This window comes from Arachis hypogaea, chromosome 13 (genome assembly GCF_003086295.3).
Source record: "Arachis hypogaea cultivar Tifrunner chromosome 13, arahy.Tifrunner.gnm2.J5K5, whole genome shotgun sequence".
NCBI classification, from domain to species: domain Eukaryota; kingdom Viridiplantae; phylum Streptophyta; class Magnoliopsida; order Fabales; family Fabaceae; genus Arachis; species Arachis hypogaea.
Window position 1 is genome coordinate 132,699,714 of NC_092048.1, and position 72,089 is coordinate 132,771,802.

Sequence of the window (72,089 nt, forward strand, 5' to 3'; positions counted from 1 at the left end):
TTGAGAAACGTAACCATTATACAAAACCGGATGTAGTGGGCATGGATTTTATTCGGCAAAGATTGCTACGAATACGAGAACTCATTCTTGAATAGAGAGGCAAGTGTTCGCGTTAGAATTATTTTGATAATTGTATTTTAAGCTTGAAGTTCTGTCTCTTCGGTATATAGAAGAATAATAGTCAATCGGTTCTTTGAAGTTTGAATTTGCTCAGAATAAATATATCTGGAGACTTTTTCACCATGGAGAGGTCAAACATATCAGTTGACAAGACTTGCACCATGATGAACAATAAAACGACATGGAGAAGTTTCGTTTGATTAAATTGAAATCACTGAGGCAGATGATAAAGATAGCATGTTATACGGACAGAATTAATCACAGGATTTTAATAAGAGTCTATTTACTTCTTGAATTAAGGTAGTAGAATTGGTATATGATAGAAATTACATGTCTATAATCATTAGTTTTTTATTTATTGCTTTAAATTTTGGCTTCCTGTAGCCGTTAATTTTCTCTCTCTTTTATTTCTCAATAATCATCCTTGCAATTTAGCATTTTTGCTGCAACACAGAATCAATATTTTTTAATCATTATAGTCTATAAAATTGTATATAGAAAAAGACTGAGATGGTAAGATAGAAATTAAACTAAGAAACAGAATTTGAATTAAAATCTATATTATATTTAGTGTAAAATATATTGAACTGGCCGATGAGTTATAATTTAAATGACATAGTTTTCCCGTACTTTTTTAAGAAGTCGCGGGTTCGAGTCTCACTATTTTTGATAAAAAAAATATATTAAATTGAATTATGTCTTAATATCATATTTAATTTAAAATAAATATAAAGATTGAAGGATAAATTTAAAATTTAAAATGTTAAATAAAAAATATTTATACAAAAATATTATAAAAATTTTAATTTTTATTTTTAAAAATTTCAACTTTTGTATATCTATTTTTAGAAATATTAAAAAAGCTAAAATTTTTGTATTTCTTTAACTAAAATTAAGGTTCAAACATCTAATTATCAAACACAATACTCAATCTTAGTCCCAAAAAACAAATGTTGCCCAAGTGAGAATGGACTCCACTTCCCAACTTTTTGTCCTCTTTTCTCAACCACAGTGTTCCATAATCACTCAGATACACTTATATTCACAAATAAACCAATTGAAGCCATTGCGTGCCAGCCAAACAACCAAATGTATGTGAGAGCAATAATAAATTCGTGCAACAAAAAGCATGGAGCATCTGGTACCTTCATATCTTTATTATCTATAAGAACAGAATAAGTTCTCCAAGTTCAAAAGTGTGTAGAAATCCAAACAAAAAATTTTAGGAAAAAAAAAGAGAATGGAAAGAGGAAAAGGAAGATTTATAACTAGAAATTAGTTACATATTTTGTTATATAAAATTATAACCTCTTAAGTCTTAACCATTATTGCACCCTTAATTTAATTGTTATATATAAGTAATTTATGATAAATCTCATCATGTAAATGAAAGTGTGTCTGGTTGACATGCAACTACAAGTAAAAAGTTGGCCAAGAATAATCAAGGGGTTAAAAAGGTATGGCTGATCGGTCCAGTTTAAAAAGATTGGAAGTGCACTTTTTATATCCTATTCCTGGTATTTGATTCCTTTCTTAATGTGTTATACCAAAACATGCAAACAGGTCAAAATATTTTTTGTTCAAAAAATTACAAGTCAAAATCGACATGTTTAGCTAATATAAAAAGGACGAAAATTTTATTTGTTGAAGATCAAAGAATTTTGCTAACTAATATTGTTGGAAAATAAGATTTTAAAATGATATTTTAACTACTTTATATAGATATAAATAAAATTTGTGCATAAACATCATACTCTTGATATATAAAATCTTATAGTTGCACCATTTCTTTCTATGAGTTAAGATTGAAACACAAACATAGAATATAAAAAGTCTATCTCAAGAAAAAGGTACCATAAGATACTTGTACCACAAGTGCAACCTATATTTTAAATAAATAAGAAAATATTCCAATAATTGGTCACTTATAAGGTTGAGGAGAAGAGAGGATTGGTGTAAGTTTGGCACTTTATGGAAAGTAAAGGAAGCAGTTCCTGATCTATTATCTATATATTGAGATATGAGAACTTAATTTCATATCTTGTGCTCTCTTTACAATGGAACTTAGAATAAAGTAACTAACAATTATATATATGATCTGGACATGCATGAAGTTTAGATTAAATTTGAAACTAACAAGTAAACTAAATTGGTAGCCTAAATAACATTATTTTGCTTTCCCAGCCACACCATAACCTAAATTTAGTTTTCTCTTTTCTTTTCAGGCCGGTTCAAAAATGATTAATTATGTATGTTTATTGACCATACAGGCATACACCTTATGCAACAGCAAAATAATGGATGCCTGAAAAGACAAATATTCTTATGCCCGATCAAAGTGTGTAGGGAATAAATAAAGGACCCAATATATTGCTATACTTTCTAGTCTAGTAATAATGGGAGCATAATTTATAACATGAAATTAACCAGAGAGAGATCATAAACACAAGGTCCCCTACATTACCACATTCATAACAAACACATGCAACTCACTATCAAACACAATAATAAGAATTGGACTAGGTAAACCGAGTTTCCCTTCTCTCTTACCATGCAAAAAAAACAAAAATAACCAAATTACGTAATAATGCTAGATGGATCATAATAATGTTTCATGACTATTAGAAGCACCTACATTCTTCTAAACATAAAACATTCATACTCATATTTTATACCTAACCTACCTTTGGGCTTTGGCTCAAAAGAAGCAAAACTTTCAGGTCCCTAAAACTCAGAGAATGGCTTCTTCTTCTTCAGCACATATCACAATAGTGCTTATTATCTTTCTTTTGTGCATTCCATCATTTTCGTTATCTCTTGTTCATGAAATCACTTATTCTAACAAGTTAGACCAACCAGCATCAATGGTTGCTCTGCCACCAGACACCGCTCAAATCAAGTGTGGATCATGTCCTTGTGGGGACACATGTGATCAGCAACTTTCTCCGCCGCCGCCGCCTCCTCCACTTCCACAACCTTGTCCTCCTCCGCCTTCACCGCCATCACCACCACCACCACCTCCTCCTAAGTCTCCATCCTGCCCACAAAACTGCAACTCTTCGTCACCGCCGCCGCCAAGGTTCATATATGTGCCTGTGCCAGGGCAGGTAAACCAGCCAAAACCAACAACATGGATATACTATTACTCTGGTACTGGGAACAGAGGAGTGGGGTGGTTGGTTTTGGTAGGTTTGGGAGCATTATCATTAACAACTGTGTTTGGTTGACATCATGATTCATGAAGCTATGCCTAAAATGTTAGATTCTCTTCCTTGTTCATGTTCAAATTCTTTTTTTGGTGGTTCTTTATTACTTCAATTGATATGTTGTATTTTGAATTATTCATGCAATTTGGGGTTTCTTGATATAAACTTAACAAGAGATCAGAATTTCCTGATGTAGAACAATTCAATTCTGACCGGGTTACTACTTTGCTTTAATATGTTCTTGTTGGGGTTTTATTTATTATTTTTAAGTAATCCTACGGAGTTTTTTTTTTTTGTCAATATTAATTAATTTTTTTTAAAATTATTTTTTTATCTTAAATTTTAGATTTTAAATTCTAAATTTTTAATTCTAAATTTTTAGAAAATAAAATTATCAACCATATATATCCTTTCTCATTATTTTTTCCCTTCCATTAGTAAAGTTGGTTTTTATTATGAAATTTTTTGTTTCAAACTTTTTCTGAAAAAGATATGCAGTAATTCTCAAATTTTAAGATATTTCGTTTTTCTTTGGAGAAAAGAGAATTGTAAAAATAATGCGAACTGTTGATAAAATAACATTTCTAGAACAAATATTTATACGCAAATAAAATTTACATATTTGATAATGGACATTCATGATAGTAGAACAAATCATGGCTTGTTTGGGAAAAAGTAAATAAATAAATAAATAAATAAAAGAAAGACATGCTTATCCAAAAAAGAATAAAATCCCATGATGAATTTTCATAAGAAATTAAAAAAACAAATAAGAAAAACCTAGCTTGAAATATCGAAGCCTTTCTATATAGCACACACTACTGTGTCAAATCTAGACATATATTAATTGATGAATATGAGAATTGTCGCAACTCACCATTTTTTATATTGATATTAGGTTTACAATGTTATTTTTTTTAGATTGTGAGTGGTCAGAAATTAGAATATTAATCTAAAATGTAGAACAGTTTAATTTAGAGTGTAGAAATCAGACTCTAAATCCAAAAATCAAACGTTGAATACAAAGATCAGATTTTTCAATTTCTAAAATCGTACCATTCAATTTCTGTTTTAAAAAAATTTTAAAAAAATTGAAGTATAAAAATCTGACCTCCAATTTTGATTTCTTTCACTTTTCTAAAAAACACCAAAAAATATAATATTAAAATATATTATTGGTCTCACTTCCATAAATAAAAAAAAAAAAAAAAATTAGCCGCAACTAACAAGCAATGCTGTTATCGCCATGTAAGCAGGGCACTGATGACACCAACACCTCTTTATGGTGTTGTGACTTGTGACTATCTTCATTATTCCACCACAGATTAACATTACCATGGCGCACCAACGCCAAGTGCGAAGAACTTTGCACCTCCACTAATCCTATTCTTCCATATCCTTTATGGTACTTCAGGTTCTCTTCTCTTTTTTCATTTTCTGCTGCTTCATCTTCTGCTGCTGCTCAAGGATCCATCATCATGTTGCCATGCATAACTTTTCCTTTCTTGTTTAATCTTTTGAAGGAAAAATTATACTCTCACGTTAATTGTCGGTGGTTCTTTAATTATTGAGAATCACGATGTTATATTTCGATTTTGCGACCATGTATTTAAGTCACTAAATTTCGTTCCTGGCCGTTTTTTACTTTTTTTTTTTCTTTTTTAACTAAATTTATGGAGTTAAACCCTACTTTTATCCTTGGCTAGTTACATTAATTTAGTCCATAACTTTTCAATTGCTACAATTTAATTTTTAGATTTAAAAAAGTATACCAATATAATCTTTAGTATATTTTCTGTCACCTGAGCTCAACGTGTTAGTGATAGTGATGCGCCTCAAGCTTTGTCACGCCAGATATATTAAAATGATGTCGTTTTGACACTAAATAATACATTAAATAATGTCGTTTGAAGGTTATGACAAAAAAACTTAGTTATTACAAGATTGTTTCAATCCTCAAATAATATCATTTAATGCCTTCTTTAGTACAATATCGTTTTAATATATCCAATGTAATAAGACTTAAGCCACATTACTAATGACGTTAAACTCAAAATACACAAAAAAAACTATATTAGTGTATTTTTTTAAATCTGAAAGACAATTATAACAATCACAAAATTAAAAATTAAATCAGTATAACTCACTAATATTAAGAATTAAAGTGAGACTTAACTCCGAATTTACGACTAAATTGAGCTGGACACATTAGTTGTGAAAGAGAATACATACAAATTGACAGGATTCATTCTCATTGGAAAAATATAAACTTACATAAATTAAAAAAAGAAAAAAAAAACTATTTTTGATACACATACATTGTCACTCGGATATTTTAGGCCGTTTAAAGAATCACTCCGATAATAGTTATACTTGTACATTAACTTTTGTTAGTATGATAATACGTGATTGGATTTATGTCCGTGAAATTTATAATTGAACTCATACTCTATCGGTGTAAGAGCATTAAATCAGGTGCTATCTGTCAATACACCACCAGATTATATGTTAGTCACGCATAAAAATAAATAAAAAATATTTTAAATTCTAAAAAGACATGATAAAAATGTTGGTTTTTCAAAACTCAAAAACTTGACAAAAAGAACTAAAAAAGGCTCTAAACGAAGTAGTCAGAGAAATCTAAGCATAAATAAATTTAATGTATGTATGACATATGTCGGACACAATAAGATCCTTTAATTTATGTAATTAATCCCACCTACAAGATAAAGGTTTTATTTAAATTTCTTTTCCTTTTTCAAAAGTTTTGGAGATTGTATCAACAATCAATTATTAGTCATTGCCCCCTAATCTTTTTCCTATTAATAAAAGGAGAGATTTTCTTTTCTTGTCCCATTCTACAACTAGATGCTTAGCGAAAACCAATATAATATATAACCATGTTAGGTGTATATTAAAATCAACTAACAAAATAAAATATACATTAGAATACAAAATACATATTAAAAATAAATTAAATTAAACATATATTTATACATAAATACATAATAACTAATTTTAGTATACAAATAACATTTTGTGTAATATAATGAGTTTATATGCTATATCTACTCAAAAGAAAAAAAGAAAAGAGGAGAGCGGAAAAATGCTATTTTGTGCCTAAAGAGTTTGCTCCACTTTGGATTCAAAGAAGTTTTTGTTCATCAATAACATTCATTCAGGTTGATTTTGGGTTTGGACGAGAACAGAAATACTTGGCATTCCCATTGTCTTATTTACTAATACAAGTCCCCAAACGTTGAATAAATGGCAAACTACAAGTAAAAGAGACGCTGCAAGGCTTGGTTGAGTGGCATATATTGCCTTGATTATAGAAACCATGTGGAGAAAAAGGGGTGTGTGTGTGTGTTAGGGTGTAACTTATTCCCCAAAAAAACCGTAAAGAAGGCCAAAAAGCGGGAAAAATGACAATCGTCTTCAAAAATTACATTACTACTACCGAATTTTTCCATCACATTTACATTGAAAGAGCAAGTGAGGATGCTAAAGGCATCATAGTTTGATAAGATATACAAAAGCCAAGGGAAACCACACAGAAGCTTTCTGGTTTCAATAACCTAAAAAAATGATAAGTATATATTTATTTTTAATTTACCTTTTATTACCCAACGTTTCCAGCATATATAGTATGATTAAGCGACGGGTTCAATGATGCAGTACATGATCCAAAAATAACATTGCCAGCATGGATTGAATACTATATAACTCACCAATCAAGGCGATGCAGTAGACATCTCCAGGCAGAGCATCAAATCTGCAACACCACAACAATGTTGAGTCGCATGTCTGAAAACCTCACAGATGCCTTCCACAAGATTTCAGGTGCTCTCAGCTGCTGGTTCTATAGGGTTTTGTTTGCCAATAATATACTCTGCTTATACAGTACTGCATTTCAACGATTTGATTATATTGCGACACCAAATTGCAGTGTCTGGATCAAATCTCAATTCCCACGTAGGCCAATAATGCAGATCTTGCTTCAATGTTAGGACCCGTGGCTTTCCATTTAGGTGAATTGTCCTCACACGTACAAACTCCCCATGCTCTAGTTCCTGTAAAATCAAGAAAAGATTAGAAGGCGTACATAATTCCAGAAAATACCCAAAAAGTAGAGTCGTAACTTGTAGGTATTAATACGCATCAAAACCACAATGCCTTGCAATGAATAGTAGAATCAAATTGTGAAATCTAACAATATTCTTCCTAAAATACGCAATTTCCTTGTCGTCAGAAAGAGTCAACAGAGATTTATAGGCCGACACCCAGAGTCCCAACAAAATCATCAGAGGTTTTAATAAATTCCATAGATGTTATATGTTAAAAAGTAATCACACTATTGTTTAAGATAACACAGACTAAATCAGGTGGGTAGGTAGAGTCCCTCAAGTAACATAAGACACGATCACACAAATTGCACAATAGCTGGAGATGCATCAATACATGACATGCCTTCTTAATGCACTAAGATTCACTAAGGACACCATATCATGACGAAAATATATGCTCTAACGAGGAAGAAGGCAATATAAGTGAGTGTGAATCGTTAAATTAATCGTGCATGGTACTTTCCTACCTTTGTCACATCAACAAAAGCATCTAAATTTGGAGTTGGCTTCCCATTGATTTCAACTATCCACTGTAGAGCATATAGACCATATCTATGTACAGGGCTGCCATGACACCACCTGTGAGAAACAAATTACGTAAACAGTAACCAACCAAAAGTGTGCATGTAAGAGAAGCTGCAGGTGTATAGTATGTAAATACAAAACTATTTACTAGTTTACAATTTAGTATATAATTTTAACAAAGATTTATCTACATAAGAATATTGATATAAAGTTAAAAAAACATTCAGTAAGAAAACAAAAAAGGATAACAATGTTTTATTTTTTACTATCATGTTTTCAAATTAAAAAAACACTGTCTAGATTCCAGATTAATACACTGATATTAACAAGATATGATCAGAGTGATCCAATCATGAAGCAAGTGCACATTTAACAAAGTCAGTCTTTCAGACTTGAATCCGGTCCCAACATAACAATCTTTGCAATGGTTCTAAGATGTACCAAGAGCTAGATGCATAAATTCTGTAACCATGCAGATTAGGAAAACTTCTGTGTGGAAGTTGACTGAGAATGTTGGATAAATATATTTTTTAAAATTATTATCCATTCAGACCTTACATTAATTAGTCCAGTGCATGGCTGAAGCCACGATAAAGCCGTTTGCAAAATTACTTTCAATATAAACATCCTACCTTGACTTTACCATTTTGCAGAATTAAGAATAGCACAAGAATGAGTCAAAATTATACCTTGCCACATATACACCATGGCCTTCTTCAGGAAGAAATCCAAGAGCTCGTACTGCGGGGTGTGGATCTTGAACAATGCAGCCACACCAGTTAATTGCATGTGTTGTGCCATTTCCATCCCTAACATCTGTTCCCACCTGAAGCTCGACCTCTTGTCCCTGAACAACAATGATATCAATCATTAAGATCTGCTCCATGGGAGCTTACTCAAGAAGGGAAAGGATAGGAAAAAGTTCATTCAGCAGGCAAAAAGAAATAATCTAACTTCAATCACCAAGGGTAAATACTCTCACAGACCTGCCGGAAAATAGTTATGTGAAGCTTCCCATCATTGGCATTAGATTTGTCTAAAGCTTGGCAAGCATTTTCAATGTCACGGAAGCATGTCACTGGTTCTTTGTTAATAGCCAACACCATGTCTCCTTGTTCTAAAAGATTCTCAGCCTTAGATCCAGCCAAGCAACCTTTAACACGCAGAACCTGTCGTCTTACTGGGTCTTTCTTAACAAGTGCCTACAATACCAAATGATAACAATGGAAATAACTCATATAATTCTTTCCAGCCAAATTTAATCAGTAAACCAATTAATGCTACCAAACAAAGTTTCTAGCATTGCCAATATCTTTCCCAGATATATCTTCACAAATAATGCCAGAATTTTGCATTCTTTGAATTTCATAGCAAAAAATATTCTTAATATCATAGAAAGAAGGACACCCTAAAGTATATGAGAAAGATCTATACCTGAATCCAGTCATCACTCAATCCAAAACTCCGAGCCTTAGAAAGCAATGTGGGATAAAGTTCAACCTCTAAAATTCTCACAAGGGGCATAGGCCGTTTGACACCATTTATTAGAAGAGGTGGCCCATTTGCACCGGATACAATCTTTTCAAGAACTTGACTTATCGCATAAATTGGAAGGCCCCTCACAAATTGATGATCCTCTGATGTACTGCAACCAAATTTCAGCTGGTACAGGGGATTCAGCATCAGCATCAATAAATACAAGTTATGTAACAATTTACAAATATATATATATATATTCTTTTGGTAAAAAAAGTCAGGATGGATCATATAAGCACCCCCCTTTCTTTTTTCAACAAAAGTTTAAAAAAAAAAGAAAAAAAGATATAGACAGTAACTATTCAAAAGTAATTCCTTAGGCCCTCCAATCTACAGCTACTCAGTCCCCCAAAGGAAACTTAATCATGTATACAGAAAAGGTTAAAACAGTATTGATTATTGAACCAAGACAAATACTGCCAAAAGGAATAATATATTAATTAGTATCACACTTAAGTTTTTTTACTCCTCTCAATCTTCAATTGTACCTAACTTGTATATAAATATTTTAGTCATCCCATTTATCATATTCGTTACTTGCAACGCCTGACTGCCAACAATTTATAATTAAATAATTTCCAACTGTCTCCATTTTGCTACTCTGTCTTTGCCTTTTAACCAAACAAGCCTGTCTTGGAAACAACTAAAAAAGTTTTACATACTGAACTTTCTAAAACTTAGACTTAAGAAATTACTTTCTTTTAAGAAATGTTATATTGTTTGACTTAAAGTTCTTTGATTCACCTTTAAAAGAGCCATACTACTTCAATCAGTCAGAGGGCTTCCTCGGTCAGAGGACTTTCTAAAAAAATTAATAAAACTTAGCCATACTACTTCCTCAGGCAGAGGACTTTATTTTATTAATTTATTTTTTCTAATTTTCTAAAACTTAGACTTAAGACATTACTTTCTTTTAAAAAAATGTTATGTTGTTTGACTTAAAATTCTTTGATTCACCTTTAAAAGAGCCATACTACTTCAATCAGTCAGAGGACTTCCTCAGTTGATATTAAAATTTTAAATGAAAAATGCGACAGACTTCAAGGACCAACCCACCATCAGGTAGCCTCTTGAAGTTTGAGTAAAATTTGTCATCTCTCGTCTCTTTCCAGTTTTCGTCTTTCTGCTCTTTCCCTTCTTCTACGAGGACACAACTGTTTGAAGTTAGGTTTTACTAACTTAAACAAATGGAAAGAGCAAAATCTACCATAGAATATGTACACTATTTTAAGTATCTCGTGTGAGAATTTTTATTCATTATGATAATATGTATTGATAAAGTCTAATACTTTTTCCTCCCACTTCCAATTAGAAATTAGTCCATTGTTCTCCAGTAATACCTATGCAACAACACTATTGTAAATTCTTGCTAAGGCTATTGCAAAGCTTGAATTTGAAATAGAGCAACTCCCCTCCCCTCCCTTAGATTCCCGTCCACAGAGAGAGGGAGAGAGAGAGAGTTTTAAACAACAAAAAACAAAGAAAAAGAAAAAAGCAATTGATGTTAGGTTCAATTGTGCACCAAGGAGAAGACTAAGGAGAAGTTATTAAATTTTCTAACACTCCCTCGCATAAACCGATAAAGGAAAGCTTTGATTGGGCACAATGCACACACCCAGCAAAGTCTAGTTCAGAAACCAATTTAATAACTAATGAATGAATAGGAGCATAAAAAGTTGAATTCTTGGCTGCCTCACCATAAAAGCAGTGATGTTATCCCTAATGAACAAAACAATTTAGAGAAGGCTAAAGAATTACGTTTGTTGATGTATTTAAGAATTTGTTGTCGTCAATTTACTATAATAACACTTTTTATCATCCGGATTCAACCCTGCAAGCAAAGAATAAGTGGTAGAAACCTGAGTAGAGAAGCTTCCCCATATAGCTTGGACCCTTCCTTGTTCATCTGTTAGCACACCTGAGAATGTACTACCAAAATCTGTATTTTTAGACAGGGTCAGACATTAGTCTGCATGAGTAACTAGCTGGTTAAAAATAAATAAATAAAAGGAGGAAGAAAAAAAATAACATATTTAAACTTACCAGTATCGAGCTCAATTACTTCCATATTAGTTGCTCTGTAACGTGGGGAATCAGCAGATCCTATATTTAGTGCAGCACAAGGATTGGTGACAACAGATTTCCTAGAGGTTGCTTGAAGGCTTCTACTCAACCCAACTAGGTAAACAGAATCTCCTCGACGTAATGCTGGCTCTGAGCAAGGAAATGTAATAAATAAGTCTTTCATAAATTTGGATGAACGATTGCATGTGCAATTAAAACATCTGCCTTCGCACATCATCAAGATCTAAAATTTAGATTTTTTCCAAACAGGTTCATTTTACCTTTAAAATATTCCCTCATCCCTTACCAGGGATATCATTTCATATACCAAAGCTTTTAAATTCCGTGTAAAGTAGTAAATCTATCAAACATTGACTAGAAGTATTAAGTCCACGAAAGTTAATCATCTCCACACTTGTCACTTACCCATCCTCACTAGGAAGAGGAGTAATTCCCTGACAGGAAGGGGACTCAAGATCTTACACTTTGCAGTATTATGAAAACATAATTTTCTCCCAAAATTTCTTTTTACCTTTCAGTCCCAAGGTGGAGCTTGTCCAAAGCATGGAAAAATAGTATCTATGGCAAGAGAAAAATCTTCTTTATCCTTAAATCTAGATATGGCAAAGTCACATCAAAATGATACAAATAAAGCAATTTTCACAACCAAACTGACCTGGAAGTAACTCTGCTGCATGAACGACTGAAGCACCAACAGGTCCCAAAGCAGAGGGGTCATATGATATGAGAGCATAATTGTGAACAGGATGGAGAAATACCACCTGAAATTAGAACGAAGCAGGAACGTGATAAAGAAATACCGCCTTATTGTTTATTCGCTTAGTTACAGAACTAAAGTTCTTAGAAAGCTGTTACCTCTCCTGGAATTTCAACTGGGAAAGCAGCAAATGATAGCATCACATCAGAGGCAGAAATTGCAACTGTATTCTTATCAACTGCAACAAGTCCCATATCTTTAGTGTGATATATTATGACACCAGTTCCAAAGAAATGCTGTGAATGAACACCATCAAGCATGCAAGATGGAGGAACATGGACCTGCATGTACAACAGGATTTTGATATAACAATAACAATAATTGGGGAAAACTGGAACGATAGGAAACCACTGATTTTTTACTTGAAGATGCTAAGAAAAATGATTGGTAGTCATAGAACAGACTATCTAATCCCGATTTTTTACTTGGAAGATGCTTAGAAAAATGAACTTGGATACTCAAATATGAAAGTCATGAGGAAATGAAGAGAAATTTAAACGGAAAAAAGTTGAAAATTGAAAAAATAAAAATCAAGGGAAGCCATAAGCCATATTGCTGCGTTTGGCTTCAACCAGAGCAAAGCACCAAATCGCAATTCGCACACATATCACAGCTAAGACAATTAGACAGACAAGAAGCAAATGAACTTAAGCTTACCACAACTAGAAACACAACACAGGCAACATTTCCAGACATCATATGGAATTCCCAGGCTGAGGCATCCATCACAAGTTACAAGGTCAAAGGTAATATTTAGTTAAGGGATTTGAACACAGAAACATCAAGGAAATCATCTAACACCCGCAGAGGGAAAAAATGTAAATCATATGGTACCTTATGGTGAGGATATAATGAAACTCAAGGAAGAGATGCACCATATCTGATCACTTACGTATGGTGCATGTCCATGCTTTTAAGAGAACATTAATTTAATTGTAATTAAATATTCAAAATAATACCTCAAACATCACAAGAGTAGGCTCAATGACACGCTCAGCAACTGATGCATTTGCTGCTGCAGCAGTTACACCCTGATAATCCATTAAAACATCATCCTGCATAGCATTTGGTTTTCCGACCTTTGTTTCACCAGTTTCATTTAAGGAAACATCAGCAACACTTCCATCAGCAGGTAAATCTTCCTCCATTTTTCGTTTCTTCACTCCAGCATCAGATGCATTGTGGTGAGATACATATGCAGAAGGATCTTCATAATTGGTTTCCATGCTAGTGACACCATCAGCCAACCCATGATTGTTATCTTCATGCACATGTTCCCCACTTAGTGAAACTGGATGGTTGGCGATATTTCCAACATTTTTAAAACCAGATGATAGAAAACAGGAGTCAGGCTGAAAAGCTGGCCTTGGAATCCAGAGGCCTGTACTGTCATCCCGAGTGTATATCTGGGGAGGGGCATACCACTCATGGCGGTCAACTGTCACCAATACAGACTGCATGTTTACAAAGCAAAATCAGCAATGACCAATTGGTTATATCTTGGAGACGTTGTGTAATTAGGTATCAAAGCAATATAGAAATTTACACAATATATATTATATACACCACAGCTTTAATCATGAAAATATTATTGTGTCAGGAGGTCTCAATCTGCTTCTAGAATCAACATTAAATTTTTAATTTCAGTTATTAACAGGAACAACAGATAAAAACACACCAAATCTTTACATGAATCCAATCTTTAGATAAAAAAACACCAAATCTTCATCTGATTTCTAAGTTAGTTATTTGCATTTGTGCTAAAAAAGATCAAGTTGCCATCTGTTTTTTAAAATATCTAATTCATACAAAATTATAGACTTCACTAATTTGATAATATCTGATCATTGATAGTCAAATCCTTAAACAACACACAAGCATTATTTGACAGTGTGGTCAAGTATTTTCCCTAATCCCTATTAACCATGGATCTTAACAGTCATACTCATCATTCAGCATTTGTGAACTCTAGTGACACATAATCTGTAAAACTAAGGAGCATATTCTAAAAATTTACATTAACCACATGTATAAAAAGCTACCGCTATATTAACACACATACTAACAAAATCATGTTTCCTTAAAATACCACACTATCATACACATTTCATTGATTATGGGTCGTGTTTAATTGATGAAAAACTAACAGTATTTAGGTCTAAAAAGGTAAAGCACTTCCCTACAGAAGTCACAACAGACGTGTATCTAAAAATATACAAATTTTCCATAGTTCATATCTTTGATTAACAGTAACCATTACCTTCCTTCGGTGACGATCCATGTAGCTTATGTACTCCAATGGAACTCGAGCACCCCTAGATAGATTAGAGAGAACTGATATCAATTCCTCCACACAAGATATCTCTTCCCCAGCAAATTTCTTAATTATTGCATGGCGAGGAACTCCTGCCCTAAAGAGTATATATCTGCAAAAAGGAAGAATTAGTGATGAAAGTGCATAGAATCTTACACCAGGTCAATAGATACTCTCCAATTATACTTTGGTAACAAAAGCCTATTAGTGTAACCAACTTTTATTTAGATATACATACCCGGGCTCTGTCACATAGACAAGACCACAGTGAAAACGGAAGTTCCTAGCCTGCATTAACAAAGATGACAAAAAAAAAAAAAAAAAAACTATACTGAGACAGATAGCTTAAAATTAAAAAAGTAATACAGGAAACCTTGGGAAAGGTTTAGAGACATAATGGAATTTCAGAAAAGGGATTGAATCTCAGGTGTTGCATATCATCATATCAAGATATTCCTGCTGCTCTAACCACATTAAGAAACTTATATATTATATAACCAGCAAGATCTGGAAAACTGACAATTTATAGGAAATAGTAATGTAACAGAAGATAGGCATACAGATAGAGAGAAGAGACAGACAAACAGAATGAATCAAAAAGCTACATTTTCTATAATTTCTTAAGTATCACAAACAAGGTAAGCATTCAAGATCGATTTCTTCATTAAATCTAATTGGCCACCTCCTTCAGCCTCTCAACAGCAAGCAATTCAAAGTCAAACATCTCTGCTTCAGAGAAGGCAAAATAAAATATAAAAGTTAAAAGACAGTCCGAGTAGAGTCTAACTAACCTGCTGATAAGAAAGAGGATGTATCACTGCCCCACTAACTTCTAAGAAATAATCAGGAGTAATAGCGTGTAAATCTTGCACCTGAGATGAACATTAAAAGAGGGAAGAGAGGAGGGGGGGGGGGGGGGGGATTAGCACACAAGTAAGCAGTAAGTTGATTTTAACCAATTGAAGCTGTCAGCTAAATCACAGGCCAGGTTCAAAGTAGCAACAAAGAACCCTAATATTCGCATCAATTTCATTTTACAAGTAATACTGTAATACTTCACAGGTGGCAAAATGCGAGATGCTGGATTCAGTTGGTCATTCCGAGTTCATTCCAAAAAGAGAGAAAAGAAAAGAAAAAAGAGTGACTGGTAATCAGATCACATGTAAATATCATGTTATGTAAGTCCTTCCATTACTTTCAGAACTAAAACAGTATTAGTTTAGTGGTACTAGTAAACCGTAGGACATACAAATTACAAATTTATGATGCTTTATAATTATTATTTATGTTTTCTATGTTCCAGTGTCTTGAACCTCTCTCATCAGAGAGAAGAGGTTGCAGTTTGATCACCACCGTACTGATATTCCTTATTCCCATATAATAAATAAGCACTTGAGTATGCTAATATCATTCATAATCCAAGGGGAAAAAAGTTCTCACCAACAGAGATAATATCTTTGATGTGCCACCCCTTTCAATTTGTAATTCAATATTCTTGTTTACATTGTCATCAAGTACAGTCTCCAGTTTCAGAAACTGAGTAATGACCTGCAACAAAATTGCAGAGTCGTCAAGCTCTAGCAAACTGATTAGAAAACTGGATCCTGATCTTTCACAAGTTATACAAGACCAGAGAAGTCCCTGTTTATGCAGCCTTCAAGCATAAGAAAGTAATTCTTGAAACCAATGATCACTAAAAAAACACAAAACAAAACTCCCAAGATAAAGTTGACCAAGTTATCAAATACCAGGAAGGCATTATTTAGAAATCCATGTCTCAAGAATATCTTCTTTCCTCCCCCCCCCCCCCCCTCCCCCCAAAAAAAAAAACAAAAAAAAGAAATGAAAAAAAAAAGAGAAAAGGTTAATAAAACAGAGAACCAAAGAATGACAGGTAGAAGCAAAATCGTGTATCATGGCAAACTTACTTCCCCATTGACACGAACAAGCACATCGCCTGGTTCCAAATGTTTATAAGCTGGACCGCCTGGCACCTAAACAAGCCGAGGATTAAGCCCAAAGAATTTGAAATGGATTTCACTCCATAAAAGATTGAAATTCTGAGTAACAATATGCTTACCGCAGAGTCCACAACTAGCATTCCAGTTTCACTAGATGGAGAAGAATGACGTACCATCTACATTATTCATAAACAGGGTAACAATTCAAGGCATATTTAAATGAAACTGCTTCCAAGTAAAGATAGCTTAATATAGATCAAGCAACCTGCTCTGTCTCGCTTTTTAGACCAAGCCTGCGAGTCTCATCAAAACCTTTATGCAGAAAGGTTGCCTGTATCATATTTTACACAAGTTAGAAATAAAAAGGAGATTGCACCATTCCAAAGGACACACCAATTTGAGAAACAAGAGGAAAAATTTTTAAATTATTTCTCCGAATCTTAAAAGAGAAAAATAAGAGCAAACAAGCAGTCAAGCAAACAGAAGACAAAGCAAATTAAAATATGTCAAAAAAACATGACGAGTGAGAAACTGTACAGTTATATTCATCTGTAATGAGCAGCATATAAAATATACAATGAAAAGAATGATGTGACATTGCTAAATTATAATGGATAAAGTGTCTACAATCATCTCACGCTCCTAAATGTAAAAGATTTGATGAGCAGACAAGCTGATTCAAAAGTCAGGGAACGAAACTTGTAAATAACATTGGTATTACTAAATAATACAGAAATATGCATACATCAGTATTTCCATGCTTATAGAGAAAGGGATTTAGATATATAGCCATGTCCATAATAAGTAAAAATTGTGAAGGTCTCAACTAAATTCTGTTATCATAAGGTTAAAAAGTGATACAAATGACAAACCTGAAGTGTACCACGAGGTATAGAAACTGCCTTCCATTTATCAACATATGTTTCACTGCCCTTTTGAATAAATCTCAATGCCCTCACTACCTGAAAAGTATATCATTGTGTTTAGTTGCTCACCAATAGCACAGTCACACTTCTCCCAGTTTACTACAAGAAGCATTAGACAAGTTCAGCATATATATATATATATATATAAACTCACTCGTTCTAGAGGTAAAAAGAATGCTGATGCACTTGATGACTTGCTCCCAGCATTCAAGGCCACTGCCCTCCCTTGCCAATCTATAACTGGGGAACCGCTTGATCCTCCTTTGGTCCCAGAGGCTGCCTGAAATGCAAAATAATTAGTAATTTGGTTGCAATAAGCCAATGAACAATTGCTACAGACTATTAAGTACCAAGGGTTTGACCATGAACAGTACTTGTAAAAGACTTCTCTGAAGGACTTAAAAACCAAGTATAAAAAAGATCACTCAATCAGTGAATTAAGGTGTCAAATGGAGGTCCATCAGCTCAGAATGGGTCTCATGCTCAGAAGCAAATTCTCTTTGCCTAAAATTTATAGCAATCAAGCTCCCTCTAATCTCTAATTCTACCTTACATCCAAGTTTTAAATAAATATAAACAACTAATGAATCCTTTTATGATATTGGAAAAACTATAAAGACATTGAAACAGTCCAAAGACAACCCAGCAAAGAAATTAAAGGAAGGTAAATTTGAAAGAAAACTAATAACTTGACCAAACTCATAATTTGAAATTTTGAAGAAAATGTGCAAATCAGCTCATAAACAGTCATTCTCACTTACTTGCATGTAGAAGGTATTGAAGTCATTGTACCCATCCCTGCATCAAATAATATTTTTAACTACCTATTCATGAAAGAAGAAATACAAAGATATATATATATAACCAGATATTTAAAATATACTTCTTATAGTGAGGAGCATCCCTGTCCAACCGAGCAAGAGTACCAGCCAAAATGGAAACCTGAAAGTAAAATTCAAAATAAAATAATAATTCAGAATTTACGTTAGGAAACCGGCCGCGGGGAGGGAATAACCAAGAAAGCATTGGAATAGAAGTCATGGTCCTCTACATAAACAAAAAGCTAGTGACAGTTATGATGAGGAAAGAATATCAGTTGAATGTCAATGTCAAACCCAAAAAAATGCTTATAAATCAATCGATTTAGGAAACCATAGAAAAGAAAATTTATAGAAGACAACAAATGAAGGAACTATGAAGCCAGATGTAAAATTGATTGTGATATGAAACCAATAAAAAAAAGTATTGCTCAGCATAAGGCTGCTATGTGACCAAGAGGGTGAGCCTTGTGTAAAATTGCTCCCAGAGTCCCAGATGCCCTAGAAGTCGCCAGTTCAAATCCAGCTTGCAAGGCTAAGGCTGCGTATGTCTATTCTTCCTAGACACCACCATGTGGAAGCCTTACAGACTGGGGTGTTCTTTTTATTTCACATCCTAAATTACAGCATCATTCTATTTTCCTAAATAGTGCTCTATTGAGTTGGTCATAACGCAAATATTGAGGTAATACCTTCTCACCACTGTCATTGCCAACAACTCTGATTTCTAGTCCAACACATGCAGCCTCAGGTGCAAGAGGTATTTCATCATAATTCAGAAATTGTATAGCACCAGGATCATAACGAAAGAACCCAAAATCATGGACCTGCAAAAGTGTATGTATATAGTAGGTTGTATCAAGAGGCACAGAGAAATAAGAACCCAAAATCAGGGAAAGAGAAGAGTTAAGCAATGATAAACCAATCAAATAAATGAAAATAAATTAAATAACAAGTATCTGTGAACAACATACTTAGTTATTATAGTATTTAAACATATGTAAGAAGTCCTGTGCAAGAAGGTTAAAGACATGAATCTTATTTCTTAGCACAAAAGATCTTAAGCTCTTGGAAAGAAATAAGAAAAATGTAACGACAAAACACAACAAAATAGGAATACTAAAGGTGGTTGAGATTATGCATAAAACAATCATCATTTGTACAACAATGTTATACTGATCTTCAATCTGACCATAGGTAATAACCATAGTACCACACAAACAATCTTTTATTATAACTGCTTGTTTCTTAAAAGAAACAGTATGAATAACAATTATTTGCCATGTTTCACATGTCAGTACCAGTTATCACAAAATTTTCCTGCATCCCTCCCAAGTCATGCGAGCATTTGTGCAAATTCAACTAGGTAATTACGGGAAGCAGAATACATTGCAGAAATGACCATTACCCCAATCAACAACGAAAAAGGGATTCTCCTGAGTTACCACCATTACCAATTAACTATGGCAGCACAATGAACTGTCCAAGTCGAAGCTCCGAAATCATCAATTTAACGACAGAAACAAAACCACCAAAAAAAGGAGGGGGAGAGGGAGGACAAAAAAAGGTTCACTCACTGGATCTCTGTATATTGGATGCACTGGAACTTCTTCGCGGTTCAAAAACATGGCCTCTGCAACTACAGGACCTAGACATAACAAATAAAAGAATGTATATGACGAAGATATTAACACCAAATAGGTAGCGAAAAATAGAAGAAACTCCGATCATTGATCGTATAGTGTGGTACCGGGCTTGACAACGTGGCGATTGGTGAGGATGATGCCGCGGCGCTTGTCGACGATGAAGCCGGTGGCGTAGCTGGCACCGGCAGACTCAGTGTCGAACGAGCGGCATGCGGTTGTGCGGAGGACGACGACAGCGGGGACGACCTTGCTGAGTGCTCTCCGCCAATCCTCAGCGGTAGCGACGTTCTCCTGCAACGGGGGCGGATCGATCTCCATGCAGAGCTCATCGGCCTTGACGGCGGCGCCACCAGCAGCATCGGAGTCCAATTCATCGGATCCCAACCTCTCGTCGACTTGATCTCCCATTCTCGTGCTAGCTAGGGTTCAGGAGTGAATGAAGGAAGCTTAAAAGCTTTTGAGAGTGGTAACAAACCAGTGAGTTCACGCCAACGAGTCGAGTGAGTTAGTGAGTGAGTGAGTGAGGTAACAGCTACGCCTGCCAGACAGAGTACAGACTACAGACACAGCTTCAACAGCGAGTTTGGGTTTCAACTTTCAACTCGCTGCCGTGTAATTGTGTAAACGTGACTCACTGACTCACCAACCAGGCCCCTCTTTTTTCCGAACTCCAATTGCAGCTGCTATCATCACACTATTATTGTAGTTCCAATAATCAATAATCAAATCAAATAATGAATCAGTCGTCCTCTCAGAAATTTTCTTTATTGTTTCATTATTTCGCTCATGTTGTTAAGTACTTTCCTTTGCACTACTCACTATTTTCCTTTTTTTTGACAGCGGACACCGCAGCTCAATTTTTATTATTTGTCACTTGGGAAATGTTAAGTTGTTACTTGTTACACACATGGAAAAAAAAAATTTAGAAGTTAGAAGTTTAGAACACACAATTTTATATTCACATAAAATATAGAAAACTTAACTACTTTTTGGTGATTTTTTTTTTTTTTACAAAACTTAACTACTGGATTAGTATGAATTTTACTATGTCACGGTATGCTTTTTTATTTTGTTTATTTGAAATTAATTTTAGCATATTTTAGAATTTTCTCTAATAAATACCCTAGAAAATAGAAATATTTATTAAAATATAAAAGTAAAATTTCTTTATAAAAGATTAATAATTTTTTAATATTTATTTTTTGTATTCCTAACATGTCTTCAAATCTAAAATAATGTTAAATAATTGTTTGTTTACATACTTTTATTTTTCTATACAACTCAAACTTAATGACATTGTACAAATTGATATTATCCTCGTGATATATTAAAGGAAAAATATAGGAAGTCAATGAAATATTTGTACAATGAGATGAGTGATTTTATGATATGGAATGTTTATTATCCTTAGTACCCGAATAATTATTCTAAATATTATTAATCAATTGTACACATTGTACAAATATTCTATTGGCTCCCTAACAGAACTATATATTAAAATTCAATTCATTATATTCTATTTATTTATTGTTTATTAAAATTCTGACTCTATTTTTCTGTTGTATGTGCATAACAAATTTTGTGTATGACGTCAAAGACAAAAGGAAGTAGTCAAATTAAAATGGGAAATCCAAACTATACGCCGGCTCAGCTTCACGTTATGCGAAGTTGCACAAGTTTTTTATTCTTCATTTTCATTTCTAACAAATTTTTCTATTGAAAAAAAAAAAAAAAACATCAAACTTGCAATCCAATGACTCATGGTTTGTTGATACTTATAAGTTGTTGAAAATAAGAACCTTATATAAAGTCTTTTTAAAAAATCACTTAGAAATTCAAGCCTCCCTTGTTGACCATGCAGTCTACTACCATAAGTTTACTCTTTTTTAGTTTTTTTCTCTTTCTCTTTTGGGTTTTCAATAAGCTCCTCTTTTTTAAGCCCGCCAGGAACGAAACAAAGAAGTAACTATTATAATCCATGGCAGACATGGAAACAAAGAAAGGGATAATTAGCCTTTTTAGCACTACCACTACTAGTGTATCATTTTTATACACAAAGTTTCTTTACAAACCAACTACAAAATCATGCTCCTTATCCTCTCACAACTTTGGTTTATTGACAGTCACCAGTCACAAGATACCTACACAAATGGCCTGGACTGGCATACTTCACTTTCAAGTATTATTATCATTTTTCCCCCTCTATGGAAACTTGATCTCGAGTGGAAAGAAAAAGAGAAACTATGATTTTGAAGGAACTTCTGAAGCAATAGGAAGATCACTTGTGGGTGTGCATACAAGAGCCCTTTGCTGTAAATGCCTTAAACTCTGTTCCATGCTAACTTGCACCATCTCAGCCAGCATCTTCTTTGCTTTACCAGATTGATCATCCCCATCAATCTGTGAAATGATGTTGCACACTATGTTCTCAAGAGTGTCTGGCTGAATTTCAGATCTCGGGTAAGGAGACTCTCTTAGCAGCTGCAAAAGGGTGCGTGCCTTCGGCTGAGACTTTGGTGTCCCCTGAACAGTTAGCTCCAGAAGTCCCGGGATCACGCCTTCTCTAAGGATTGGTTCCCTGTATTTACACCTGTCGCTTTCGCACATTGTCAATAGCGCTCCAACGGCGTGCTCCCTGCTCTGGAGTGTCCCGCTCTCAAGAACCTCCACAACTGCCAGCACGCCGCCTTCTTCCAATGTCAGGGCGATTCTTCCCTCGTCGTACTCCATCAAGGATTCTATCAAGGAACAGCATTTTTCAGCTGTTTTTGATGATTTCTTGCAGGTTTTGAGAATGTTGACTATGAAAGGGATTGGATTTGTTTGGAGGATGATGCTGAGGTTATTGGGGTACGTTGATAAGTTAGAGAGAGCCATAACTGCATCAGCTTTGGCTTGTGGGGTTCCATCTCTCAGGATGTCCACGAGAAGAGGAATGGCTCCGCTAGCGCTGATGATCGGTTTGTTTGTTGAAGAGGCAGAGAGTGTGAGCAAAGATGCAGTTGCAGACTCCTGCAGATTTAGATCTTCTGACTTGAGGAAACTGATTATGGGTTCTAATGCACCAGCCTCCACAATATTGATTTTGTTCCTGCAAGATAACAAGTAAAGAGTCAAGCAATGAATATCAGTAAATTATTATGACTGCAGGTATTCAAATTTAATCTGAAAGTAACATCTCATACAATGGCAACGTACAAATTAAAAAAATAAAGGTAACAAGATACATAAACAGAGAGTCCACATGCATAAACAGAGAAGTTATAATATTTAATGTATGTTTACTGTAACTTCATTTAGACATAAAGCAACATTAAATGTACCTAAACAAAATTTCCTGGTCTCTTTTAATAATTGGAGTTCGGTTTAGGGTCAATGGCTTTCTTTTAATCATAAAGGTTGAAGGTACCCCAGTTAGGCCTCATGTGCAAGAAGCCAAGAAACTAGAAAGAAAATGGTCATGAATTAAATCAGGAGCCAAAACAAGAAATTTTAGGCGGTGCATTTAGTTTAATTTCCATAGGTTTTAAACAGGGTCAAAAGAAATTTGGAATGAAAACCACTTCATACTAACTTTGGTATAAGGAAAACGAAAATACATGAAGGTTGAAGAAATCCGACCCATAAATTTTTTAGCCACACTTGTAGCAATGAAAGTGATTTTCCACCCCCTAATAGAGAAAATCAAAACCTTCCAGAACACTCAATATTTTCTCTCCCCTCATATCATATATTCTTCTGTTTTTTTACAACCCCAATTTCCACCTACTCAAGCAAGCATATCATTAATGAGAAGAGCAGGAAAAAAGCCAAGCAGTGGTTGAACTTGAACCGCGTGCAATGCAGAGATTCGAACCATCTCCAGAAAGATTAGACATACAAGAGTTAAATAATAAAGATTTTATAGCTAAAGTGGTTTCCTTTTAATTCATTTAGTGCTATTTTCTATGTTTCACAAACATGACATTAGTAAAGACTCACGGGATTGTATATATTAACTAGCGGTGCATTGGTTAGGTATTTTGGAACGGAATGGAAAGTACCAGTACCTAAAGCAAAATAAAGGAAATGAACTATTCCATTTGCTAGAAGGTGAAAACTAACCCGAAAAAAGATTGCTTCAAGAAGAAGACATCTGCCAAAAAAGAAATGAAAAGAAGCTAAAGGGAAAAAGGAAAATGCACCATGTGAGCCAAAGAAAAACCACTTAACTATCTTCCAATCGGATAAGCCTAATTGGAGTAATATATAAAGCATCCAATTCTTTCTTGTGGTATTGGTACGTAGGCATTCAAGCCATCAGTTGATAAAGCAACTTGTATCAAGACACTAGTACTCATCACAAGGGGAAATTATTTTTTATATATTCAGCAAATTCCTATTTTTTTTACTATTTCATGTCTCTAATTTTAATTTTTCCCATATATTCTCAACAAATATGACCATCTTGCATTCTAAGCCATGAAGAGCTGTTCTAACTTCTAACAAATATCTTATCGGATTCTGAATAACAAGATGATCCAGCCGTCCCTAGAGAATAAAAAATACAAATAATAAAGATCACCAAATACTTATATTTTCAGAGCATCCAATCAGATGAAAATAAAATATATGGGAGTATGGGACCAAAAAAACTGAGGGACCGCCGAATAAAAATCAGAATCTTGCGGTACTACACCAAATATACTAACATCCTGAAAACCCAAATTGCCATTATTTTATTTCTCAATTTTCAATAATATATAGGAATCCCCAACTTGATGACTTTCAAGGCATCATCATCGCACAGGTTCTCTGTTCTCATGAAAAGATCGCACGAATTCCTAAGCAATCGAACGCCAAAAAGCAGAGAAAGCGCATCAAGCATCAAACCACAACACCAATAAAATCACAACGATAATAGCAAATTAACCACCTAACTCCCCCCAAAAAAAATAAAATTAAATAAAAATTAAAAATAATCCACTCATGAAGTCATTCAATAATTAATTAATCACACCGCGAAAGAAACATTTCTTTTGTCCTCTTGAATTTCATATTTCCTTTTTTGCTGAGGAAAAAAAAGGAGGGGGTGAAAAATATCTGTACGTGAAAACAGTAATTTTTTTTGGGACTGGAAGTGAAGTTAGGTACGTACTTTTCATCCTTGACGGCGAGGTTGAGCAAGGCGAAGAGAGCGGGTTCGCGTGACTCGGGCGAGTCGACTCGGAGCATGGAAACGAGCGGACCGACAGCTTCGGAGAGCTGTCGGCGGCAGCGGGGGGAGGTCTTGGTGAGCCTCCGGATGTCGCGGGCTGCCTGGACCTGGAGTTCAGGGTCGCCGGAGTAGAGGAGCTGGAGGGCTCGGCGGACTGCGAGGGGCGTGCGGGGCTCGTCGGCGTCGAAGATGCCGTCGGCGCTCTGGCCCTCTGGCCCTCTGAGGAGGATGAATAGGAAGGCGAGGAAGGGAAAGAAGAAGGAGAATGAGGACTCTCCATGGATGAATAGAGAGAGAGAGAGAGAGAGAGAGAGAGAGAGAGAGAGAGAGAAAGAAAAATCTGGGTGTGTATGTGAGGGTGTGAGATTTATTTAAGAGGTTGAGAAAAAGAATAGGAGAGAGAGAGAGAGAAAGAGTAATTAAAGGTGAGGTGGAGGTTATGGGTGAGGCGTTAAGCAACAGTTATGAAACAACAGTTATAGACACAGAGATGGTGATGGAGAGAGAGAAAGAGGTGGTATTGTTTGTTGGCTACATGCTTGGGCCTTGTGAGAATGGGAGGTAGTAGTAGTTCGGTAAAACTTTTCTTAGATCATGCTTTAATATCTTTTACCCCATTTTATTTATTTATTTATTTCTTCATTATTAAATTGTGAAAAATGTTTTAATACTAATAAAATTTATTATTTTTAACTAATATTTTAATTATTAATTCAGTTTTTTTATTTAATAATTAAATAATAAATTTTAATAATCCTATAGTATTTTTCTTAAATTATTATTACTACTGCTACTTTGTTTGTTTTTCTGGATGTGTGATTTGAGTTGGTCTCCTTTCAGTCAACACTCAAGAGTAAGTTCATTCTTTGAATTTTAATGCTATCAAACCTAAATCAATCAATCTTTAAAGACTACCTACTTATTTATTTTGATTTTATTATTTGACCAATACTTTGTAATTATTTAAAGAAAGGTTTAGCTAATTTTTATTTTAAATACATATTTTAAGATTATTACTTAAAAAGTTTGTATAGAAAAAATACAAAGTTTAAATCTTTAATATATATTTTTAGGGTATAAGTTAATTTTAAAACTTAATATATATTTTTAGGATATAAGTTAATTAAATTTTTATAGAATTTAGTTATGTTGTATTTTTAAAATATTGTTTCATAATACAACAACAACAACAACAAAGCCTTGTACCACTAGGTGGGGTCAGCTACATGAATCAAACGTCGTCATTGAACTCTATCATGTATCATGTCTAAAGAGAAATCGTTTACATGTAGATCTCGCTTGACCACCTCATGGATGATCTTCTAAAGTCTTCTTCTACCTTACACCCCTTGTCCATCTTCCATCTCATCCACCCTCCTGATCGAGTGTTTTGTCGGTCTTCTTCTCACATGTCCAAACCACTTGAGACGCGATTCTAACATCTTTTCCACAATGGGTGCTACTCCAACTCTTTCCCTTATATCTTCATTTCTTATTTTATCCAATCGCGTATGACCACTCATCCATCTCAACATCTTCATCTCTGTCACACTCAACTTATGTTCGTGCTCTCCTTTGGCCACCCACACTTCGTACCATAAAGCATTACCGGTTTTATAGCAGTGCGATAGAATTTACCTTTAAATTTTAAAGGCATTTTTTTGTCGCATATAAAACCAGATGCACTTCGCCATTTTGACCAACCTGCTTAGATCCTATGATTTACATCATGTTCAATCTCTCCATTATCCTATATGATGCACCTAAGATACTTAAAATTTTTTAACTTTTCGTAAGATGTTTTCTCCAATCTTCACCTCTATATTAGGGTTTTCCCTTCTCAAACCGAACTTACATTCCATATATTCCGTCTTACTACGGCTTATGCGCAGACCATACACTTCTAAGGCTTCTCTTCATAAGTCCAACTTCTTATTTAAGTCTTCCATGGACTCTCCCATAAGGACGATATCATCGACAAAAAGCATGTATCATGGCACATGCTCTTGAATGTGTTCTGTGAGTTCTTCCAAGACTAATGTGAAAAGATATGGAGTTAAGGATGATCCCTGGTGTAATCCTATACCAATAAAAAATTTCTCTGTCACACCACCTTGAGTCTTCACACTAGTTGTGGCCCCATCATATATATGTCTTTAATTGCATGAATATATGCGATCCTTACTCTCCTCTTTTCTAAAACCTTCTATAAGACCTCCCTTGACACCCTATCGTACGCTTTTTCCAAATCAATAAACCAAGGTTCTGAAAACCAATTCGAACCGGTCAAACCGTGAGCCGAGGGGAAAAACGGTTCGGACAATAGGCAAAATCGCATATTTTAAAAACCGTGATCAAACCGGCAAACCGGTCGGTTGAACCGAACCGTGACCCGACCGTTTTTGGAGAACACAACTAAACGTTGCCGTTTTTCACTGATTCACTCACTAAACCAGCAATCCCTAATCTAATCTTACTCCATCGCGTAACTAATCGATCTCCATTCTCCTCTCCGTCTCTTACACACACTCAGTCCAGGGAGGAGGGCTGCCTCTCAAGTCTCAATCTCATCGAGCTCACCTCCGTTCAGCCACCGCCTCGTGCTTGCTCACTTCCCCTCCATCGCGCAGCAGCCATCGCAACCTTCGAAGCCACCGTCTGCTCCACTAGTCTTGCATGCTCTGTTTCCCGCAGTGCTCTCGTTGTCTCTGTCTCCCTTGGTCACTCGGTGTCTCTGGCTCTGTCTCTCGGTGCCTTTGTCCCCCTCCGAACCACTGGCTATTGCATGTTCTGTAGGTAATTTTTTTAATTAACTATGAATTTATGATTGAACTCTAATATAGTGAAGTTTTGTGAACTCTAAATTTATGATTGGCTGATATAGTGAAGCTATGTGAATTCTGATTCAAGTAATTCAACTGTGAACTGAAATGGTGATATAGTGATATAGTTTTTTTGTGAACTGTGAAGTATGAACTGATATAGTGGTATAGTAATCGAATAAATGATTGAATATTATTTTTGTTATTTTGATTTTTAGTTTTAATTGATGTTATTAACTTGGTAATTTGATAAATTATTGTTTTAGTGTTGTTCTTGACCTTTTGATTATTATATTGTGTTTTGCTATTGTTGATTTAATAAATTGTTCATTGAGTGGAAGATGAAAACCTGCCATGATAAACCTACTCTTGCCATGTTAAACCTGTCATGTTAAACCTACTCAATTTATTTCATTCTTGGCATTCATAACAAGGCTTTTCATTCATTGCAAGAGTGGTGGTACATCTTGATGAAACTATAATGATGTAAGCATGGATAAATCACAAGCTTGATATCTAACATACTTTATTCCACAAACAGAAAATTCACATGATAGAAAAAAAAAAGAAGAAAGAAAACGCATGCAACTTTGCATGGCCTCTGATCTCCTCTGGTTGTTCTGTTAGGCATATCACAAACAAGTCTCGCAAGCCACAAGGGTTTAGATAAGTGTGGGATTAATGTAGCAAAACGGTAGCAAGTTATGGCGAATTTTGATGATTGATGATAAACTTGGATGTTAGCATTTTATGTTTGGTTGGTTATTTTTGTTATTTGATTTTTGAGTTTGTATTTGAATGAGATTATAACATTCTGGTTTATGTAGTATTTTTAATTTGGATGATATTTTAAAATTTATATTAGACTATAATTATGTTTTAGTGTGTTTATTTATATTATATTATTATTTTATTATAAAACAATTTTTTCGGTTCAACCACGATCAAACCGGTTAAATCTATGAACTAATGAACCAATAGTTAGAATGGTTCAATAACCAGTTCGATTTTCATAACCTTGCAATAAACACCATATCGTTTAATAATATAATAATAAAAAGTTAAAATTTAATAAATATTTTAAAATAAATTTTAATAAATTATTTTTATAGTGTTTTTAAAATCTCTTCTTAAGACATAATATTAACAATATCTTTATTTAAATTATTAAACCTTACATTTTTTGGAATGCAGATACATCATACATTTTGACCGTTACTATTTTAGTATATTATCTTAAATTTGAATATTATATGGATGAAAAAATTGGATTACTAATTCAGTTTAAAAAAATTAAATAAGTTTCAACATAACTGATAAACCAGAAATTTTAAATACTGACAAATCAAATAAATTTATAGAGAAATACTATAGGTTATCAAAATTTATTGTCTTTTGTTATTATTTAGTCATTAACTTAATTCTTTTAATTTAATTTTTTTAGTCTAATAATACAATAACAGATTTTATTCCATATTTTAGACATTAATAATTAATTAATAATTAAAAATAATAAATTATGATAATTTTCTAACATTTCTCATTTATATATATACTGAAAAAATTGTATTAAAAAAATATTAAATTTATTCTCAAATATATTTAAATTATTACAGGATATTCTCATAAGTATATCACGCTTATACAACTTAGTTATACAAATTAAATTTTTTTTTTAACAAAGATAAGAGATTCGAACCCGCAACCTCTTAATTGAGTTTGGGGAGACTATGACATTTAAGTTATAACTTATTGGCTAATTATACAAATTAATTAATCTAATATAATAGTCTATTTGTATAGAAATTTTATATTCTATACCAATGTCGCAAAACTATTTAAATACAATTTCTAGAATTTCTTTTTTATATCTATCTATCTATCTATCTATCTATCTATCTATCTATCTATCTAAAATTGAGTTTTCCACTAACTAATAGAAATGAGGTGTCGATTCCTCATGAAACTATTTTTCCGCCAAAATGGATGCTTTATTTTCTCTTCTAAATTTATTTTATAAAAATATCTTTATTATAATTATACTATAATTAGTATTTAAGTAATAATGCATAATTATACTAATTTAGTAAAATATCTTTATTATAGTTATATAAAATCAATATTTAATATATTATTAAACTATTTATCAATTATCAATCGAAAATATTTTTAATAATAATAATAATAATAATAATAATAATAATAATAATAATAATAATAATAATAATAATAATAATATGATAATTATATGATAATAACATCGATTATTAATAACCAATTTATATTTTTCTAAATAAATTTATTTTAAAAAAACATCTTTATTATAATTATATTACAATATTACAATTAATATTTAATGAATAATGAATAATGCATAATTATACTAATTTAAGAAAATATTTTTATTATCTATCTATTCTATATATTCTATCTATTCTATTATATAAAAATTAGATTTTTGTACTTAATAATAGAAATGATGTGGCATGATCTTGAGGTGTTTCCTAATTTATTTCATTTAATTCGTTAAAGTAAATCAATTATAATTAATTAATTATATCAATTAATTAATTTGATTAGACATTCAAATATCATCATTTATTATAATTTATATGAATTAATTAATTATAATTAATTATATCAATTAATTAATTTTGTTATTTATGTTAATTATTTGATCTGATTGGAATAAATATCAAATTATTTAATAAATAATAAATATGATAATAAAATATATGACTTAATTTAATTAGTTTATTTTTCTTAATACTATCTATTTATACAAGATCAAATATTTTTTACTCATTCGCTCTCTTTTCTTTCTCTCTCTCTTCCCCCTCCCTCCCTCTCTCCCTCCTTCTCTCTCGTGTTTAGGGTACAATTTTTGTAATTTATTTTTTTTGTTTTTTATCTTTATTTATACATTTCATTTTTTTTATATTTTTTAAAATTTTTGTTTATTTTAATTGCTTATTATTAGACATATACTTTTTTTCTTTTAGCTTCTGATTAACAAAAAAAATGTGTCATATTTATGTTGTTTTTAAATAATCTTACTATAATTTTGTTTTATAATATTCTATTTTATCATATGTACTTCAATTCACATATATATATATATATATATATTGACTTTTTTTTATTCACAATTAATATATACATTGTTCGTTTATGTGGTTTATATATTAATGTTATTATTGATTTTTTTTATTATTTTTTTGTGTCTCTTTGTTGCTCTTTATTTTAGTTATATTAATTGATTTTTTTGTATTGATACTCTTTTTATTTGAAATATCGTGACAATTTAGAGTGTATGTTATGACCCATGTGATATTCGTTAATTTGGTGTATCTTTTTAGATGGTTTATGTTATAATGTGTTTAAAGAGTTGACTTAAAATTATAATATGATATCTAAAGAAAAAAATTATCAGAAGGTAGAACAAAAAAGAAGAAGAAGAAAATGATGACAATGATAAAGATGAAGATGAGAAGGAATTTTGAGTTATACATAATTTATCATAGAATAGCACTAAAATTTTTTAATTATATGACACAAAAAATTCTCAATCTTAACACTGAAATTTCTTAATCATGACACGAGTTTTTCTTGTTAAGATAATAAAAACAAAAATCATGAGAATGTAGAAGAAGAAGAAAAAGAAGGAAAAGACAATGACGATGATGACTATGATGATGATGATGAAGAGTAAGACGAGGAGTTTTAAGTTATGTAAAAATTATCAAAAAAATAGTTAGCATTGAAATTTCTTAATCATAACATAAAAATTTTTTAACCGTGTCATTTGATGTACTTTTTTTATCATTGAACTAGTTGGGTAGTCTTGAATTCATATATAAGATGTTTAGTTATTTCTGTGTTATTTATAATAAATTAATGTATTTTTTGCTCTAAAATACATTTAAATGTATTTTGTTGGTTAAGTGAGTTAAGATTTTGAACTTATAATTCTTTAAATATTTCTTTGTGTCATTTATAAAAAATTTCTATGGCATTTCTAATTAGATGATGTTTTTGTTATTACCTAATTGATTGTTGTGTGGTATCAAATTTAAGAAGAAGAGAAAAAGGAGTTTTTAGTTATGTGAAATTTATCAGAAAATTACACCAAAATTTTTTAATCGTAACGCAAGAATTTTTTATTTTTGATATCGAAATTTCTTAAATATGACAAAAAAATTAATCGGGTGATATTTAACTAAAAAATAGAAAAAAGAAGATGTGATAACGGGATGATAATAATAAAGGAGGAAGAAGAAAAAAAAAAGAAAAAGAAGAAGAGGATAATTAAAGAGAAAGATGAAGAAAAAAAAAAGAGAAAAAAAAAACAAAAAAAAAGTAGAAGAAAAAAATACTGAAATAATAATAAATATATAAGTAATTAAGTAAAAAGAATAACTGTACCGTAAATAATGTATAAATATAAAACTCGGTTGTAACAATTTAGTTAAACTTGGTTATATATTTTATTTGGTCACAAAACGTTTTCAAAAAAATTATCAAACAAAAGTATAATAGTTTTGAGATATAATTAATAAATAAACAATTAATCAATATGTGATTGTATTTTTCGTTCTTATTTATGATTTATTTTATTGTTTCTTTTTAACTAAAATTGATTTTATTAGATTAAGGTATTATTTTTTATTTGATATCATATATAATTAATATTATATTATATATAATTTAGTTAAATTTCAATTAAAATTATTACGTTTCTAAATTTTTAAATCAATAATTTATAGTTTTGTCCACTTTCATATCTGATGCACTCTATATATAATATATATTTTATAAAAATTTAGTATATAGTAAAAAAAGTGAGAATCAATCTACAATCTTTTTTATGTACTAACTTGTAATAAGTGAACAATTATTAAACTAATTAATTAATTTAATAATTTAAAATATTTGTATATTTATAATAATATGTATGTTTGTAATTTTAAGTTGGATTTTTTAAAGATTTTATTATTTTTAATTTTAAATTAATTTAGTTTTTTATTTTTTATTTTATTAATATATATAAAACATGAAATGATTGAATTTTATATTTATTTTTAAAAAAATTAATATTTCTGCAGATATAATAAAATAGAATAGAGTTTATAACTTTAAAATGCAAATAAAATTAAAATAAAAAAATTCTCAATCTATAAATACAATAAAATAAAATTTTAATAAAATTTTCAATTTGAATTAGAGTAGAATACAAATTCTATCTTATCTTACTCTATCCATGGTTAGGCTATGTCTTTTCTGGTCTCTACTGGTCTTTGGTCTTATTAATTATTATCTTTTTCTTTTCTTAAAAAAATTGAGAGATTTCATATTTGCAAAATTGCCAGTACACACCATCCACGTGTTTTAAATTACAGGGGTATACGGGCGTATTTTATGGTGGTGTGGGGGCAATCAAGGATATATAGGAGTATTATTTTTCATTTTCATAATATATATATATGCAACAAAATTGACGTGGAATATTTGTTTCCTTGACATATTTGGTATGTCTATGGTATCATGACTCATGACTAGTAAGCTTGTTGAAGTAACTAATTATTGGTCTACTTGACATAAAAAAAAAACCAAATCCTTATTAAAATCTTTCTGAGTTTATATACTAATATATTAATAGATATATTAGTATTTATTAATTTATATTTTAAGTATTAAATATATATTTATATAATAATAAAAATTAAATTAATTAAAAAGATAAATATTTGATATTTTAATTAAGACTTTTTTTTTAAGACACCAAAAAAAAATTAAGACTTTTTTTCAAGTATTTTATAAATGATAAAAGATAAACTATTTTTTTTTTAAAAAAGTTATATATATCAAATTAAACACATTTTCTTTATATTATAGTTTATGTAATTTATTTTGGGTTTAGTTAATATATATCTTAATAATATATTATAAAATTATTATTAGTAGAAAATTTTAAATTTTTATTTTAATAAATAAAAATATATTAAAATTTAAATTTTTTATATTTTTAATAAAAAAATTAATTTATGATTGTAATATGTGATCTAGTACCTAAATTAATTAGACCCTTCTATTTGAAGTGCAAGGGTATTTTTCAAGTAAAAAATAGTTTTAGAGTATTTTTAATGGAATATTTTTGAAGTATTACTTTTGATATTTTTAAGAAGTGAATTAATTTAAAATTAAAATCTGTATTTGAGTTGATTTACGAAATGAAATCGATACCATTTTAAAAATATTGTATCATATGCCGCTCGTATAATTATGTTGATGAAATAATTAAGAATAATATAAAATTTTAATTGAACTAATATTAAGCATTAGATGATCAAATTTTATTTTTAGTTTTAAATTACTACTTATAATATATAATTTTACAAATATTTTTATAAAAACTAAAATAAAATAAAATTAAAATTAATATTAAATATGCTCTTAGTATTATTAAAGCACCAATAAATCCAATAAAAAAAGCACCAATAAATCACGACTTTGTGGTGAATATAGATGTTATGAAAGTCCATACATAATAAATAAATGACGACTTTTTGAATGATTAGACCCTAAATTACCTAACACTTCAAGAATTTTTATTAAGATAACGAGATGCTCTCCTGGTATGAACTGATTACATATAAGTGCTAATTATTGCTCCTCTTTAGTTACAAACGTTACAATTACTAAAATACTAATAGCCAATATTTTTTACGGAAAAGCTCTGTATGCTTTACAAGTTCATTAAACAATAAAATCAAAATATGCGCTGCTTCAGATACGTTGATTACACGCGCTATATAACATCGCGCGTATATCTAACTACCAGATTTAAAATATTTCTTTCCCTTTTCGTTTTCGTTATTTTGAGATTTCGTTGTTCTTCTTCTCGCGCGTCTTCCCTCCTTCTTCTCCATCGTTCTTTTCCTCTCCTTTTCTCACTAGCATCTTCTTCGTTTAGGTTACCTTTTTCTCTCTCTGCAACTCGAGCTTCGTTTTCTATTTTTGATTTGTTGTTTTCTGAAATCAAAGTTTGATCTCGTTTTGAAGATAATGGATCATTCAACCTCAGATTGTCAGCTGAATGCAGGCGAAGTGGATTATGAGTCAGAATCTAACGAAGTCCCTGAGGTTTGATTTACATAGGATTAGTATGAATTTTCTTTCAGTAATTTGTATAGCATTGTGTAGTTGAAAAATTGCTGAACATTGACTGTGAAAGTAACACGTTTACCTGAATTTGTCGATTCAATGTATTAGTTGTGATTAATTACCTGGAATTTGTAGCAGACGCTCGGGTGTAGATCAATTCTTGTTTGGGTGTATTTTAGCTAGAAGTGTGGGTGTATCTACACTTTACTGGTTTTTTGTTATTTTAATTGACTTGTTGTTGTTCAGGTGTATTATATCAGACATGATTAGGTGTGTTTTTAGTTTTTGAGATGGTGTATATCTGCAGGCTGTGTATTTACAGTTTATGGCTTTAAAAGTCATTCTGTAGTTGAGTTGTTGCGGTTCGGGTGTATCGTATTAGACATGATTGGGTGTATTTGAATCATATCTATGGGTGTATTCACAGTTCTGACACGGTGTATTTTGCAGCCTCTCTCAGTTGTTGATGACGAGCTTGTTCCAAAGGTTGGAATGACCTTTACTTGAAGATGCTGGAAAATTTTACAGAAACTACGCCAAGACTGCAGGTTTCTCTACAAGAGTTCGGTGCACAAATAGGAAGGGAAACGAGATTAAGAACCAACTGATTACATGTAGCAGAGAGGAAAAATGGAAATCTAAAATATCTCCGACTGAGAAGACCAATCCGACAGCCGGTCTAAACTGTCCTGCAAGAATTTATATACACACATTGAAGGATGTCGGTTCTTGGATCATTTCAAAGGTTGTGCTGGATCATTCACACCCCTGCTGTCCAAGCAAAGCAGAGATGCTCAAATAGTACAGGGAACTAAGCATGTCCATTCGTCGTACGATAGAGAATAACGAGGAGGCTGGTATCAAACCTAGCAAAACCTACCAATCATTTGTTGCGGCTGCCGGGGGTCACCGCGAGCTAAATTTTATCGAAAAGGACGTGAGGAATTACATTACCAGGGAAGTGCGGAATGTTTCCGAACAAGAATATGCAAAGGAATTTGGGAAATATTTGTTAAGAATGAAAGAGAAGAATCCGAATTTCTTTTTTGAGCTCCAACTCGAAGAGGATCAATCGATTAAGCTGGCTTTTTGGGCCGATGCAAGAAGCAGAGCCGCCTTTGAGTATTTCGGAGACGTCATTTCATTCGACACCACCTACAACACAAACAGGTAACAAACTGCCTCTGTTTATGATGCTAAATTAATTTATTTTTACGAATCCGCATCAGAGGTGTATATTGGCTGTTTCATTGGGTGTATGCGAAGCATTTGTTAAGGTGTAACTAATGATTTTGCATTCTGGACCATGGTAATTTGTTTCAGGTATAATTTGGTCTGTGGTTCTTTTGTCGGGGTGAATCACCACGGTCAATCAACACTTCTCGGATGCTCTTTGATGAAGAATGAAGAAATTGAATCATTCAAATGGTTATTTCAAAGCTGGCTTCGTTGCATGGGAGGAAACGCTCCGAAAGGGTTTCTCACCGATCAGTGCGCATCCATGAAAAGGGCTTTAGAGGCCTGTATGCCAACAACAGTTCACCGCTGGTGTATTTGGCACATCATGAAGAAGATTCCAAGCAAATTAAACGGGTACAAGGGACATGCCGATATCGAACAAGAAATGAGCCAAGTTGTTTGGAACTCTCAAAGCAAAGACTCATTCGATAGGAATTGGAAGGATTTTCTGCTGAATTTTGGTCTTGCGGACAACAAGTGGCTTTCAGGTAATGTCTTTTTAAAATCTGCAGCAGAGGTGTAAATTGCATGTTTTCTCGGGTGTATTTATAGACTGTGTTTGGGTGTATTATGCAGATCTGTACGAAGACCGTCACATATGTGTTCCTATCTATCTGGATCACCACTTCTGGGCAGGGATGAGAAGCACACAAAGGAGCGAGAGCATGCATTCATTTTTTAACAAGTATATCACCCGGAACAGCTCGCTTATTCAGTTCGTCAAACAATACGATAATTGCCTCGGAAGCAGGGAGCAAGCAGAGAGAGAATCAGATGCTGCAGATTTTCATACGCTCATACCGTGTGCAACCAAATCCTGCATTGAAGCTTAGTTTCAAGATGCGTACACTCACGCAAAGTTTAGGGAAGTCCAAGCGCAATTCAGAGGAAAGGCGAATTGCATCACCAGATTAAAGAATTCTGCTCTAGGCTATTCAGTATACGACGTCGGAGAACAAGTTTTCAGCTCAATATTCAACAAGTTCGTGGTTACTTACGACTCAGTCGCAGCCGAGGTAAAATGCCAATGCTTATTATTCGAGTCGAGAGGGATACTGTGCCGTCACGCACTAAGCGTGTTAAGCTTCGAACAAGTAAGCCAAGTGTCACCTAGATATATACTGGAACGATGGAGCAAGAAGGTAAAGAGGCGACACACACACATCAAGAGCAGCCATGACGAGCCACTGATGGAGCCAAGAAGCAAGAGGTTCGACCAATTGGTTTTTCGTTCGCAAAATATTTGCGAATTTGCATCCGAATCGGAGGAGCTGACTGTAATTCTGCACCGTGCGTACGATAACATCATGGCTGAGGTGGAATCTTTAAAAGCCAAAAGGAAGGGGACATCTTCTTTATCCCACGAAGACGCCAACTTGGAATCCGTTAACGAGCTTCAAAGCCCGCCAAGGATTCGAACAAGAGGACGTCCAAAAAACAGGCTAGGTTCAAAGCTGGAGAAACAGATCGCAAATGCCACAAAGAAGAAGAAGACAAAAGTTTTAAGCGAGGTAAAAGTACTGTTCTTTAAATTTGTGGCGATTGAGTTTATTTTTCTCGTTAATAGTTTAGGTAATGTGTGTGTGTTATATTTCAGATAAACCTTTTTGATGCTGCATCAGTGGCGCATTCAAATTGCAGCCAATATCAAGGACACGTTATGAGTTATCAGTTCAGGGTACCAGCAGCAGGGGATAACTCGTTGGGTGTATAGTTTTATAGAATATGGGTGTAAAAGCACTGTTATTTTGGGTATATTTTTGTTAATTCACAATTTACATATAGACACATATATAGATACATATAGAACAAAAGCTGTAAAAATTCTCAGGTTATGGGTTTATATTTGATTTGATGTTTTTCTTCATATTTTAGTACATGTAATTCATACATTTTGAATACAGCACAGACAGTTTGGGTGTATATTTTATGCAATCTTGGGTGTATTATTAGACTTGCGTTGGGTGTAACAGTTTATAATTTGCGTTTATATATGCCTTGATTTTTCCTTCATATTTTACCACCTGTAATACAACTTTTGAATACATCACAGACAGTTTACCAGCACAGATAGTTTAACTATGGGGAAAAATATACATGGAATAGAAGTTGTTGATAAATGGCAAATATTTACATTATTTGTTCAATTTACAAACTACCAAGCAGTTGGATTACCCAGTTTCTATATCAGCAGAATTAATCTGACAAAACGGACTTAATAATACAGAGGATGGCTTCGACAGCCTTATAGCACTACTCTCTCTAATTGCCCGATCTCTCTGTGTATTCATCTCACTGAATAGTATCCAGGAAGCGTACTCCACTCTGTAGTGGTCCACCTCCTCCTACAATTAAAAAGTATATTCTGTTTAAACAGCAATATTAATTCAGTAAAGTAATACAGAGTTATATGGTTCTAAAGACAGTTACCTGTGGCCAATTATCCCATTGATACTTCCCCTTTTTGATGTTTTCCGGCTCAATTAACTCCATCCACTTCATAACGTACACAGCGCAGTCATAGCTGAAAACGAAGAAAATAAATTACAAATCTCATTTACAAAAGTTTAATGTTCAGAGTCACAAATTTATACCTTGTTTTTTGGCCTGATATTTTAACATATGGTGATTTAATTTCCTTCTCCCTCTCCCCTTTCTGCAGAGGTTCCCCGCCGGCATATGTTATCAATCTTGAAAATACGTATCCCTTAAATACGAAAACAAATCAGTAATACACCCGAATGAATGGATAAGATACACCCAACTGAATGGACAATATACACCCATCAGAACTAAAGAAATAGACCTATCTATTAAAATAAAGAAGACAGAGGCAACTTACAGTGAATTTATTAATGGCCTTTCTCTCATCGGTGGGAGCTTTTTTGTGTAGCGGGTCAAGTATTTGACATTTCCGCTTTCTTGTATTTATCAGCCATAACCACCAATGCCCCGAGTAGCAGACAGGGGCAAAAATCTGAAGGATTGCCACACGTGAACAGTGTGTTATTTTATTTTGCAAATAAGTAAATAAGCGTACTAACAAATTTAGCAAACGAAAACTTACATATGGGTGCGAAGTCAATTTTTTTCTATCTATGAAGGGAATGAAACTCGGGTAGGCTTCCACCCTGAATTCCTTTTTCGTTTTCGGTGATACGAATTCCCCGTTTGGGTGATCCGAAAGTGCCATGTACTGCAAGAATTGCGAATCAAGAAATGAAATACTAAACTTACACCCAATGGAACGTAAAAAATACACCCAAATCAATACAGAAAATACACCCAAAGTTCGGAGAAGTAACACTTACCACAATATCGGGGGGGGAGACAGTATATTTGTTCTTTAAACCTCTTTTCATTTTTGTTGTTGAGGATGAGGCAGATGGCAGATACAATCTAGAAATATATGCCAAAATCAATTTTACATTAATAAGCATTGTAATTGACTTTGGTGTAAAAAGATTAATGTTATTCTAATATTACCTGAGATTCTATATCACTTTTTGCCTGTAGGGAGGCAAGGTGCATTCTCATCAAAATGTATTCTCCTTGGCCAATCAGAGTGCACATTTCCTCATACTCGTTAGTATTGCCATCTGCATTTTCCTTCAGTCTCGTCCCCCAGATGTAGCACTTTTGTTTCATATCATCTGGAATTTGATTCATTCCCCCAGGAGTTTCAAACTTTGCAGAACTTTCTCCCCCAGTCTCCCTCTGAATTTGTGGACTTGTGTTTTTTCCCTTCGCCGCGCTGCTTGCTATTCTTTGGACCAAACTGTCCAATTGTTCTATCAAATTCGCAGCTTCTGGAGATTTTTCCCTTTCTGTCTCCTGCGTTGACGCCCCCTCCTGGCTTCAATCAGTCAATCCAAGGCTGAATGATGGCACCCCTGGATCTGTTTTAGAAACATAGGATGCTGTCCGTGCCATCATCAACAGGGCAGCAGCGTCTTCTGCGTCTGGATGACTGCGTCATCATGTATAAGAATAAGAATAAGAATAAGAATATACGGATGATAAGCAAAGATTGATTTTAGTCTGATGAACTTACATTTTAGTTGGAGCTGGGGGAACCGTGGGTGTGGTCTCTTGAAGTTGTTTGGGGGTTTCAGGAGTGCTGCACAGTTACAAAAAATTAATCACGGCATAAAAGAAACTAATCACATCAATATACACCCAAACTGTTAGCTAATATACACCCAAACTCTAAACAAATATACACTCAATACTATTTCTTACGTTTCTGTAGTCCCTTCAATCTGTAGCATAGGGGTTGGTTCAAAATCTGTCTCAGTGGTTGTTTGGGATGCCGGCACAAAAACCTGAATCGGGACTCTAAACAAGAAGAAAAATGAAAGGTTAACAACGCCTTTGAAAATAATAAGGTTATAAGGTTGAAATATTATTGGAAAACTCACACTGCAAGCGCTTCCGACGGTGTCTGTTCCCTCACAACCATCATATTCGAATCAGACGGACTCAACCTAGAATACACCCAAAGAAATTCAAGAAATACACCCGAACAATTCAAAAAGAAGTCAGGCTTTGTTTTTTTGAGAACTTACATACTTGCAGTTTTTGCTTTTTTTTCCTGCCTTTTTTTTCTTGAATAAAATAATAAAGGGCTTTTTTTCTAAAAAAAATATATACAGAATTAGAAGTAGAAGGGTAATAGAAGAACAAAAGTAACGGTTATTTGAAAGAGAAATTACATGCTCTGTGACGGCTGGTTTACACTACTCTGTTATGTGTGTCCTTGAGAGGAAGGACCATCACTTCCCAAGTTCACAGCCGGTATTCTAAAACAGATTTCATGTTATTCAGACAAAATAAGATACAGGTATAAAATACACCCAAATGAATGCACAAGATACAACCAACCGAATGGACAATATACACCCAACACAACAAACTTAATATTCCAACTTATTAAACAACATACACCCAACTTGATCCACACAATACACCCAAATGGTTCCACAAGATACACCTAAATCATGATAACAAGATTTTATTAAATAATAAAGCTTCTTACGTTTCAGACGACACATAGCGACCTTCTGTCGATCGCAGGTCAGGTTGATTCTCCCTGCGAAACAAGAAACAATTATTAGCATACAAAACACAACAAAATATGAAATAGACAGCCCAGCAAGACATACCCATCTGCAGCAGATTTATCAACGTTTTGCCCTAGCCATTCATCCAGTTCGTCACTTGATATTTCATATGTCTCACTACATTCATAAAAGAAGATGTTAACAAAAATAATTACGATGATAGACGGTAATATAGCTTACGAGGTACTGTACCCGTCAAAGTATTGGTCTTCTTTAGGAGGTGAATCCTCCACGACAACTTTTTTCTTTTTTGGTTGTGTTTTGGGTGGAAAAAAAAGAGTACCAATTAGAAATAAAAAGTTAATTTTATCACAATATTATGCAAAGAAGTGCTTACTTTTTTGGTGTTGTTTTTGTTTTTTTCTTTTTCTTCTCCTTCTCTGCAGGTGATGATTCTTCGCTCCTATAAGTTAATAATAGACACTTCAGTTAATACACGAAATCTTTATAATGAAGCCAAAAGAAAGGAGTAATAATTTCAAGACATTACTCATCACTTGTTTCAGATTCTGATTCTGAATCAGAATCTGACTCCTCTTGCCTCTGCTTTCTTTTTCTGGAGTCCATTCTGAAAGGCAAACAATGATTATTTAGAACATACTAAAAATACACCCAATGTGATCAACAAAATACACCCAACTCGAAAAAGAAATTACACCCAAGTATGGTACTTACTTTTTCCCCTTTTTGATAGGGTGTTTTCTTGCTGAATCTTCTGAGTCTTGTTGAGTCTCATACTCAGAGGTAGAAGTGTCACTGTCAGTAGCTGTTTCTGTCTCCGAAGACGATGTTGGACTCGCCTTCCTTTTTTTTGTTTTTTTTATTTCTTGTTTTTTTTTCTTTTTTTCTTTTTTTTTTTCATTTTTTCTCTTGGTCTTGTCTCCGCCATCTTCACAATCCCCTGAAACATGAGATATTTTAGCTAGCAGCATTCAGGTAAATAAAATACAAGCAACATATTATGTTTACTTACCAAAATTTTTTCTCTTTCTGCAGTCATTCTTTCCACCAACTGCTCCTTAGTCCAGTTGGCAATCCAAGGCTTTGGTGGTCTTTCAGCCCTCTTCTTGCCTTTGTTTTCAGAAAGATAAAAGTATATTATCATCAGGGCAAAGAGGCAGCCATCAATTGCCTTCTTCTTCTTCTCCTGGTAGTCTGTGATGCCCTTGATAATGAAGGTCAAAACATGCCCCCCAGTTTCTCTCCGATATGCCGTCCATCTTAAAAATTGGGGCCAGGTGCACGGGCGATATTTTGTTTATCGTCGTTGGCAAAAGGAACGCCATCTGTATGTAGAGGATGAATATCCTCTTAAACATCAGGTGTTCCTCTTTGCTGCCAACGCCTATTTCCATCATTTCATCGGTAAGACTTTTGAGGGTCTTACCCTGGAATCTTCTATAAATTATTTTGTCATCATCAGAAAGTTGCTTATACTCAACTTTCTCAGGAAACAGATTTCCTACAAAAAAGAAAACAACAAAGTATCAAAATCGGTTCAAAAACACCCAAGCATCAACCTTAAATACACCCAAGCATGAACTTAATATACACCTATAATTTTGAGCTAGTTACCTGTTGCATTGATGCCAAGCGCATCACCTATTGTCTTTGGTGTTATTTGGAAAGAACCATATACTGTCTTCAGTCTGTTCTCCCCAAGTTTGAAGTTGTTTGCCAGTTCCCTTAAGAGTTGGTGATCCACCCTTAGAGGTGGGACGTGCATCAACCCACCAAATCCGAGATCCCTGACAATTGCCTTCTTCTCCTCAGTCATGTTTCTGAACTTATCACTCAGGAGATGTGTGGCACACTTAAGGTCCTTTGTTTGGTTTCTTGCTGCCATTTTGTCTGAAACGAAAAATACACCCAAAGACATCAGTAATATACACCCATATATATGAGTCAGATACACCCATTAATAACAGTAAGATACACCCATAGATATGAGTCAGATACACTCATTGATAACAGTGAGATATACCCATAGATATGATTTAGATAAATCCATATATATCAGTCAGGTATCACTCAAACATGCTTCAATATCAAATTAATTGAGATATCAGTAAGATACACGCATATATGAGTTAGATACACCCATTGATAACAGTAAGATACACCCATATGTAAGAATCAGATACACCCATTGATAATAGTGAGATAGATATTATTCAGATACATTCATATATATCAGTCAGATATCAGTCAAACATGCTTCAATATCAAGCCACATTATAAGTTCAAGCAGTATACACCCCCCAATCTACGAAATAAACCCCCAAAAATCAACAACAGTAGCAGGAGAACTTAGAACAAGAACGTAGAACGACGTAGAACTTAGAACAGTGTAACAAAGAAGCAAGAATAATAGCCCAGTAAACCCTAGAAGAACGACGTAGAAGAAAAGTAGAATATACAGTAATCTTAATGAACTTACGTTGAGTGTTGTTGCTTTGTTTTCTCTTCAGATTCTTCACGGAGAGTTTGATGTTGTTTTGATGGAGGTTTCGAACAACGATTTGTATATTTTGAACTTTGATTTTTGCTCGAAAATGGGAGTGTTTCCTTGTTTTCGAAGCGTTTTGAAAAATGGAAGAAGTGGAGGAAGTGGAAGAGTCTGCCATACGTAACCGTTTGTATTGAGCGCGTGATTTTGACGCGCTATGTTATGCTTCTTTATGCGCGTGTCTTCAATTTGGGCTGGGCCAACTTAGATGCTTATAAACTTGTATGTGTAGCAGGCCCGTATTTTTTATTAATCAGACATTATTGTTCTTACAATTAAACTAATCATCATGAGGGAATATTGAGAAATGAGTATAGAACAATCCAAACAGAAGGTTGAAATTACCATAAAACTTTTTTTCTTTTTCAAGAGAAAATATACCGAACGCCATTCCTAGTATACTTCCCTTTTATCTATAATGAAAATCAATATGTAATAAAATTAGGATTTAGTTGATATAGATCTTTTTATAAAATTATTAATTAAAAAATTATTATAAAAAATATTTAAATTTTAATTTTTAATATAATTATTATTGTACATCTACTAAAATAAAATATTAAAATAATAATAATAATAATAATAATAATAATAATAATAATAATAATAATAATAATTTATGTTCTTTGAACATTAGTTAAATTTATAAATTTATATAAAAATAAATAGAAATAAATTTATGATTACCAAATGTAATTTTAAATTTCGAAGCCATTATTAGCGTCGTGAAATAGAAGGTTATAATGCTGATAAATTTAACTATAAAATAATTAAAACTAATCTGTAATCATAGAAGATGAGATTTTATAAATAAAATTATCTAAATCCTAAAAACATATCAAAAATTTTTAAACACAATAAGGCCAGTTTGGCTAAACTTTTTAAATAAGTTCTTTTGAAAAAAGAGCTTAAAATATAAAGACTTTTATTAATATTAACTTTTAAATAAGTTATTTTGAGTTTGGAAAGTTATTATGAAAGTCATTATTTTAAAGTTATGCATTAAATAAGAGTGATAAAATAGCTTTTGAAAATAGGAGAAATCATATTTTTTAACTTCTTCAAAAGCTCTTAAATAACTTTTTGAAAAGTTAAAGATTTATCTAAAAAATTATACCAAACACATTAATGTAACTTTCTATAAGTCAAAAATTAAAAAAAAATAACTTTTTGATGTTTCCAAACGGGTCCTAAATCCTTTTCTCTTTCTACAATCGTCGTTGCCTACCGTACCTCCTCTGAAAAGCCTCTAAACTCCGCTACAATTGTTCGAACTTCAACAACAGCTGCAGCAGCAGCAACAACAATCACTACTTATTGTGTCTTTCACTAAGTCGTCGAGTCACAACTTGTTAAATACACTAGCGGTGTAGCGTTATTTCCTCACTTCCACCGCCGCTAACAAGATGAAGTAGGCATTAGCAGAGACAGATCCACGTATAGGAGACCGGGGCAAGTGCCTCCATTAGTATAATTAATTACTTGCCCCATTATTAAAATTGTTTTAAATTTATTTTTATTTTGAATTTTAAAATGTAATTTCTATAAGTAAGTTTTAGTGACTTATTTGTTTAATTATTTAGTTTTAATAAAAAAATACAATGATCAATTTTTTTTGCGTCTTAAAAAAATACAATAATTTTATTATTCTACTTATTTATTTTTTTTAAATGAACTTTTTTAATTAAAAAAAATAAAAAAAGATAGAAGTTGAATATACTATTTTTAAATTTAAATGAGATACAAAAGATTTAATATTATAAAAAATTACTATTATTATGTAAAGAAAGTAAATATTTTTAATATTGTACTAAAAAAATAAATTCAATATACTATTGTTGATTTTATACAAATATTATTAAAATTATTATTTAATATTTTCATAATGTAAATAATAAAAAAAATAATTATAATTTTTTTTATTAAATTAGATTAATTACTATATTTTGATATATCAAATTACATGTTTTAGATTAATGTATACAATTATATTAAGTTATGTATTTGTGTGCATGCATATATGAGTATATGTGTAAAATTTTTGTCTTCATTAATTAAAATTTTTGGATACGTCACTACTGGACAATAAACTTGAAATTGTCAAATTTGAAGTTCAGAAAGTCTTATCTCTGATCCGGGTTCAAGTTCGCATTCAGGATCGAGGCAAAGGAAGTTAAGCCAAAGAGATCGTTAACGGTTGGGGAGCTTATGAGGACCCATATGAGGGTTTGGAAGCCATGAATTCCGGCGAGGCATGCGTCGCTTGGGATCTGTACTGTCCAAGTTGTTTGATTTGTGGCTTTTATTTTTTTATGATTTTTACGTGTGCTCGTCTTCTTCTTGAATGAATGCGTGTTTGTTGCAATGTAAGATGATGAATAATGGAATTTGATTCGGCTATTGAAGCTATTTTTTACTTAATTTTTGTTTATTTATTGGTTTGTTGTTTAAATTTAAGTAATTGATCTATGTATTTATTTGTTTTGTTATTGTATAAGAATGCTGATGATGAATTTGAAATTGATGGGACTCTGAAATTTCTAAAATAATTTAATTATTTTTGATAGATTTTAGGATTTAAGTAATTTTGTTTATAAAATTCTATCTTTTATAGTTATAAATTAATTTTAATTCTTTTATAATTAGATTTATTAGCGTCATCATTTTTTACGGCTAGTTCTGGTCTCTTATTCCGTGAGAAAACTATATTCTTCATTAGTTGTTGCAAACGTTAATCCTTTCTATGCAGACACGCAGATCTTAATAGTAGCTCCCAATATATACTCAATCTTTTGGATATTCAATTGGGCATGCGCCAAAACGAAGACCTAGATATCAACAATTTTAAGGGCAACCACACCTTCAAAAGAAATAACACTACAGCCCGGAGCATTGTTTATTTTTTTGGGACAACCAAAGTTAACATTTTTTTATTTCAATTCTATAATAACGGGCGACCAACTAAAGCATTTAAGTATATGGGATTACAAAAAAATAATGATCTACCTAGCAAAGTCTAGAAAAATTATCATGGCATGCAAGACCAAACTAATTATGGCTGCTTCTGTATTCAGTTATCAATTAAACTTTTTTCAAGTTTATAATTTGTTTACTTTTTTAATTAAATAGAGAGAAAACAAAAGGGTAGGTTTAATTTGGGTAATTAATTATTAAATTTTCTTTCTCCAAATTGAAACACACACAACCCGTTTAACGCGTGTCTATATGCACTACTGATATTGTTCCACGATGATAACACCACTGCCACCTAATCAGAATATACATAATTTTAAATTTTTTTTAAGCATACATCAGTGTTTTAATAAATTTTAATTATTGATCTTAATTGTATATATTTTTTACAATTAAAATCAACGATTAAAAATTACTAAAATATCAATATATCGATACACTTAAAAATTTTTCTATAAATATCCTCTCCACAAACCTCAACCTTTCTAAAGTTTTACGTTTTGGTTACTAATTCTTTTTTGCATGCGTACGAGCTCATATCTAATAAATAATTGGAAAAAAAAAAAGCATGGATGAATCAAATTTAATATTGATATCTACGTAGCTTTTGTTGTACAATGTCCATGTGTATTACCAATATCATCACCTAAATAAAATGTTAAATGTGCTTAAAGATACGGAAAAGCAAGAGCTGTGGTTGAAGAAAATTGTATAGTGAAAACTGTCTGTTTGTTGGCACATTACTATGCACTTTTGCCAGCTACATGACATGTGAGTGAATCCTTTGAATGGAAGTTTTCTATTCATAAAAGCAAATACTACCATTATTACATTATAATATTAAGAATAAAATTCCACCTCAATTCTTAACTATTTTGCTAACTCTCGTCTCGTCGATTGAAAAATAATATTACGATTCCTAATAATAATATTTTACTCTTTTCGTTAATATTTTTGTCCAAAATTAATAAATTTTACCTACGTGTTACGTTAGTTTATGAAGAATCGCAATATTATTTTTCAATCGATCAACAGTAGAATAGAAATTAGCGAAATAATTAGAAATTGGGAATGAAGTTTTACTCTAATATTAATTAATAATTATACTAGATTATATACTAAAATCAATTATTAAAATTAATCATTATTATAAAATATGTATTAAAATATAAAATACATATTAAAAATAAATTAAATTATACATATATTTATATAAAAGTATATGGTAGTTAATTTTAATATATAAATAATATTTTTTTATTAATTAATTAATTAACTAATCTATGGCGTTGGCATTCATTATACGAATTAAAGGTTATTAAAAGTAGAAAAAAATCGCATAATTACATAAACTCGTGGATAAGTTATTTCCTTAGCTTCAGTTTCAAGAGATTTTTTCACAATATTCATCTTTTCCTGCTTTATACTATTTTCCTTTTAACTAATAACTAGTTACTAGTGTAAGCTAGCTCCCTCGTGTTATGTCTTTTAAAGCTTCTAATGGGGGGTTTGATCGTCGGTGCATTCTTCTTTTTTTGTTCTCTGACATTTTTAACATGTAGTTTACTCACATAGCAATCGCCATCTCATTAGATTGAGATTATGGAAAATTATAATTTAAGTAATAGAAACTAATTTAATTTATATAAGTACAGTATGAAAAATAGTAAAAGGACTAAACATTTTTGTCAAATAATATTGGATAAAATAAATTAATTTGAATTCATTTTTGTATTAGAATTATCATAAAATAATTATGAGATAAATAAGTTGTCAAATCGAATAAAAATATAAAAAACTAGAAGACTTTATATATTGTAAGTCGTTAAAATATTTGAGAATTTATAATTTATATTATGTTTTTTATAAAACTCTAAAAAATCCAATAATGTTATAAATTACTTAAAACATGCTAGAAATATTTAGAATATAAAATTAAATATAAGTTATAAAATGACTATATGCTAAAAGTAATAAACAATAGTGACTTGAACTTTCTATAAATTTTAACAAAAATATGGATATTAAACTTATATTTGATATTAGAGCTGGTTAATATAGTGGCTGGTGTTTGAGAGTTTGTGAGGTATGAGAGAGTTCTCATATAGTTGTTTATTCATAGAGTCAGTATAACAAACACTTTCAATGGGGTGCGGTCTGGTTCTAAATTAGATGAAAAACTCGATTATAATTATTAGAAGACCTTGATGTCTAACCATTTGAAAGCTCATAACCTATGAAATTTCATTGAACCAGGTTTGTAAGAAGGAGCTGATGTTGTCCAACAAAGGAGAGATCAATTGGCGCTATCTCAAATTCATAAAGGTGTAGATTATACGGTGTTTGGCAAAATAGCAAATGCAAAAAATACAAAAGAAGCATGGAACATGTTGAAGCTGTCGTACAAAGGCGTAGATAAATCTCAAAAAGCAAAGCTACAATCTTTACAAAGAGAATACGAAAGGTACGAGATGTCTAGTTCAAAAACTGTTAAGCAATATTTTATTTGTGTTACAAATTTTGTCAATGAGATGAGAGTCTATGGAGAAGCTATGTCCAATAGTAAAGTCACGGAGCAAATTCTTTGTACCATGTCGATGAAGTATGACCAAGTGGTGATTAAAACACTAGAATCCGATGATATAGATACCATAACGATAACAGAGTTGTAAGGAACCTAGGAAAGCCACATCAGTAGAATATTGGAGAAGTCAGAAAAATCAATCGAAGAAGTATTGAAAAGTTGGGTGAATTTAAACAATGTTACAGAATCAAGGCATACACAAGAAGGACGAGGTCGTGATTTCAACTTTTAAAGTAGAGGTAGAGAAAATTTCAGAGGTAGAGGTCGTGGCAATTACCACTAAGAAAGTTATAATAATTTTACATAGTCTAATCAAGGAAGATGTGGTAAAAATTTCAGACCTATCAACCAAAAAAGAGGTCGAGGCAATTTTTATTGTTAGAAATAATAGACTAAACTGGAGAAATGATTTGTGTATAATTGAGTGTGTTCAAGTTGTCTGAAATGATACAATATAAAGGTATTTATAGGTATTAAGAGAATCGTAATAATAAAGACGTAAAATTCTATAATAAATATTTAGATATACTAAATAATTCTAATGAATGCTAATTAATTCTAATATATTCTGACATCCCTCTCAAACTCAAGTGACAACTTGAGTTTGAAACTTATTTAAAATAATGAAATAAAAAAAATGCATAAATAATTGATAGAACGGGTGCAGATGAAACTGCCAAAAGGAAGCACAGACGAAATTGTTGGAAGGAAGCGCAGATGGAACTGCTGTTGTCTAAAGAAAGCACAGACGGAACTGCCGCTATCTGAAAGAAGCACAGACGAAACTGTCGCTGTCTGAAGGAAGCAAAACTGTCGAAAGGAAGCGCAGACAGAACTGCCGCTGTCTGAAGAAAGTGCAAACAGAACTGCCACGAAGAAACGCAGACGGAACTGCCGAAAGAGAGCGCAACTATATGATTTCTCCATGAGAATAGGTAAGCAGCGGATGACAATGGTATTTGATCATTCGACTCAGAAAGACACAAGACGGAGAGAATATGCTAGTTGGTAAGGTGAAAAAGCATAAAAAAGAGACAAAAGACAAGAAAAATGGAATAGAGGGAAAATGTAAAAAATACGGTGATTTCACAAAAAAAAAAAACGTATCCTCATCAAGGAGGATACCATAACTCTGATACCATGTTAGAAACAAAAAACTAAACTGGAGAAAAGATTTGTGTATTATTGAGTGTGTTCAAGTTGTCTGGAATGATACAATATAAAAGGGTATTTATAGGTACTAAGAAAATCATAATAATAAAGACGTAATATTCTATAATAAATATTTAGATATACTAAATAATTCTAATGAATGCTAATTGATTCTAATATATTCTGACGTTTATCCAAAACAAACCAAGTTTAACTGGTTTCATTATGGAAAATATAGAAACAAAGCAGCAGATATGAAGTTTTTTGAGAAGAAGATAAAGTTTATAGATTGAAGAAAGTTTTGTACGAGTTAAAACATATACCAAGAGCATGGTACAAAAAATTGATTCTTAAAATTGAAGATAATTCCAGAATTCAGGGAGGTTATGATAAAATACTTTGAAACGACGGATATGGACTTGATGTCTTATTTTTTCGGCATTAAAGTCATTCAGAAAGATGATAGAATTTTTATTTCTCAAAAGAAATATGCAAATGATATTTTAAAGAAATTTCACATGGAATATTTAAAACTAATTTCTACTCCAATCGAAGAGAAGTTAAAGTTGTTGAGAGAAGATAAAGGAAGATCAATAAATCTCGCATATTACAAACGTTTGATTAGAAGTATGAGGTTCTTAACCGCAACTACACCAGATATTATGTTTGGAATTAGTTTGCTTAGCTGATTTATGGAGGAGCCTTATACTAACCATTTGCAAGCTGTAAAACATATTTTTTGATATATCAAAGGTACTTTAAATGATATTATTTATTATGAAAATACTAATAAAGTGAATCTTGTCAGTTACACTGACATTGATTGGGTTGGAGGTATTGAAACAAGAAAAAGTACTTTAGGATTTACATTTCATCTTAGTTCTGGTGCAATTTTATGGTCATAAGAAAAATAACTAGTAGTTGCTCTCTCTATAGCAAAAGCGGAATATATAGCAGCAACAAGTTGTGCAACACAAACAGTGTGGTTAAGAAGAATTTTTGAGAAATTGAACGAAAAACAAAGTACTCCAACAATGATATTTTGTGATAACAAGTTAGCTACTGCACTTTGCGAAAATCCAGTATTCCATGATAAATCAAAGCATATTGATATACGATTTCACAAATTAGAGAATTGGTGAATGAAAAAGAAGTTGTGATAGAATTCTATCCAACTGAAGAACAAGTCACAGATATATTTATAAAGCCATTGAAAACCGAGTTATTTTACAAGTTAAAGAAGATATTTGGAATGATAAATTTTACAAACTTAATTTAATGGAGATAATGTTAGTTAAAATAAATCAACTTGTATTCACCTATATATTAAAATCATCATGAATGATCATGAGATAAGTTAGTTGTCAAATTAGATAAAAGTACAACAAATTAAAAGACTCCACATATTGTCAAGTTGTCAGAAGATTTAAGAAATTTTTTTTTTTGGAACAAAGAAAGCTCAACACATTGGGGTAGAGCAGTAAAAAAAATAAACAAAATAGAAACAAATAAAACATAAATGGATGAACTCCGGTCATCTCCGGCAGAGCCATCAACAACCAAAAGGATCAATACCATACCACTCCTTGTAGCTCAAAAACGTCCTTTGTTGTACGTCCTCAACATCTGCTTCCCTATTGTTGAAGATTCTGTCATTTCTCTCCATCCAGATATTCCAGATCACCGCAAAGAAACCAATCAACAACAGCCTCTTCTCTTTCTTTCTGGTATGCATGTCAGTCCAACTCTCAAACAGTCCTTGCATGGTCCCTGGGACCACCCACGGTTTATCTAAGCACCGGAGCCAGGCACACCAAACCTGCCACGTAAACTCACATAAAAGAAACAAATGGTGCACATATTCTGTTTCCTTCTTACACAGGGCACAAAAACTGTCATTCTGATGAATCACGCCTAGTCTACTCAACCTTTCTTTAGTATTTACCCTGCCAATCAAGACAAACCAGCCAAAAAGCTTAATTCTCGGAGGTACCAACCCTCCTCAAATTGATCTAGTGAAACTGTAGCTCGTAATCTCTTCCGAGAGAGTCTCCGATTGCAACACCTGCAGGAAAGAGTTAGTAGAAAAAATACATTTATCATCAAATTTCCACACAATATTATCCTCTCTGCCAGTGGATAGTTTCACTGGCCTTAACCTCTCATGGAGTTGATAAACTAATTCCAACTCCCATTGGAACAACTCTCTCCTCCAATGGAAATTCCAAATCCACTCTATCCCATCCCAAAACCTACAATCCCTTATCACTGATCCTTATTGGTTTGAAATAGAGAAGAGCCTTGGAAGAATGGCTTTCAGAGGACCACCTTGCACCCAATTATCTACCTAAAACCGCGTCCGTCTTCCATTCCCTACCTCCATCGCCAGGCCACTAATAAGTTTTTCTTTCACCTGTTGTTCTGCTATATTCAACTGACAGATGTCTTTCCATGGGCCCCGTTACCGGCAGAGTCTGACTAGAAAGCATAACATTAGGAGCCAGATTATTACATGAACACACAATCCTCTTCCACAGCGGGCACTCCTCCTTTGAGAAACGCCACCACCACTTGAACAATAGCGTTGTGTTCCTCATTACTGCATCGCGGACCCCCAACCCTCCAGCCTTTTTTGGAGCCTGGACCACTTCCCATTTTACCAGGGGCATACCACAGTTACCATCCTCCTTGCACCATAGAAAACTCCTCTGAAGTGCAATCAGCTTGTTGGCAACCACCTTCGGCATCTTATACAGGCTAAGGTAATAAATCGGTAAGCTGTTCAAGATTGATTTAATGAGAACTAGCTTACCTGATTTGTTTAAGACCTTTGCCTTCCACAAGCTGAGCTTCTCTTCTACATTGTCTATGATCGGCTTCCAAGTCTTTACCAGCCGAGGATTCGCTCCTAGAGAAATACCGAGGTATCTAATAGGAAGCGCCGCTTGTTTACACCCCAGAAGACCACACACATGCTCCACCCACTCCTGCTCACAATTGACTGGGATCAAATTCGACTTTTCAAAATTGATGCTCAGTCCAGACATCAACTCAAAGCAGCGCAGCAACCTCTTGTAGTTCGCAATTGTTTATGTCTCCGGAGGGCAAAACAAGATAGTATCATCTGCAAACTGGAGATGAGACAATTCAATATGATCTCTCCCGACCAGCAATGGAGCAATGCTCCCATTCCTTACAGCCTCCCCCAACATTCGATGCAACACATCAACCACAAGCACAAACAGCAGAGGAGATAGTGGATCCCCTTGCCTTAATCCCCTCTCCATTTTAAACGCCTTGGACGATGAGCCATTCACCAAGACAGACATAGAGGCCGTACTGACACACTCTTTCACCTAATTCCTCCACTTTTGACCGAAACCAATCTTCTGAAGCACAATATCCACAAATCTCCATCTAACTCTATCATAGGCTTTCTGAAAGTCTAGCTTTATGATTGCCGCCTTCTTTCTCCTCGACTTGAGCCAGTGAACTGTCTCACAACTAATAAGGTCGCCGTCATGTATCTTCCTATCCTTAACAAAAGCACTTTGAGACTCTCCTACCAGCTCCGGCATTACTGTTCTCATTCTCCGCACTAGGACCTTGGAGATTACCTTATACACACATCCCACCATACTAATCGGTCGAAAATCCTTGATCTCTTTGGCACCCACAAACTTCGGAGCTAGCGTCACCCAGGTGACATTTGCATCTTTTGGTAGCTTAGCACTTTGGAAGAACTCCATCACTGCTGCAGTGAACTCCTGAACAATATCCTCCCAGCATCGTTTGATGAAATTCAGATTGTACCCATCACTGCTCGGGGCTTTAGAGGATTCGCAGTCCCAAACTGCCTCCCTAATTTCCTCCACAGACGGTATCACCTCCAAAGCAACAGCCTCTGCTCCATCAATCTATCTTACCAAACCATCCTGAAATCAAATCCTCGGAACAACTTCCTGCCGATATAGGTCCTTATAAAAACTTCTAATTGCAACCTTTATTCTTGTCTGATTCCGCACTAACCGGCCATGGATCATCAGAGCATCAATCCTATTATTCCGTCTTCTGGCCGAGGAAATATTATGGAAGTATCTAGTATTTTTATCCATGTACTTAGCATGCTGAGACCTTGACATCTGCTTCCAGTGTAACTCCTTTCTAACATACCACTTCTGGCAATAACTCACCAACGCCTTCCTTCTAGCTTCTGTCATACCATCATAGATACCTTCGCTAACCATAGTATCCAATTTCTTAATCTCATCCTCAAGCATCTTCAATCTCTTATCCATATCCCCGAAATTGTTCTTGTGCCATAGTCGTAGCGGACCCGTCAAAGCCTTCAACTTACTAGTGAATTGTGCGTCCCCCAAATTTCTTCATTCATTTTTAACCATGCTCAGGAAACCCTCATGTGTAAACCAAGAATCTAGACTTCTAAAAGGTCGGGGGCCATTCCCAGCCCTCTTATCCTCCACAATCAACGGACAGTGGTCTGACAACCCTTTAGGCCCACCTTTTAGTCGAACATCAGGAAATTCCTCAACCCACTCTATATTCACCAAGACCCGATCAATCTGGCTGCACGATTGAACCCTGAACCACGTGAACTTCCTATCATTCAGAGGCAAGTCCATCAACTGCATATCCTGTACCCAAATTCTAAACTCTTCTGCTGACACCGGTAAACTACTAGTTCCTTTACGCTCGTCAATATGAAGGATCTCATTGAAGTCCCCAAAGAAGCAAAAAGGCACCTGACACAGACCCGCAGTATAACTCAACTCCTCCCAGATAGCCCGCTTCTCCTCTCTCTCATACGCCCCATACACCAAACAAAAAGCACAATTAAAATTATTTTTCGTCATCACTCCTTCAACGCACAACCATCTCTCCCCTTTATAACAGTTGTTTGCTTTAAACACCTCCTTATCCCAAATTAGCAACAAACCCCCCGAGGCCCTTGCCGACTCCACATACTCCCATCCCACAGAACTATAACCCCAGATTCTTGCAACATCAAATTTAGTAAAAACCTGCCTCTTAGTTTCAATCAAACCTAGCATGTTGAGCTTATAACATTTCTTCAAGAATTTTAACATACTCAATTTGCCATCCCCCCTCAACCCCCGAATATTCCAACAACTGAAAATCATTTAACAACATTCTTACTCATCTTATTGAGACTCTTCGGCCGACTTCTTCTTGCCTTTTCTTTTTGTTTTGCCATCTTTCTCTTCGCCGCTACTTCTTCATTCTGCTCTTTCAAGATTGCCATAATATCCACTTCTTCATCATATAAAACAGCACTCGACTTTACTGCCAACGCCCATGTTTTCTCATTCTCTTTCCTCTGATCTTGCACCGAACTTCTGCCCTCACCTGTCCCCTGCCTGGTCGCTGCTCCTGCCTGGTACTCCTCGGTTGCCACCACGATTGTCTCCCCACTCGCCATATCCTACCCGCATGTGTTCCGTGCAACCGACCTCGTTGGTGTCAAAGCCTCATATTCCTGAACTGGGTTCGCAGGACGATTGCAAGAAGAGAGATTGTCCTCTCCTCCCTCAACCGGTTCCACCAGCTCCCCTACCCTCTCCACTCGCCGCGACGCCTTTTGGCCTCCTTCACGGGTCTCGCCACTCCCTGGGTTGCAGCGCCCTGCGTCGGCCATGGATTTTCTCCCATCCGCCATCCATTGACCCAGTTCGAGCACCTCCTCCCACTCCGCGGCAACAGCGTCCAGACTGCGCGTTCCTGGGCATGCTTTCCTAGCTTGCAGACATGGCCCCTGAGCCTGCAGCGAGCCCTTCTCAGCATTCTGGCTGACCCGTGCCACTACAGCTCGACCCGGCTCTACCGCCCTCTCAGCCAACCTTTCTCCTTTGGATACTCCCTCAGTCCCCAGGCCCAGCAACATATCTTTATTAGCCCAATTATCATCCACCCAAATCCCCTTTTGTTTCAGCCCTCCTACTTGCATTTTGGTACTTGGGCCACTTACTACCAAGCCCAAACCACCCCCATCAGCCTTATGTCCCTTATTTTGGTCCTCATATGAGCATCCCAGTCCCTTAACCTCCCCTACCCTAGCAGCCCCATGCAGGACGTTAATTTCCTGTGTAACCATTCTCTCTGAACCCTCCTCCCCATTCAATTCATATCCCCCAAAATCCTCCTTCCCATTACACCCAGAGTAACTATCCGAATCAATTACCATAACTGCTTTATTCAAATTATGATATTTGAAATTTAAATCATTCAAAAGCACGTCATCAATGACCCTTATACCCTCCTCACCGCCGATCAGCTTATCATTGAAAATTTGCAGGTCTGCCACCGGATCCCACGACACCACCTCAGTCGTGTGTCTATTACCGCCAGCAGCTGAGTTTCTGATCACAGGCCCCCCAACTTGGTCCCGACTCATACTTTCTATACCATATTTCTCATAACCCACTTCTTTAACATAAACATCAAAACCTCTATCACCGATTGAGATATGGATCCAATCTCGGATGACGTTAAAAATGCTTGTGTCAATTTGAATCCGTCCAGCTCTAAAGGATGATCCTGCTCCTTTACCTATATCACAACTAACCACATCACCCCATATGCCACCCATGATTGTAAATGTTTTTGATGACCATACATGTAAAGGCACCCCATAGCATTCTAACCAAACTCTTCTGGTCTCACATCGTTTCGACTCCTCCCAACGCCAAACTTTATGAACAAATTGTAATAGTCTATCCAACTTGAAAGTGAACGCCTCGTCCGCGTGCTTCACCGACTCAAACGTGATGAAAACCTTACATGCACCGAGCTCTCTTACCTCCACAACATGAGGCACATTTTTGCAAATTGTTCTTCTCAACGATTGAAGGTCAAAAGGTTTCAATGTGCTTCCTACTAAACTCCGCACTAACCATTCCATATTCTCTGTCGCTACCGGCAGTTCAACCCTCTTCAACTGCTCATTCGCATATTGGTCAGTGATTTGCTTACCATCCTTCTTCACCTCATCATGTTGTGCCACAGTCACTTCCCTTCCACTACCACATTCCGTATGCTCCTCCGCATGCTGACGTCTTCGCTCCACCTGCACCCGCTGTTCCCTCCCCTTCTATTGCCTTCGAAACCTAGCTTTACCTACAGAAACGATCTTCCCTCGTAGACTCATACTATTTATCTCCGTAATGGCTTTCAGCGCGCCGCCTTTCGTAGTGTACCGTACAAAAGCAAATAGATAAACCGCCCCTAGTTTGCGTTTACGGGCCAGATAAATGTCGTTAATTCATCCCATTCAACAGAACAAATGATACAACTCCTTTCTTGAAATATCTTCTTGTAAATTATCCACAAACACGGAGAAAGATTCATCCTCTAGACGATGGTATTCTTCTCGATTCCAAACCCTAAGATCCTTTGTGCGTGATTGGAAGCCCCGAAACCCACCCCTCCCCGTGTTTCCCCTCTCTCATTCTCTCTCCCTCTCATGTGGCTCAAAAATAAATAAGTAACTTAGAAAAATTAACTCATGATCAATTATCATAATAATCAAGATTTAAGAATTTATAATTCATGTGATGTTTTTAACAAAATTTTAGAAGATTTAAAAATGTTACAAATTGCTTACAACATATTAGAAGTGTTTAGAATGTAAAATTAAATATGAATTGTAAAGTTTGATTATATGCTAAAAGTAGTCAATAATAATGACTTAAACTTTCTACCACTTAAAAAAAATATATAAGTATTAATCTTATAAATAATATAATTATTCCGATGTTGATAACATTATGGAACATATAGTTCATCGAAGATGCGGTTTGTTTTTTAAATTATTTTATAGAGTATATAATTAGAGTGAAAAAGTGACTTCTTAAAAATTTGGTTAGAGTTAGAAACTCTTCAATAAATATAATAATCAAAATCAAACTGAGAATAAGTAGAAATTATACTTATAAAAGACAATTTTTAGTGAATATGTAAAAGGTATATATGAATTCTAAAAGTACTTTAATATAAAATGATAACATTACCATGATAGAAATATAAAATATGATTTAGTTTATAAAAGTTTATAAACTTATCTTTAGAGTGATAAAATATATTTTATACAAACATTCGTTAATTATAAATTAAAAATAAATAATAACTAAGACCAAATTATAACTTATGGTGAGTTATTAAATCGATTTATAATTCTTATGGGATATGGAACCAATAATAATAATTCTTATTTTTCTTAGCAATATAGCAAACTTTTTTTTTTTAAACAGAACTTGTACATTGGATATTTGGATTTCATATCTTGTCTCTGTGATTGCTTGACATCGATCACTGAAGAATTTTGGCTTATGTATTTTTTCAATTTTGTCTCAGTGATACGTGGCATCATGTTAATGGAAGGGAGAATTCTATGTTTGTTGGACGGCCAGCTCTGATGCAAATTAACGATTGGAAAGAAGACACGTAATGTTGGGCCTCCAACAAAGTGTGTTATTACATCACCAAGTTACAAATCTCGTGTGGCTTCATTTTGTCTCTTGACCCTTCAAATTTGGGCCTCATGGCTCCAAATAATCCATTTGACTTACGTAATTCAATATATTTATTCTGCACTAAAATTATTTTTTTTTTCTTTATACTTTTAATCATCCATATAATTTTTTGTATGTAGTTTAAATATTTAAAAGAAATTATTTCTAAATCCCTATTGTAAATATAAATATTTAAAAAAGTATTTAGTTTCAAATTTCAGTCCTTTAAAAATGATGATAAATTGATTTCATCTTCATGATGTGGCATGCTCTGTTTCGTCCATCCATTTTTTTAATTGAAAATTTCGGAAAAATGTGTTAAGATAGAAAAGATAGATATAAGATACAAATGAAAAGTTGAAAACAAAGAATTGATGAAGCCTATAAGTAAATTTAACTTAAATAAAACTAGAATAAGTATAGCAAATAAAATTTTAATCAGTCAATATTTTATTATAATTTTTTTTTAAAATTTTAAAATTTATGATTTAAAATTTAAGACGGAGAGTTTAGATTTTAAAATTTAGGATTTAAAATAAAAAAAATAATTTCAAAAATATAATTAATATTAATTAAAAAATTAACTCCCTAATGAAACTCATAAAAGTATAAAACTAATAAGACCTATTTATTGTGATGCAGTTGAATATTGGTCAGAACTGAGGATAACAAAGCAACTTCCCCCAACCCCCACCAAAATTATCCATTAAATTGTTTCGTAGAAATGTGGCCAGTCATATTTAACAGGGGGTATTGTGGACCCCTAATGATGCGACCAAATTAAAACGGGCCAACTGCTCTGAACTTAAACCCACAATTATGTTAGCGGATTCATCTCTAAGCCACATGAGTCAATTCTACATACACTGTTTGTGCAAGCGTGCGTGCATGATATAGTTACGTATGTGCATCGTATATATATGTACCTCTCAAATATGCACCAAATTGACATCTCGTAATAATTTCATATATCAATTGACATCTCATGGTCCATGATTTCATGGGGCCAAAGCAGACATTCAAAGCTATTGGGTGTTTGTGCTTTTTATTTGCATATATACATAGAATTCCATATATCTGCATAAGAGAGTAGTGTTTGCTTTGTCACATTCATTCATTCATTCACATAAATGATGATGCTACTTTAAATTAGCTTTTCAAAAGTAAAAATAATTTCAGATAAAAACATATATACTCTCTTATATAAATTTTATTTTGTCCAAACTGAAAATTTAAAAATTGGATCAACCATAATAATAAGTACTATTGTTTTCATGAAATAAAAGAGCAACACATCATCATCAGTGCATATAGCGTGTGATCCAAAAATATGTTGCCAAGAATGAAGTGATGTTCTCCACTCACTCACGAGCTCTAATTAAGTGGTCAAGTCTTTTCTGATTGTAAAAGAACTTTACACAGCACCATTATTGTCGATAATAAAAAGTGAGTTGCATCAGCTCATTAATTCATTCCTAATATAAGTTTCATCTTTTCTATGGTAAAACCCACAATGATTAATTCCTCAATATCTTTGAAAAGCTTTTCACCATATCTTGTGGCCTCTATAATGAGCACTAAGGCTGAGGATTTTTTTGACCTCATATGTATGGCTATGATTTAACGAATATATGAGCTAAGCTAGAAGCAAGTTTTTGAAGCTTATTATATCACATATCACTTTGTATGCTGCTTTATAATAATTAATTATAGAATATAGATATGTTTGATGAAAGTTTTGAAACCTAGCTATTCTTTTTTTTTTTTTTTCTCTCAATTATTTTGTTTGTTAAGAGTGATTTCTATATAAGATTAAAAAAATATGTGAAAAAAGATATTAAAAAATAACATATTACACTTGATAAAATAATTAAAAAAATATATTCTCCTAAGATAATAATCACATGCAACAAAACAAACAAACAAGAGTCATAAAACTTGACAATTAATTGTATATTTTAAATTAAATTTACTAAATTGAAGTGAACTATTTATGTATTTTTCATTATTTTGTGTAATTTAACTTATTTAAGAAAGAATTTAATTTTTATTGTGTATGTACTATCATCAAATATGATATCTTTATTACTTTTTGTCATTTTTCAGATGATTGTTTTGCAGCTTATAACAGATCACGTACGTGGGCAGGGTAGCCATCATACACATATATGATAAAAAATACAAGGCCAAATTTGTATAATCATCAATCTCATCAATGATTAGAGAGAAAACATATCGCCATAATACCAAAAAATTAAATGAGATAACACAGCCACACGCACGTGGCTCTTCTTTCTCACAATTGCTTCATCTTCTGCCATACTTCAATCCTAGTCACCACCGGCCAAGTCTAACTAAATGAGATGTCACATGAATATCAATTTTAAATTATTCGTATATACTTCACTATATTCATGAATCATAACAATGACCAATTTGGTCTATATACACAAGGAAACTTAATACCAGATATTGATTAATGAATAGACAATACAATATATATTAAGGAAAAAACTAATTCAAACTTGTTTTATTTAATATTTATTAATTTTAGTAATAATTAATAAATATTAAAAAAATAATTTTAATTATTTTTTATTATTAAATATTTTCGTATAAATTATATATCACCACAAAAAATAAGTCTATGTATTTGGTAATATTTGTATTTTCCACTCGACTTATGTCATTCTAAATAAAGGAAATTATTATATAGTACAAGTTTACGATAATGATTAGATAACAAATATATTAACTTGGAAAACTATATTTTTCAACGGCCATAATACACATACATGAGATTGTGAGAACTGGATCGATCATCAAATTAGTCAAATAACTGGTTTAATAATTCAATAATTTAATCAAAATTAAATCGTGATTGAACCGATTTAATTAAATATAGAATAAAATTATAAAAAATTTAATATATAATTTAAAAAATTTAAATTTAATAATTTTCAAACTAAAAAAATTTAAAATTTAATAATTTTATAAAATAAATTATTTATAATTTATTATTAAAAAAAATCATAAACAACTTCAAATATCAAAATTTATAACTAAAAAAAATCAAAACTAAAAAACGATACTTTGTGTTATCTTTCTTTGTGTCAATCATGTGCGGTTACTGTGTTATATGATTAACTAGAAGTTGTTTTCTTGACTTGAATTCTAACCAGTTTATGCTGTATATATATATATGTTAGGATTTGGTTGAATTAGTCCCACATTGCTTAGGATAGCAAATGGAGTGGGTGGCCTAGGCTATAAATATGAGGCTAAGTTCTCCATTTGTTTTTGCACCAGTCAGAAACACTTTAAGCTTGTATCTGATTTTTCTTTTCCTCTGTACTCTTTGATTAGAGAGTGTTGTGAGGTGTAGTTAGATATTTGCTTTGAAAGAGTGTGGGTGTACTGGGGTGCCGGTGAGAGAAAGAAGTCTATGTGTTGTAACAATTTTCACATAGTGATATTCTCTGGTTGTCATTTGACAACGGCCGTGGTTTTTTCTCCGGTAATTGGAGTTTCCACGTTAAATTCTTGTGTTGTGATTGTGTCTATTTTATTTCTCTGTCAAAGGTGTTTTCTCAAGGGGGAATTGTGTCTTATTCCCAACAATATATATCCCCATTTGTTAACTAAACTTTGAAAAGATATTTGTTTAGTTCATTATTCAAGAAACAAACTCAATTATTATTATTATATGAACGGTTTAGGTGTTATTTGGTGATTAGATTATTATCAGCATATATATTACGATTTGATACCAAGATACGAAACTAGAAAAGGAAGGAAAACGACAGCTTCGACTGGATAATTGTACGGGTCGGGTGTCTTCATTCTAATGTGCAAAATAAAAATTATTTTCAATCTATATAATTTTAGTTTGAAGGGGGATTAACGTGGATATTTTAGTTTCCACTTATAGAATATTTAGACTTTATAGTTCAATAATTGAAGCACTGGGTCAATAAACTATAGAGACAATATCTAGTTAAGGAAAGTACAGTACAGGGGCTACACTCACCATGATTTAATAAACAAACTACTTATTATTAAGAGAAAAACTCAAAACAGATAATTATCTTGAAAGACAATGAAATTTTTTACAATAAAAATTTTAATTCGACTCGACAATTACTTTAAAAAAATAACGAAGTCTTTATGGCAAAAAAAAAAGTCAATATTTTTTTAGTACAGGGACTAATCAGTCCCAAAAATAAAAGATTAGAAACTGAATTGAGTATTTTTTTTAGGACCTCGTCCTTTCAAAGTAATTGTCAGAAATCGAGAGTGATATTTACTCTATTATTAATATGCATTAGTTTATATATGCAACTGTTTGGAGACACTTCATATTCTTATAATTTTTCAATCAAAAATATTATTTATATATTAAAATTAGTTATTAATATGTTTATATATAAATATATATAATTTAATTTATTTTTAATATATATTATATATTATTTTAATGACTAATTTTAATATATACATAATATATTATTTTTTAATATATGCTTTATATAACAAAGTCTTGCATGGACTTATTCCGCGCAAGCATGTTCATGCTAAGTAATAAGAATAGAAAATGTGAAGCATATATATATTGACACGACACGTGCCCTTTCATACGTAATTAACAGGCTAAACTAGCTAGGTTAGATGGTCAAAGCAAAATTATTACATAATAATAAAAAGAAAACTCTCCTTTTAAAATCTTATTTGGATTTAATTTGTTGGATCAATTGGCTTTGTAAAAGACTCTAGTTATACTCTAGCCCATCATTGCTTAAATGATTATACAAATGAAATAATTTAGTTATTTAGATAAAAATGTAAAAACTAAATCTATATTATTATAGTTGGTCAAAATTAAATCCATACCAAACTTTTTTGTAATAAATTAATAAATTTAAAATTGGATATAATCAATATAATCAAATATTTTTTTATAAATTAAATAATATAATATATATTGTGATAAATACTTACTTGTAATTATTTTTATGTAAAATTTATAATTAAAAATTATTAGATAATTTAATTAAATTTATTAAATCATCTAATAATTTTTAGATAACTGTATACGAGTTTTTAACTTTTGTTTGTTAATAAAGAATTGAGGAAGTATAGGGAGTCAATGAAGTATTTGTACAATATGTACAATGAGGGTTTAAGGATATTTAATTCAGTAGGATATCAGATATTTATTATCCTTGATACTTAGATGGTTATTCTGAATAATATGGGTATATTGTGTTTGAAAAATTAATAATATTTTATTCTAAATGTTCATTTTTTAACTCATATTAAACTAAATAAATAATTTATTATACACATTATACAAATATTCTATTCACTCCATAGTCTAGCGGGATTCTAAAGAATTTATTGGGAATGTATAATGAGCGGTTTGTGTGGGATTGGGCATGTGAGTAGCCCTACCCATCATGTGATGAAGTGTGAACCATATTAACCGCTACACGTGCTAATTAATTGTCTCCGCTCATAATTTCCTAAAATAGAATGAGAAATAATGGTTAACAAATAATGAGAGATCTTAAATTGTATAACGATTCCCCTTGATGATTCCATTGTGACAAAGTAGAGAAGAAGACAACAGCTGTACGGAGCATCTCATCATATATACTACTATGTGCAATGCATGCATGCTCATCATCAATTTAGAATACTTCTACGTGCATTGTTTTGAACACAAAACAAATATATGTGGAAACACATTCACATGCATATGTCACTGGAAATTAAAGTGCATGCAATATATCTGACCCCAATTTGACATCACAGTGTAGGGAACCAATTTCCTTTATGTCAATAATTTGTCAATATTTTATTAATATTTTTTTTTTATTTTTTAGACTAAAATGATAAATAAATTTTTTTGCGAATTTACATTTTAGACAGATTAGTTTTAAAAAAAAAAATACCAATAAAATCTTTTAAAATAATAAACTTGAACAAATTAGCTTAAATGAAGACCTTTTATCCTAATTACAAGGACTAATTTAGAAGTAAAGTGTCCACATTTGTGATCCTAAAAAACTTTATTAATATTTTTTTTTTATGAATTAATCTATATGAAGTATAAACTCAGAAGTTTATTTGTCTGTTTACTCGTTTCTTTATTTTACAATAACAATATAATCCAAATCACATATATTTAATTTCTTTCTCCATTATTTATTTGTTGGCTATACTGTGACATGAAAAAAGTTGGTTACTAATAATTTTAAAAAATTATCAAATTAAACATGTAACTAGCTAGAAGATAAGGTGCTGTTGTCTCAAAGTATTGAACATGATCTTGATTTTTGTTTATTAAATCTCGAGCTGATGATGATCTTCCATATCGGCAACAAAACTTTCCTTTGATTTCCAAGTTTTAACATATCCAGAATTTGAATTCAAAATGTTTTGTTAAATTAGCACAGCCTCCATGCTAGAGCGTGAGACAAGAATTAGGGTTGCTGTTATATATGCTTTAATTTTTACCAAAACCTGGTAATTAACGATATCAAAACTTGAATGTTATTTCTGAGGCATGATATATGATATTGAATTATAGACTTAGGGTCCATATATATTGATCCTTTCTCTACAATTATCATATCCTAATAAGGTATGAACTATGAATAGTAGTAGTTCTAGAACACAAAATGTTCCCTCCTTTTAGCTCTAATGTTTGTTTAGCTTTCAAATGGTTCTAACCTCTAATGTAAACTCAAATATATTTGGTTAATAAAAATGAACTATGAATTAAACTAAAGTCCGATCCACGATGATTGTGTATTGTACGTTGTACTAGTCTAGCAAGACAGACATAACGCACAATTGTTCTCCTTTTTTATATGAAAGTACCAATAAAGTAAACTTTTCATGTATTAATTAATTTATCTAAGCATAACTCGTTATTGATTAGTATAACAAATAATATTTGTTATTGCAACTACGTTTTTTTTAGTTATATATATATTAATTCTATCTGTCATTTTTACTTTAATTGAAAGCCAAATGCAAATAGCGTTATTTTATTATTCTCTAACGTGATAAAATAGTGTCAGCTTATTATTCAATTTATTGAATTACTGTTGAAAATTGATTAAGAGACCAATATACTTAATTTCAAAGACAAAAAAATACAACTAAAACTTCAAAGACAAAATTAATGTCTTACACAAATTTAAGGGATCACTATGAAATTTAGTCCAAAAAACACCCTACTACCATTGCTACTACATTTTGTAACAGCTCATGCAGATATGGTCAACTGAGAGAAAAGTCAAAGAACAGTGTACGATTTTATATCTTTCACTTTCATTAATAATTGCCAGCAATACCAAGCAGGATTATTATTTTGACATTTGAGACAAAATGCATATAATATATTATTAAATAATGCTACACATCCAAACATTTTTGTTAATCAAGTTTAATTAAATTGGTCTAACATCAACCAAAATTAATTATAGATAGTATTATTTTAAATTTTACAAAAATATTTGATAACTAAAGAAAATTAGTAAAAAACAGTCATAATTTGTCTTATTTAACATTTATTAATTATTGCGTCAATTAATAAATACTAAATAAAGCAAATTTTAATTGTTTTTTTGTCTTCCTAATATTACCGAAGTTTTATTATTTAACTTGATTGAATTTAATTTATAAAAAATTTAGATGTGTAATATTACTTTGTATTATTATACATCTTGATGTCTTTTTTTCCATTTAATTTTGTGATAATTATAACATTTACAACATAATAAAAGGTAATTTAATTTATATATATATATATAACGGAAAATGGAGAAGGTAGGAATACTTATTTACTTTAGATCTAATAATATCAGAACATACTTTCATCATTCATCACCGCTAATTAATTAATAGAGATAATTATAAAAGTACAAGGTTGTCATACAGATAATATATGATGTTGGGCATGTTAAGTTATTAGCAGCCCCATGCCAGTAGCATACACTGCTTAAAAAAAAGCGCAATAAATATAATGTTCAACTTGGAAGCTAATTAAATATTAAAGATTGATTTATAAGTTAATTAACATATTCTTAATGGTCACGATGATGCATTCTGAATTTCTAAAATGCCCTTCAGAACGACCAACTCTCATCAGAGCAAGGCTTCTCTTGCTCTTCTGCTAAAGTTGTTCTTCAATTATTTAATTATGACACTATAGTATTCATAGAATATCCATGATGATCATCATCATCATCTACTTTGAGGTTGCTGAACTTGTTCCTCTGATCTTTGGGATGAAAGAATGGCATCAATGGCTTCTTTTACTTGAGAGATATCAGGAGCTTTTCCACCTTGAACAGGCCAAAATTCATCAGCTGCCAACACCTTCACCATCAACAATAATAAAATAACAGAAAATTAAACATGTCAGTTCCTATATAGCACTTAAGAATTCATGTATTAAGAAACTATAAGTCTCACCTTCACTTGAAGCTGAAGAAACTTCACATAGCTAATTGCTTTCTCCAGCATTGTAACCAAATCAACCTGAAAAATTCACTTCTAGAGTTAGAATAATGAATAATATGTAAAGTTACTGCTAAATAAGAAGAAGAAGAAGAAGAAAATCCCTACTTTGGAGCCATTGGGAACTAGTTCTTGTAGTATCTTGAGCCGCTCACTTATCCTCTCTCTTCTATTCTGTGAGACAAACATTCTAATAATCAACATTGAATCTCATCATATTTTAATCTTTGCTTAATTTGCAATCAAAATTGTATCTAACTAAAATAAATTGACTTAAGATTGAAGCAAACCTTAGCAGCAACACTTTGAGGATCCTTGGATGCTCCTGACTTGTTGGATTTTGGCATTTTACTCTCATCTGTGCATTGCTTCTTGGCAGCTTTCATTTTCTCAGCCTGCTGCAAATTAAACACAAAAACTGACCTCAATCTCCATTCAAATTTCACAAAGTTACTGTAAGAACTAGTTCTGAAAATGAAAACAGAAACTAACTAAGAGGCCTTAAAAAAGCAACAATTAATACCATTGAAATGCGCTTTTTGGATATTGGTTCTTGAGCTGCAGGGTCCTGGATGCTATGAGCAGGTATAGTTTGTTGAGAGTAGAGCCAACCATATGATGAACTCTCACCATGTAATTGCTTCTCTTTTGCACTGTTGACTATGGTGCTGTAGCTACTACTAGAAGACTGGAAGCAACTTGAATCCTGCACCGGTCGCAGCTCTGAAGTGCTTCTTGGACTAATCTGACTCCATTGATGATGCAGATTGTTGTCCCAAACATTAGTGTCATCTTTCATGTAGCTGTTGCCAGGGACCATTCTGTTCTGCTCAAAGTTAAGCAAAGATTCACTAACTACTTGTGTTAAAGTGTTGTAGCAACTACCTTTGAAATCAATCAGAGATTGTTGTTCCTCCTCAAGTTGATAGTTTGTGGCCTTATAAGCATAGGCATTGGCACATAGAGGAGGAGAATGGGTTATAGCTGAATCATTGCTGAACCCATTGGTGCTTTGTGAGCCATCTTCCTCTTCTAGCACTGATTTGTGGTACTCATTATTTTCATTGAAAACACAACTTTGAACCTTGCTTCCCATGCTTGAATCATGAAGAATTTGGTCTTTGGCCAGTGCCATTAGAGAGTCTAAGGATAACAAATTGCAAAAGCAACTAAGGCTGTTTTAGTAATGAGGGTGACAAGAAGAAAGGGAAGGCCTATTTGTAATGCCAAATATTCAAACCCACCTTTCTAATAATTACTTACTTATTTTGCATGAAAAGTTTGTCAAGGGCATACATCCACAAATTTTACCAAACTTTACAGTTGACTTTTATGTGATTTTAAAGTCATAGGTTTAAGTAGTGAAATTAGTTATTAATATAATATAAATTTTTAACGACCTAAGAAAAAATAAAATTTAATTGAGGCCCTCAATTCCTTGGTGTTAGTTTAATCCATGTTTGTATTGGGATTGTTAGCTGGCAGTAGTTAATGCATTGCAAGTAGAAAATAGATTAAAAAAATGCATGGAAAATAATCAGCATAAGGATCGCCGGATCCTATGCATAACCCACACGTCTCTATGTGATGATGAAGCTGGAGAGCTACTTCATGTAGCTTCTTCTATGCTTCCTTTCACTCAGCTTCTATCATATTTTATTGCTCTTTCTTGAAAAGGCTAACAAGTAACAACATTGATTATCATGACGGTTTTATGTTACTTTCTGAATTCTATTGTATGTGTTGTACAATTAATTAGATAGTATATAAAGTGAGTCAAATATAAATTAGTTTTAAATATTAAATCATGAATATAAATTTATTTTGAACTAAGATAGAAAGAGGAGAAAATTGAAGTTCTTAGTAAAAAAATAAAATTAAAACTCTCTATATTTATTTATATTTCAAACAAATATAAGTGAAATTCGTAAACATTTAACAGCTTCAAACAAAAATCTCTTTCAAGATATGTTAGATTCAGTGGACAAAATTCTGAAAATACGATTCCTAAACACAATTTACTCACAGAATGATAGCTATTAGCTAATATCTTAATACGCGTCACACAGATTCTAATTTATAAAAATTCAGCGACCCCATGTACAGGGTAAAGAGTTTTGAGGAGGCAAAACACCAAAAATTAACATAGAGAACTCAGCATATATTCATAGCGTGTTTAGATTTTGTTACCATCCTTCGGGAGTCGACTTTACATGAAGTTGTTTTTAGATAGATGACACGTATTACCATTTAATTTTAAAAAATCGGTTTATTTTATACAAATAGTTTAATTAAAAAACCAATTGATGTAACTATAATATTAAATTTTTTACCGTATTTTATTTTAAAAACAAATGGACTAATTTAAATTAAGAAATTGTAGTTAACTGTTTATTATATAATGTTTTTAACTGAAATTATAATTAAAAATTATTAAAAAAATAAAATTATCTAGTATATTAGACTAGCTCAATGTTAATCAAATTTTTTATTTTTATTATAAAATATAAAAAAAATTAATTTTAAAAAAAATCATGTTATTGTTTAGAATTTAATTTTTTTTTAATTGTATTTTCATAAAATTTGCACAAAATTCACCTATCACATTAACTAAACTTATTTATTTACGTAAATAAATAAGTTTAGTCAATAAACAAACTTTACGTAAATAAATAAATTTAGTCATGTGATAAATGAATTTTGTGCAAACTTTATGAAAATACAATAAAAAAATTAAATCTTAAAAAATAATATAATTTTCTTTTGAGAATTAAATTTTTTTATATTTTATAATAAAAAAAATTTGATTAACATTGAACTGGTCCAATATATTAGATAATTTTATTTTTTTTAATAATTTTTAATTATATTTTTGGTTAAAAAAATTATATAGTAAATAATTAACTACAATTTCTCAATTTAAATTAGTCAATTATTTTTAAAATAAAATACGGTGAAAAATCTAACATCATAGCTATATCAATTGGTTTTTTAATTAAATCATTTATATAAAATAAATTGATTTTTTTTAAACAAAAAACAACTTCATGTGAAGTCGACTGCAGGTGAATTTCTACCTTCAAATTATGATGTAAAGATGCAAATTGAATTTTAACCCACGTTAACATGTTAAGTAAGTCATAGTTTTGATTGTATTCAAAAATGTTATTTGTACACTAAAATTAACCACTAAAATCAACCACCATATATTTATATATATATAAATATATATTATTTAACTCATTTTTAATATATATTTTATATTCTAACATATATCTTATACTAACGACTGATTTTGATGTATACCTAATATGATTTGATTGTATTTTGAAATATTTGTTGGTCTTCACTCAAATAATTATTTTTAATTGCATACACAAGATAGAATTCAAACTTTAAAAACTTACTTAAATTGACGAGTGAGCTAAAACAAAGTTACTATTCTATCATTAGCGCTAAGTTTAGAGCAACAAACCATAATTTGCATATAACAAAGCAAGTCAATTTGGGTTGATCTAGTAGTTAATTTATTAGTTTGTTTAAATAAGTATTGATGGTTTAAATTTTGTCCTGCGCATGCAGTAACCTATTAGCGAACAATAAACCATTGAATGAAATTCAGATCCACAACGAATTAGTTATTAGTTTGCCGAAGTAAGGATACGTGGGAAAAGAAAACTGAAGTAAACTCAACCAGGGGATGTTAACCATGTGAACCATAGTTTAAAACGAAGTTTAAGCTTCAATTACTTAGTCACCATTTACAGCTGGCCAAGAACAAAAGAAAAGAGACGGGAGTAATCACCGTTCACTTGGACAGATTCCATCAAATTGGATTTTAAAACCAAAAAAAAAAAAATGAAACGGTCAACCGGGAAATTTCATTCCTTCATCATTGTTTTTGGATTTTTTTAAACTTCATCCCCTTTTTTTTTTCTTCCCTTGGGAGCAGGAGTTCTGAGTGTTGATGAAAGACAGTTAAGTATAATCTTTTTGTAGACCCAATGAAGATCGTAATCCACATGTTTTGCTGCAAGGGGGAAAATTCAAGAGCTGGCATTGGAAAAAGGAGCAATTCCTTCTCCTTGTCTCAAGGAAACTGTCTAACCAAGTTCTTCTCACAATGTTCTAAGATCCATTACATGACCCTTCACATTCTTATCTTCCAAATCCATGATAATATTATGTATGCATTTGCCAACTGGTTTGTTCTCTTAACAGACT

General features: G+C 32.5%; 3 protein-coding genes and 2 long non-coding RNA genes across 9 annotated transcripts; 1 reads left to right on the forward strand and 4 right to left on the reverse strand.

The window, feature by feature from the left end:
• Positions 1 to 2,507: 2,507 nt before the first annotated feature.
• On the forward strand, positions 2,508 to 5,020 carry LOC140178021 (uncharacterized). The gene is made up of 2 exons (XR_011870001.1): positions 2,508 to 3,377; positions 4,583 to 5,020. It is a non-coding gene; the product is annotated as an uncharacterized lncRNA (long non-coding RNA).
• Positions 5,021 to 5,497: 477 nt separating this feature from the next.
• Positions 5,498 to 21,057, reverse strand: LOC112733683 (protease Do-like 7). 4 transcript variants are annotated; one of them, XR_003168263.3, is made up of 26 exons: positions 20,126 to 20,862; positions 19,953 to 20,023; positions 19,068 to 19,202; positions 18,441 to 18,499; positions 18,319 to 18,355; positions 17,712 to 17,837; positions 17,504 to 17,593; positions 16,897 to 16,962; positions 16,751 to 16,807; positions 16,599 to 16,664; positions 16,111 to 16,218; positions 15,462 to 15,542; positions 14,909 to 14,958; positions 14,617 to 14,782; positions 13,316 to 13,810; positions 12,455 to 12,637; positions 12,255 to 12,360; positions 11,558 to 11,728; positions 11,374 to 11,453; positions 10,571 to 10,654; positions 9,413 to 9,640; positions 8,965 to 9,180; positions 8,668 to 8,825; positions 7,921 to 8,032; positions 7,058 to 7,399; positions 5,498 to 5,808 (listed from the first exon to the last, which is right to left on the reverse strand). XR_003168263.3 is itself a non-coding variant. In XM_025782723.3 (25 exons), the coding sequence occupies exons 1-25, from the start codon at positions 20,427 to 20,429 to the stop codon at positions 7,223 to 7,225; spliced, it is 3,426 nt and encodes a 1,141-aa protein (XP_025638508.1). In that variant the 5' UTR covers positions 20,430 to 20,876; the 3' UTR covers positions 6,745 to 7,222. The 4 variants fall into 4 exon arrangements, 2 of the variants coding, with proteins under 2 accessions (XP_025638508.1, XP_025638509.1); XR_011870002.1 differs by lacking the exon at positions 10,571 to 10,654; XM_025782723.3 differs by lacking the exon at positions 5,498 to 5,808 and having other exon boundaries at positions 6,745 to 7,399; positions 20,126 to 20,876.
• Positions 21,058 to 21,972: 915 nt separating this feature from the next.
• Positions 21,973 to 25,795, reverse strand: LOC112733684 (uncharacterized). Its single transcript, XM_029291730.2, has 2 exons — positions 25,159 to 25,795; positions 21,973 to 23,112 (listed from the first exon to the last, which is right to left on the reverse strand). The coding sequence occupies exons 1-2, from the start codon at positions 25,233 to 25,235 to the stop codon at positions 22,263 to 22,265; spliced, it is 927 nt and encodes a 308-aa protein (XP_029147563.1). The 5' UTR covers positions 25,236 to 25,795; the 3' UTR covers positions 21,973 to 22,262.
• Positions 25,796 to 41,160: 15,365 nt separating this feature from the next.
• On the reverse strand, positions 41,161 to 41,830 carry LOC140178207 (uncharacterized). The gene is made up of 4 exons (XR_011870467.1): positions 41,759 to 41,830; positions 41,609 to 41,683; positions 41,482 to 41,535; positions 41,161 to 41,245 (listed from the first exon to the last, which is right to left on the reverse strand). It is a non-coding gene; the product is annotated as an uncharacterized lncRNA (long non-coding RNA).
• A 25,426-nt stretch (positions 41,831 to 67,256) lies between these two features.
• On the reverse strand, positions 67,257 to 69,111 carry LOC112733687 (putative transcription factor bHLH086). Of its 2 annotated transcripts, none has more exons than XM_072213423.1 (5): positions 68,389 to 69,111; positions 68,156 to 68,260; positions 67,974 to 68,039; positions 67,821 to 67,886; positions 67,257 to 67,724 (listed from the first exon to the last, which is right to left on the reverse strand). In XM_072213423.1, exons 1-5 carry the CDS (start codon positions 68,998 to 69,000, stop codon positions 67,590 to 67,592), a joined length of 984 nt encoding a protein of 327 aa, XP_072069524.1. In that variant the 5' UTR covers positions 69,001 to 69,111; the 3' UTR covers positions 67,257 to 67,589. The 2 variants fall into 2 exon arrangements, with proteins under 2 accessions (XP_072069524.1, XP_025638512.1); XM_025782727.3 differs by having other exon boundaries at positions 68,156 to 68,263; positions 68,389 to 69,107.
• Between the last annotated feature and the right edge of the window lie 2,978 nt (positions 69,112 to 72,089).

Coding starts and splice junctions, on each gene's coding strand:
- LOC112733683 (XM_025782723.3), bottom strand. CDS start 20,429: ATGGGAGATCAAGTCGACGAGAGGTTGGGATCCGATGAATTGGACTCC. Junction 16,963..17,503: donor TACCTCGTGGTACACTTCAG/GTTTGTCATTTG, acceptor AATATGATACAG/GCAACCTTTCTGCATAAAGG. Junction 14,959..15,461: donor ATCCTCTTTCTTATCAGCAG/GTTAGTTAGACT, acceptor TTGTTAATGCAG/GCTAGGAACTTCCGTTTTCA.
- LOC112733684 (XM_029291730.2), bottom strand. CDS start 25,235: ATGCTCCGAGTCGACTCGCCCGAGTCACGCGAACCCGCTCTCTTCGCC. Junction 23,113..25,158: donor CTCGCCGTCAAGGATGAAAA/GTACGTACCTAA, acceptor GTTATCTTGCAG/GAACAAAATCAATATTGTGG.
- LOC112733687 (XM_025782727.3), bottom strand. CDS start 69,000: ATGGCACTGGCCAAAGACCAAATTCTTCATGATTCAAGCATGGGAAGC. Junction 67,887..67,973: donor TAGTTCCCAATGGCTCCAAA/GTAGGGATTTTC, acceptor TGAATTTTTCAG/GTTGATTTGGTTACAATGCT. Junction 67,725..67,820: donor TTCTTCAGCTTCAAGTGAAG/GTGAGACTTATA, acceptor TTGATGGTGAAG/GTGTTGGCAGCTGATGAATT.